Source organism: Haliotis cracherodii, unplaced genomic scaffold (assembly GCF_022045235.1).
Source record: "Haliotis cracherodii isolate W230 unplaced genomic scaffold, xgHalCrac1.p SCAF_17, whole genome shotgun sequence".
Lineage (NCBI taxonomy): Eukaryota > Metazoa > Mollusca > Gastropoda > Lepetellida > Haliotidae > Haliotis > Haliotis cracherodii.
In genome coordinates, this window is record NW_027266272.1 from 9,708,912 (window position 1) to 9,781,000 (window position 72,089).

Here is a 72,089-nt window from a genome sequence, read left to right on the forward strand (position 1 = left end):
ATTCACGAAGGGAGACTCCACCTCAAATCAGTTGACATATTTATTTGACTTTATTGCAAATGCTTTAGATGAAGGTAAGGAAGTTAGAGCTGTATTTTGTGACGTAAGTAAAGCTTTTGATAAAGTTTGGCACAAAGGAATAATTTATAAGCTACACCATTATAGTATTTGTGGAAATTTATTGAGATGGTTTGATAGTTACTTAGAAAATCGATATCAAAAGGTTATAAATGGCTATAGCTCAGATCCAAAAGCTGTCTTGGCAGGTGTGCCACAGGGCTCGGTCCTGGAACCATTATTGTTTATTATCTATATAAATGACATTGTTGAAGGAATAACTAGTAATATAATACTTGTTGCTGATGACACATCTTTCTATGTGATCATAGAAGATCCTGATATCGCTGCTCGTGATCTCAATAATGACTTGGACAGAATTTCAGAATGGCTAGATGGCAAGTTAAATTTAGTCCCGAAAAAACTGAATCTATTCAATTTACCCGTAAAGTAAACCCTAGTCGCAAACCTAACTTATATATGAATGGTACAGAAATCAAAGATGTACAAAGTCATAAGCACCTAGGTATTACTTTACAAATTAACTGTACATGGAAAATGCACAGAAATGTTATTGTATGGAAATGTTGTCCTCCGGTTAACTGTTTAAAGAGTTATAAATATCGTCTATCCTGTACTACCTTAGAAACTATGTACAAATAATTTATTTTACCAATTTCTGATTATTGTTGTCATATTTGGCACAACTGTACTAATGAACAAGCTAACTTATTGGAAAAATTACACTTAGATGCTCTTAGAACCATATATGGCGCTGTCCGGGGTACAAGTCATCAGAAGATTTACAATGAAACAAATTGTAAGTCATTAAAAGACAGAAGATACAATTTTAAAACTGGTAATGTTTTACAAAATGAATAACCATTATCCCCGGAATATCTTTGTAGGCTTATTCCTTATACAGTTTCGGAAAACACAAATTATGACTTAAGGGATAAAACTAATCTTCAAACAGTGAAGTGTAAAACAAAAGCTTATGCAGATTCTTTTATACCAGCTACAACATAACTTATGTTACCAGAAAACCTAACGGAGGCAGAGACCGTTACAAAATGTTAGAATTGGCTTCACGCAAAGGGAGATAATGGCATACAATGGGATTTAAATTATGGAAGCAGATTATGTCAAATCATTCAAATTGTTCCTGTGGATACCATACCGAAGATGCTCTACACTTCTTTTTTGTGTGTACAAATTACTATGTTCTTCGAAATGAAATGTATTTTTACCAACATGGTTATTCTTTACAAACAGTGCTATGCGGAAATTCGTATTTGAGTAAGGAAGAGCAAATCTTAATATTAGATTCTATTCAAATCTTTATATTACAAACTGGCAGATTTTCAGTTAAATGAATTGTTTAATATAAACTGCAAACTGATTTGTTATATATAAACATCTAGCTTGGTATGTATTAACATAAGCGCCTCGCTTGTTTACCAATCCATTTTCACACTTTTGTGAAAATAAATATGTTTAACCCATAAAGAAGTTGACATCAACACATCAATACATTCCCTTACTTATGTGTATCACTTGTAAATACCATTCATAGAATTCATGAGTATGGTTGTGATATACATGTATGTGTGCACTTAAATCACTGCATCCTTACCAGAGGCAGGAATGGATAATTTGACAGAAACGGGTACCATAGTCAAATTTAAAGCCGAATATAGGTATTTGAAGATTTTCAGTGAAACCAAACCACATACAGTATTTGATTTGTAGTAGTTAACTGTTCTAGTATTTTCCGTCTGTAGCTGTAAAGCAGTTCCTAAATTGTAGCTAGCACCTGCTCAGACATTATGAGGAACAAGATGACATAGATATTAACCCATTTGTTGATGGTTTATGTGCTGGATAACTCTTTGAAATGTTTTTGAAATATTTATCACTGATATTGAAGGTCAAATTCACTCTCAAGGTTAAACACTCAAAAGTGTTGAAGTGTAAGGTCAAGGCAATAGGGAAAGCCATTCATAAAGTATTTCTGTCATTATAACTAAAATGCCTATTTCTGGAGATATTTGTATTGAATATTAAGCATGTAGTTGTTATATTATTTGAATACACACATATGAGCAGTGGTTACAACTCACAGTGTCAAATTAACTCTCAATCTCTTTCGGTAAAAGAATTCACAGTTACTGAGGAAGAGATCACTGTAGATAAAGTTAGTATGTCTGGATGTAATAAGTACATGTACCGTTACATAATCTTATTATCATCTCACTAGGACCAAAATCCCAAGTGAGCACATTGTCGATGACTTTAAACTCTTTCTCATTGTTAACTGGAAGTCAGAACATGAAATTTAGGGATATCATTATACGAGAACTGATGTTTGTTCATTAAATACGCTTAACATCTGAAAAAAAAACAATATATGAAATTGAACAATTGTCTTCTCAAAAAATGCATGACCACAGATCTCAGTTTTAGGAGGATATTTACAACCAAAATAACACAGAATATTACAACAGCTATCTGATATTCACAGGCTAACATTAATAACCAGAAATAGACATGAAGAAAATTTGCATCCGGAAACCTTCAGCACCCTTAAAGTTTCTTGTTAATTTTCAGATAATTGTTTTATGTGTTTCATATATAAGTGAACAAAATGAACCCCCCAAATTTCGACATTTTTTTGAAGGTTTCCAGAAGGTATCTTGGCCGGATCCAAAGTGGGAAGGTATCCGGAAGGTTTCCGGCTAACGGAAACCTACACTTTTTTTGCTGTGATGGAGCAAGAAACTGCTTTCGCCCATCCAATAGATTTTCCGCTAGGTTCTCAGATTCCTGAGATTGCTCGTCGTGCTAACCACCATGACAAACGGAACCTTTGATATTGATTTGCCAATAAGGTGCGTTAAATGACTCATCTGGACGTCATTCCTTCTGCTCCCAAGCGGATCCTAAAGGTTTTAGTGGACACACTTATCGAAGCAGTGCCCTATAAAACACTAGAGGCAATCATCATGTTTAAGCACCAATAAGAATATATAGAAACAATTAATTTAATTAGCATACATTCCTAACATTTGGCACATGAAGACATAGTTGCACCAATATCATTGTCCATAGGCGATGTCGCCTGGAATCCAACATCCTTATTTAAAACATGAGGGCACACATGGGTATGGACTATTTCATGCAGTGGCTGAGTGTTAGAGTAGGGCATTATTGCCGTGACTTGCGCCAAGTGGCAATACACCTGGAACATTACTGATGCCAACCTAACCGGTAGTCAATTAACTGGCGATGTTATTACCATCAACTTAGAGAGGTAAAGAATCGTTGACAGCAATGCCATGAACTTCACTTAAATATGAATGACATTTAAAATGAGTTGCTATGTCTATTTCGCCCATTATTTACTCTTTCCGTGTCACTCCATTCTTTGTCAAAGGGTGTTCGTTTGCTGCAAGACAAGACAGGAAAAGAAGATTTGTTTATTTTGTTTCAGAGGCCTCATGGTCAAGAGTACACATGATACATACAAACTTGTTTGCACTTGCTCAGACGGAACAACTATAGACAATATTGATTCGTAACCTATTAATATTCCTAACTCAAACAGATCTACTAATAAGTGCACAGGACAACTATTTTGCATTTATATATGTTGCTTGGAGCTGATGTCATCACTGTTTTTGCATTCTGCATAATATTGACTTTCTAATAGGAAGTGATGTTAATGTTTAACTGCATCATGATTTCATTTGTGACACTTCTGCACGGCTGCATTTACATTTCCCTTACAAAGCTGTTTGATTTACACAATATTATGACCAGATCATTTTGCAATGTCTCCACATGTGTAACTCCAAATGTCCGAAGTATATATCAATATTTGGATATCTAATCAAACAGTGTAAAAACTATTTTTAAAGAGATACATTCAAAGATGGGAAAGATAGTTATAAACCTTGACATGTCTTTTACAAGACTAATCTTGATGAAACAAAGATTTCTAAGTATTTGCAACGGTTACGACTTTCAAAGTTTTCCGTCCCCAAGTCTACATTTCTGAACCTCGTAGGTATCCACCTTTTCTGAAAACAACAATAGATGACTTATCCATGTTTCATTATTTAAATGAAGTAGTAGCAGGGAACGTTATTAAACTGGCTCCGACTGTACATGTCAGAAGTTGTTGCAGAGCACAATCAGCCAGGAGCAAGCAGGCAGAATATATTAAGGCATCGACACAGTGGTGTTAAATAATAGTTAACGCCAAACAAACAAACAAAAATAATAGTTATAAGGATTGATACATCTGAATTGAGTACTACATAGTCTTCTGGATTTGTTTATATTCACAGATTTGCAACAATAGCTAACCAATGGCAAAAACATTCAGAATCAACATAAAAACTGAATATTATTTAGAAGTGTAATAGGTTATTCATTTATCTAAATAATAATCTTGTTTGTGTAAAAAAGACACTAATCTCGGTTTTTCCATCACGGACGAAACAACGGTTATTGGATTTGTATCTTAAATCTAATAAGTGACCATCAATTACAGATACAACTGTTGTAACTTGAAGTCAGCACACATCTACCAGTATTTGTTATATTTTTGTGTGAACAGGTGCTCTGTCACATTCATATGATTATGTCTCTGTCTGCTTCTCCACCTGATTCCGACGGCTTGCTAGAGTGTGATACAGACCCAGACATAAACCAATGTATATGATCACATGCAAATCTATACGGCTTTCTTCTGGCTAAAAAGTAAGACACTCCCTGGCTTCCTTTCGATTGCATATTGAAAAACAATTCATAAATATATTTTCTGAAAATAATTTCATTTCAAAGACAATGTTTTGGGACAGTGAATTAATAGGAAATTCTGACATAAATAAATAGCGACACAAAACATTCCCATTTCATAAGAAGTCTGAAAATGAGACAATAGTTTCTTATGCTGCAATGTTACGCCATTTCCTATTCCAACATCAACATTCGGAAAGTGTAATTTGTTGTTAAGAACCATGACATTTGGGCCTCTCAAAGTGTTCTCTTCCAGAACAAAATTGTCCTTTTTCCGTTCATCAGTCCGTGGCTACACTGCCACAGATGAGACATCATAAAGTGCCCTATTAATGATGCACGCACATGTATCATGACCACTACGGACGTCGCTACATAAGTGCAATAATCGTGAACGCAACGTTACACAATATTTTACTTCACCTCACATCTGACCTCTTTTGTTTAACGCTTCATTCCTGCAATATGAATGCAGCGTTTTTATATTCGTGTATGGGCCAGACAATTTAGTGATTGTTATCATGACCAGAGAACCACACAATTATACTACGAAATTCAATCAACCAAGTCATTGAGCGTGATCACCGATCCATTTTGCCACCGGTTGCTCGGGATCCATGTTCGTACCCGGATTCTCCAGCGTTTTGCCATGTCTAAAGGCATACAATCAAACTTTTGTAATGCAGTGTCCAGAAAAATGACTTGATGCTAGGTGCTATTTTCTTATAGGGTGGATACAACCATGGCTCACGAACAATGGCGCAGTCAACTGGACTACCTCATCACCCTTCTGGGATTCTCTGTCGGGTCTGGAGCATTTGTCAAGTTCCCTTTCTACTGCATGCGCAATGGAGGAGGTAGGGCTGACTCAAATAGTACGTTCACATCTGTAATTCAGAGCAGATAAACAAGTGATAAAATATGTATATTACTATGGTTCGTCAAGTGTCTACACCCCTTATAATGTACATATATTTAGTTTAGGATAATATATATGAGTCGTTCGTTGTTACACAATTATTATAGTTGTGATTTCGACTCAAAAAAGTGGAAAGTTCAAATGCATGACACCGTGACGATTTTAGAGCAGAATAAGTCCCCAGTTCAGTACTTCTGGGTTAACCGGTAGATATACAACGGACGACCTAGGTAATTGTGTGATTATTATACTTTGACGGTATGGATTTTTTTTATCCCCCGCCCCAGCGGGGGATATAGAAATGGGTTCCGTCCGTGTGTGTGTGTGTGTGTGTGTGTGTGTGTGTGCGTGTGCGTGTGCGTGTGTGTGTGTGTGCGTGTGCGTGTGTGCGTCCCGAAATCGTTTCCGGAGCATAACTCAGAAACCGTTGAATATTTTTCTACGAAACTTTGCACGTCAATCAGACTCATGCTGAACTGGTGCCTTTTCCTTTTTAAGAATTTAACAAATTTTTATTTTGTACCTTTCCATTGCAACAAGTTGGACTTAGGTTCTATAGGGTAGAGTTTGTTTCCGGAACAAACTCCAAACCCCTTCAATACTTTCCAACAAAAACTTTGCATGTTTACCAGACACATACTGGACTGGTGCCTCTTGCTATTTAGGAATTTTAGAAATTTTTAATTTTCACGTTTCCATGGCAATAAGTTGGACTTAGGTTCTACAGGGGTGGTGTTCGTTTCCGGAGCGTAACCCAAAAACCATTAAATACTTTCTTACAAAACTTTACATATCTACTAGGCACATACTGAACAGGGGCCTTTTGCTATATAGGAATTTTACAAATTTTTATTTTTTACGTTTCCATTGCAACAAGTTGGACTTAGGTTCTATAGGGTAGAGTTTGTCTCCGGAGCATAACTCCAAACCCATTCAATACTTTCCAACAAAAACTTTGCATGTTTACCAGACACATACTGGACTGGTGCCTCTTGCTATTTAGGAATTTTAGAAATTTTTATTTTTCACGTTTCCATGGCAGTAAGTTGAACTTAGGTTCTACAGGAGTGGTGTTCGTTTCCAGAGCGTAACTCAAAAACCGTTAAATACTTCCTTAGAAAACTTTGCATGTCTACCAGGCACATACTGAACTGGTGCCTTTTGATATAAAGCACTTTTAGAATTTTTTATTGTTTATGTTTCTGTAGCAGGGCGTGGAGTCATCCTACAGATGACATCCTTACCTTGTCAGCCTGCTGACGGGGTTAACCTCTTTGGTCATGTGGACAAGGCGTCCGACCTCTGATCAGAAGGTCCGTGGTTCGAATCCCTTCACGGGACTCGGAAATTTTATGGCCGCTACATTGGCGCCCAACGTGGGGCTGAGCACGTTCATATCAAATTTGAGCAAAATAAGCCTCAGTACCCTACAATGCGGCCCGGGACGTGCCTTCTGTTGACGGGGGAGTATGTAGCAGGGCGTGGAGTCATCCCACAGATGACATCTTTACCTTGTCAGCTTGCTGACGGGGTTAACCTCTTTGGTCATGTGGACAAGGCGTCCGACCTCTGATCAGAAGGTCCGTGGTTCGAATTCCTTCACGGGACTCGGAAATTTTATGGCCGCTACATTTCCATGACAACAAATTGGATTTAAGATTTAATATAGGATTGGTTTACTTAAGGAGTATAACAAATATACTGTTAAATATTTCCTTGCCAAACATTGCATGTCTATATATAAAGCGCATACTGAACTAGTGCCATTTGATATTAAGGAGTTTAAGAAATGATTATTTCAGAATTTCCATTGCAGCTATTTTGACATGGGCTAAGAGAAATGTTTGGTCAGTTACCTGGTTTGGGAACATAACGGGTTAAAATGGGCGGGGGATATAGATGGCTTTGTCAACTATACGCTTGTTCAAATAGATATAACTGGTATGCTTGGTCTCATCCCGCAATTATTTAGGATAACGCTGATTACATAATTCAACGCATTCGCTTTTATGTTTAAAGTTGGACCCAGCAGAATTCGATTAAGGTCACGGCAGTCTGTAAATAATCCAATCGGAACCACATAAACCAGTGAGCTGTATGGTAAGCAGCGTCCCACGCCGCTTTGAACCATGTCATCGAGCCTGACCATGTTGAATAGTGTCTCACATGGACAAGTCACTTTTGTGGTCGAGAAAGAGACTTGTGGTTGTCATAAATAACAAGTACTTTCCTTGGTCAATCTCGCTAACATATGCATATTCAATAATTAGTCTTTCATGCAGTCCAGCTTGTACATACTCATATACTACTAAGGAGTAGTGAGTGAGTGAATGAGTATGGTTTTACGCCGCTTTTAGCAATATTCCAGCAATATCACGGCGGGGGACACCAGGAATGGGCTTCACACATTGTACCCATGTCGGGAATCGAACCCGGGTCTTCGGCGTGAGGAGCGAAAGCTTTAACCACTAGGCTACCCGACCCGACTACTAAGGAGTAAATATCGGTGATTGATACCAGGGAATTACGTGTACACGATATTGAAACATGTGCAATGGCAGTTAGATATAATGATGTATTTATATTTATTAACAAGGAGCGTTCCTGATACTGTTCATGTTCTTCACAATAATTGGAGCCATCCCCTGTGTGTTTCTGGAGATGATCATCGGGCAGTTCTCTCAGAGTGGACCTATTAAAGTCTGGAATATGTCTCCTGCATTCAAAGGTAACGGTGTATATCTGCCCGAAGTCAATAGGGAAATATGCCTCAGTTTCAATGGGGAAACATGCCCAAGTTTCAGTTGGGAAACACAATGTAATCTAAAAAAATATATTGTCTTGTTTCAAAAGGGATACATTATCAAGTTTCTCGCGAGAATAGAATAGTTGCAAAAAGAAAGCACTGTCTGGTTTCAAGATGGACACCTGGTCAAGTTCTCGTTTGAAAACCTCGACTTGTTTCAGAAGTTAAAGTTCTCTAGTTTTTCACTTCTATTGGGGATCATAGGGTGCTATTCATTTACTAATAACTGAAATTTGCTAAAAATTATTATGATCTTCACTTTACGGGAGGATCTGCTATCTGCATTTTTGAATATGTTACAATATCAACTGGAACATTGCCATACAATGAGATCTAGTATGGGGCCAGGGCATTTTAAATCTTCAAAACTTTGTGAAAATTCCACATGCCAACACAAGAGAAGAATCAGTTGCGAATATCGGATGAAACAGTTGCTGCAGTGCCTACAAGGCAAAATAGTAATGGAAATTATTTTGTTTCATGTCAACGCGTCCAAATTGAAAGAATAAGTTAACCAGGAAATCTATACGTAAAAGAATTCAGTGTGACACCATCAAATATCATAGAAATGGTATACAACTAACAGTTGTATCATATAATTAAGCAGGTTTACAAATCAATAAAATATACTGCAAAGCAATAACAATGGCAGTACTCAATATAGTGGCAGAACGAAAATTCAATGGCTGTATAAAATACAATAGCAGTGGTGATAGCCAGTCAATGATAATAATATTCATCTCGCAGCAGAAGTGGTCAAGCTTCCAAAATAGGCCAAGGTTGGATATCCAGGGTGAAAACAATGATCAACACACAACCGCGGGTCTTGATGTAATGTGAGATGTAATGTGAGATGAGACATACACGCTCTTGTCCCCTTATATAGCCTAAATACCTTCTAAAGGTATACTATATAATTTCTTGAACGGTCCTAAGTTGGTGATGAAAACCTTGACTGAAAACGTAGTTAAAAGAAAAATGTGTTCACCAAGACTGACACATTACGAGCTCGAAGTTGTATTACCTCAAGGGAACAACTTGTGTTCAATATACATCTCGTCAAAAGTATCGCACCACCAAGATAATCATAAAAGAGATGGGCGAGGAGAAGCTGGAAAGCTGAAGAGAAGAATTCAAAAGAGTTACTAAATGTCACGTAAAATGTTAATTTTTTTAATAATAGGAAAAATGATCATTTGCAAAGAAACAAAGCAACCTTATTAGCAAGAAACTACAAGGACTGTAATTGGGCGTAAACAGAGACAGTATAAGTATGGTAAATGTCAGGACTGAGATGGACAGATGAACATGTATGTGTCTAAGTAATGTTGTACCCATGTTACAGTTAACTGATCAACAGTGTAAGCCACCTCGTATACGGGTCACAGTTGCAATGTCTCCTCATGCTCAAAATCAGACGACTGCTGATCTGAGGGATGCGTTGCCATTCCTGATTCCATGCCTGGGTCAATTCGTGCAGTTTCTGTATTGGAGGATCTCTGCCTCCTCAAACATTACCTCCCAACTGATCCCATAAATGCTCGATCGGATTTAGGTCTGGGCCGTGAGAAAGCCAAAGCAGAGTCTCGATGGCGTTGTTCTGGACATGGCCATGCACAGCTCGTGTTTGGTGGGGTCGGATATTGTCGTCCATGAAGACAATATCATGGTTATCAAATTGAGGAACAAAAACCCGTCAAATATGGTATCCTGGTACCTTTTGTCAATTTAATGTCCCCTGAACTGTCATTAAAGCAGCAACACTCCCATACCATCACATGCTACTGTTTCCAGGATGTTGCGCTGATAATAAGATGTTCCACTTTGCCCCCATAAACGGATCCTACCATCAGTGTGGTGCAAAAGAACGATCTCGTCAGACCAAAGAATCCTCACCCATGACCTCACCCCTGACAGCAGGCTAAACGGTACCGCATGTGTTGGGTTGGGAGGAGTGGACATCTTATTGGTCTTCTGGCCCTTTTATCCGACTGCATTCAGTCAACGCCGGATGGTGATAAGTGACACCATATTTTAGGTATGCCAGTGATGACGGAGAACAGTGCAAGTTGAAGTTGGCAGCCGTTTTGCCTGGCATACAAGGACCCTGTCCTCTCTGGCACTGGTCTTCCGTGGACGTCCTGATCTTGGCCTGTCCCTCACATGTACAGTCAATGAGTGTTGTCTAATGAATCGACAGATTACAGTATGATAAATGGTCAACACGTTGGCAATAGCCCGATGAAATGCCAGTTTGGTGCATGCAAATGATTTGCCATAATTGATTTCCTGGGATAGTATGCTTAAGCATTTTTTTTGCAATCTTCCTTAAGACAGAGTTTCAAATTGGTAGAACTTTCATTCAAACTTCATGGCAATAAAGACGCGTGAACTTTCTCTCATCAAACATGAATTTCTGTAAAGGGGGCCCTTAAGTGTGTAGGTTGGCCAGTTCTACAGGCAGATGATGTGTCAACACACAGTGTACCATTTGAAAATCTCTACATTGAAAATGAACTTCAATTTTGGTGGTGCGATGCTTTTGACAAGGTGTATATTTTTCAGTCTTCAATTGTATAAAGAAGCACATGAAAAAAACTGATTCCACACACTCCACGCATTATAGACGTGTTGCAATACCAATACCATTCTTGACGTAAAATATACATTTATGTTGACGTAACCTATGTCATTGCTGTGATCATGACGTCATAGACCCCTGATTGAACATGTTAGTTTCTCAACACGGTTTTCAATACAGAAGACTATGCGTCATGAATAAAATGAATAAAATGCTTCATCGAATGACAAAACTCACACTCAAAACATCATACTAATTTTACGTGGAAAAATCAATTATTTCCCTCAAACATACACAAGAATTGCAAAAAGTCTTATGACAATGGAGCGTTTGGTTTGCTCGACACACCAAAAGCACGATTTCTATTCCCCAAAAAGCATAGTAAAATCAGTACTGCTGGCCAATGTACCAATCTCTTCACATTGTACCATTGCAGGTATAGGCGTTGGCGGTGTTGTTGTTAATTGGATATTCGTTAGCTACTACAACGTCAACTTCACATGGTACATGTACTACTTCTACTACTCGTTCTCACCCAACCTGCCCTGGGACCACTGCGACAACGCATGGAACACCCCAGTATGCATCAACAAGAACTCTTCAGCTTTGTCCAATGATACAACGCCTAATTCAACAGATGCTGGATACTCCTTTAACCGAACGGCCCAAGGAATGACAGCTGCCGAAGAATTCTGGAAGTATGTTTAGAAAAAGTTAATATAAGCAAAGAAGGTATTTCTTTATTTTCACAGAAAGTATTTGAGACAAGTGAAATTAATGATATGTTCTCAAAAACTTAAAGGATTTGCTTGAGTTTTTACAAAGTCAGAGAAGATCCCAAATCAAGTCTGTCAAAACATTTGATTTTCCAACATCGTACACGACTAATCTTACATGGCAAAGGAAAAGACTTCATTCCTTGATCCATGGGGCTTTTGTTACATAACGTGGTGACCATACATACAGTTCCATATATATCTTCAGAGGATCGGGGCAATTTGTCAGAAATGAAAGCAAATGTCTTCTGAAGATTACTGAGAAAACAATATGTGAAATGCTGGACATCCTAATCGATAACATTTATGTCACTTAAAAAAAATGATATTTAGTGAATAAATAGGCATCCCAATGGCACCAATTGTGCTACCCTTCTTGCTGATCTGTTTCTTTATGCATATGAATCGGAATTTCTGCTCGGATTGGCAATGGCAAAACAAGGTTGTTCTGCCAAAAACTTTAACTTCAGCTTCAGGTATGTCGAACATCCCCTGATTTCGTTCAATAGCAATGACTTGGCCAATTCCTTTTCATTGATTATCCACCTGAGCTAGAAATAAAGGAGATCAATTAAATATCCTCATCTGTTTCATATTCATATATATACATAAAGAATCAGAGTGACAATACACACTCCACTAGAGTGTATGACAAGAGAGATGGCTTCATCTTTCCAATAGTAAACTTCCCTTTATGTCGAGCAATATTCCTGCAGCTGCAGTCCTAGGTGTCAATTTTTGAGGTACATTCGAGCATGCTCTTTCTACCAAGATTGCAAAGCGCACCATACAACTCTAACTCAGAGGCTGTGTGATCAAGTTTACAATATTCAAGGTCCCAGAAAAGCTTTCAAGACGTTTTATGGCAGACATGTGGAGGACATTTCCAAATATGACGCATCAGTGACAAGAATGATGTCCGATGCAATTCTATATTTTGACTTGTACCATGTGTTCCCGTGTCTTTCTCAGATGAACAATTGACTTGCCTTTGCATGTTTGTGCCGGATGCGCTCACCGTTTTGTGAACACCTGGTATCATAACTAAACTGACGGCCCAAAGAAACGTTACCAACGATATTTCTAGGATAAAACTTTGACCAACACAATTTGAAGCCGCAATAACAATTGTATTGTAGAAATTCATCATTCAGAACAGTAAAATGCGAATTTACTAATTCAACAACAAAGTCCTTGACCTCCAACAGGGACATTTCTTGACAAGGGTTAATTTGTCCAGTATTCGACCAACAACATTGGTTATAACTTTAAGGTGACGACGGCCCAGACCATTCAATACGGGATATGACCTCCATGAGCGGCAATGCATCTTCGAATGCGGCGTCGAACTGAGTAGACAAACGTCCTCACATCGACTGCAGGTATCCGATTCCATTTCTCGTGGAGGGCAACGATCAACGCTTGTCTCGTGAAGGGAGGATGTTGACGTTTCCGAAGACGACGCCCCAGCTGGTCCCAGAGATGTTCTATGGGTGACAGATCTGGTGATCGAGCTGGCCACGGCAGGACAGTCACGTTGTTGGCGTTGAGGAAGTCTCTACTAATACGGGCTTTATGGGGTGTGGCGTTATATTGTTGGAACACCGTCCGTTGTTGACGGTGGATGAAAGGAAGAACCACTGGCCGTAAGATATTGTCAATGTAGCGTTGTGCTGTCAGATTGCCTTCGATGCTGACAAGTTCCGTCTTCTCGTCCCCGCAAATGCCGCCCCAGACCATTACACTTCCGCCCCCGTAAGGTTCCACCTCCTGGACACAACAAGGAGCCGTACGTTCAACACATCGTCGATAAACTCGCGTCCGCCCATCAGGTTTGAAGAGTTGGAACCTGCTCTCGTCACTAAACAGCACTCGCCGCCATTCCCTTTGTTGCCATCGCTCAGTGTGCCTGCGTCACGTCAATCTGGCACGTCGATGTTGACGGGTCAAGGGGATGCCCTTGAAAGGGCGATAGGCCCGGAGACCATAATGTCGTAGTCGTCTGGTCACTGTTTGTCTGCTGACCGGATGCCCTAAGCTGTTCGCAGCTGATGACGTCACAGTAAGAAATCTGTCCCTACAAAAAGCGGTCATCCTGCGGGGTCGTGACCTTTGGTCTGCCACTCCGTGGTCTGTCTGAGGTTCTGCCAGTCTGTCGGAGACGTGCTACCAGTCTGGTAATTGTCATCTTGGAGCAGGTCATGTTAATATCAACCTCTCTCTGTGGCGCTCCCATCTGCAGCATACCTCTCCCTCTCCCTCTGGACAGCAGTCAGTCTTGGCATGTTCGTTGGTGTTAATCATTGCAACCAATGATAGGGAACAGATCCATGCGTAACCTATACCCGGAAATTGCACGATAATTTGGGAAGAATGTTTTAAAAAATTGCTGAAAATAACAATATCTCCCAAAATCCACAAAGCACGTGCAAAGAACGACAGAGAACACGAAGGCTATATTCATGAGATGTGTTCTTTACTGTTTTTGAACAGGTTGGCATTTATGCCTTATGCCTCTTGAACCTGCTATTCCATTCTATTGTTTCACCTGCTTTACAACACCTTATATGTAATCATGATTATTGGACCGACAGCACCATACCCGTGACTGTGTACAAACGTTAAGGAATTGCATCACTTTGGGCTTCGATCTGTGTTATAACGGACATACAGCGCCAAGCGGCGCCACTGCCAACTCACTCACTCATTAAGCTTTGAAGATATATGATTTTTCCCTCCTTCAGGTTTCAGATGCTTGGGCAAAGTGATGGCCTGGACAGTCTTGGAGGTCTAAGATGGCATCTTGTGGGGTGCCTGGCCGGCACCACTGTGCTCTTATTTCTTTGGACACTGCAAGGAATAAAAGTATCCGGGAAGGTATAAATGCAGTATTCTTCGCAATGCGTAAACTTCCCTTTGGGCAATATAGTTTTTCTATGACTACTGCTGCAACTATATGCAGAGACATACGTAGACATTACCTGGTTCATCTCTGCTAAGTTATTACTGTGTTTGTCTGAACCTTTTCAACCCTTGTTGACATGCTTACCCTTCTCCCGAAATTCCAATCATATAGTTTTCATTACAACCTCCCTGTTTAGGCAGATATTAGAGGTTCATTGTTCTCTGGCGTTGACGTTTGAGTTTAGTAACACAGAAAAATGCGTTGGGTAACAATGTCGTTAAAGCATTAGGTGTCAGGCCCATATTTTGTGACATGGATTTGACACTGCTAAAGGCAGCTTAACAAATAATCACACATTCTATTCTCCCAGCTTGTCTACATCACCGTGGGTGTCCCCAACATCCTCATCTTGGTCTTCCTCATCCGGGGCTGTCTACTTCCGGGGTCAGCGGAAGGAATATACTACTACATCTATCCCAAGTTTGACAAGCTCACAGACCCTAAAGTAAGCTTAAATCTATTTACGCATTTGGCTTACATTTTGAAACTTTGCTTTGCTAAGCTATGTTTGAACTGCCGCATGGCTTTCTATTAATTCCTTAATCACCACAGTGAGTCTTTTTATCAATGGAAACCACACAACACAAGATGATTATTATGAAAAACGTCTTTAATCTGATGCACATGCCGTTCACATCGTATCTATCAAGGCTTGAAACAACATCATCAACACTTGATCAGTATGTATACAGATCCCCTCAGAAAATAAAAGTCAATAGGAAAACAGCGAATCTAGGCCCTTGGGTGCACATGAGAAAACACATATCCATTATTATCACAAACACATGCAATGCCCATATATACACTACAAATCAGAAGAAAACAATAGTTTATGTAAACATTTATTTTCTATTAACCTGTAATAGCATGTTCCATTGAAAATCATCGATATGAATTATAAAAATTATAAAAAATATTATTGCAAACATAATGCACGTAAGCACACGCCTAACGAAAGTACGGAGTAACTTCATTAAACGTAGCACACATGGTTGGTTCCTGCTCGAGCCACGTATTTGTATGCCTACTCTATGCTTGTGGAATTACTATCGTTAGATACTCTTTCATCTACATTTCAAATTCTGCAAGTGCATATATTTATCTAAAATCTAACTGTTCCAGTAGCCTAAATACGAAGTTAGCATTACTCTACCCTAGTTGATAAATCAAGGTGCATCTTGTTAATTATATCATCCCGGTCCTTTTCGCACGTAAATGTGTGAACTGGGAGTTCCGAATCGGTGGGAAGATGCTGCCCGTGATATGGTGGGCACAAACTGTAGCTGTTGCCACTAGCAATGTGGCAACACCATAATGATGTGCTACAGCAAACACACGAAATGGTCTGTAGCAGTTGCAACATGCAGGCAATGCAAAACGCATGTTATACTTGATTAACCTGGTAGACCGGACCGCGGAGTGATCATTAATCTCCGGTATCTTTTCCAAAGTAATGTTCGAGATCCAGAAGTTGTGAGGCATCAAAGAAGACGAGAAGGCAATCAGAGGAATCTTTCAAATGACATGACAATGGGGCTTTCTGGAACAAGAACAAATCACCTACTGTAGAACCCCGTTTCCTCTAACTCATGGGGACCAGATAAATAGTTCGACTTATCGGGGTTCGACACATAAGAATCAAACTTATGCATGTTTGGTAAATAAAATATATAAAAGAAATAAACACAGAGGCATTAGTCATATCTACATTTATGCATCTATATGTGGATGAGTGAGTGAGTGAGTTGGGTTAACGCAGCTACCAATAGTATTTCAGTTATCGCTTGTTACCTAAATATGGGATGAAAGCCTGAAGTGAGGTAGGTCTCCGACGTTTACTACTTTGTTAGAACAAACGCGCAAATAGTACTGACAGATATAGAATCATAATCATAGGCTTCTGGCGTGCCGGAAGGGGCGCAACTCTGCTCAGCGAAATGCGGCGCCTTATACGACTAGGCCACCCGTGCCCCCTTGACTTCTCCGTACACAATAGACATGATATTATTTCTGACACTTGATAGACTTGACTTTTCTTTGTTTGTCAGCACGTGGCGTACAATTGTCTCAATATCATCAAGAGTCGAGTTCGACACAACGGAGTTTCACTGTTTGTTTGTTTGTTTACGCCTCACTCCGCTATATTCCAGCTATATGATGGCGGTCTGTAAATGCAGTGATTGGCATCATGAGCATCGATTATTGCAATTGGGATACGATGACATACATCAACCAAGTCAGCGAACCGTTAGTTGCCTCTTACGACAAACATAGTCGCATCTTCGATAAGTATGGGTTGCTGGAGACCTATATATGGTAATGAGAGTCACAGGTAGGGGTGAGAATGCTAGGTCAAACAATATCTTTAAGAGTCTCAGTACCAATATGCAAAGAACCCCAATAGAGCCAATTAAGAAGCGAATTAAGCGAGCACCTCTGACGGATGTAAGAATTGATCAGTAGGGTTGCATATTGATTACATGATGTGTCTCATTACGTGGGTAAGTGAGTTTAAATTCAAAACACATCGGCAGTATTATAGTTTCCGTAAAACGTTATACATTGATAATGAATACATTTTGAGAATTATTAAGCCTGTCAACATAGGACAGTAAAAGAACTAGACTATCACAGATATATCTTCAACCTTACCATGTAACCAGTTTTAGCATTCAATTTAAAACCAACAAATGTACAACGATTAAAATATGGCAGGCCTTAATTTGCTTTGAATGAGGTGGAACTAACTTATCTTCTCAGGGGACCATAATGTTACAATACTCCCTTCGAGGGTACAGCGAAAGGGCGAAATGGGACTGGGTGCCGTCTTCCCGTCACATTTCGTTTCCGGAGCAGATCTTGAAAAACGTACCATATTTCTTCACAAACTTGGCACATAGATAGGTCTAGTGGTGAACTGGTGCCTTTTGATAGTTTGGGATTTTTGAAGAAATTATTTTTCAAGTTTCCATGGCAACGACTTTGGCTTAGACTGAAAATGGCGGTTGTCCTTGTTTCCAGAGCAGATCTTGAAAACCGTAACATATTTCTTCACCAAACTTGGCTCATTGATAGGTCTAGTGGTGAACATGTGCGTTTTGATAGTTTGGGATTTTTGAAGAAATAATTTTTCAAGTTTCCATGGCAACGACTTTGGCTTAGACTGAAAATGGCGGTTGTCCTTGTTTCCAGAGCAGATCTTGAAAACCGTAACATATTTCTTCACCAAACTTGGCACATAGATAGGTCTAGTGGTGAACTGGTGCATTTCAATTCTTGTTGGTAGGTTCTGCATTGCTTGTGTGTATGTTCCTCCAAAAGTGTCATGGACACGGTCGTTGCATTCATAGACTAACTTTATGCAGAAATTCAACTCATTACAAATACAACAGTGTAACTGATCTTAAACCTACTCAACTGTGTAATCACTGCCTCCTATTCTGTATATATTCTTGTCAACCATACTCTGTACTTCACTTGCTTGATAACAGTGTTAGAACCTACACCAAAATCATCGATCCTAATTGTAATAAAGAAGTTGTTTGTCATTCCAAATACAGTTAAATATTCTATCATAAACTGGAGATTGGAAACAACACCAGTAATAACTTATTTTAGTGCTGCAAATTAGGCCATTTACAAAAAGGCTCAGTGAACATAGTTCACGGGAGCTAATGCATTGCACACAACTGGACATGTCATATTGGCGGGGGATATGAGTATTTCATGCTTGTTTAATCTACCAATTATAAAACGACATATATTTTTAGAAAACATCAATCACAAGCTTTCAAACAATTCTGTTTCTTTCAACAAACAAATAATTAAATGCATGCGATCATTTTTGGAAAAGATTCCTTAAATATGCTTATTTGAAATATTAATCTTGTGATGGGAAAATCAACACAGTGATCGTGTCAAGGACAAGTGTGCGATTCTTCATATGGGTAAAAAATATGACGCCCCTTTTCTATTGCTCCCCGTTGTGGTTTATTGCTTAAAGCGGCGTAAAACCCAACTCGCTCACTCATGGTATAAAAAGACTGACGGAATAATAGAGGGACCTTAAGTTTTATAAAAAAATCTTCATGTCAAATACTAGTGTGCACTGTACATACATGTGCGGTGTCGTTAAAAAACCCTTGGCAAATGACTTGTCCCAGCTGTGGTATATCGCAACAATGGCCCTGACATCCAATAGCACAAGGTGACCCGGTGCAGTTGTTCAACTGAAATGAACACCTGTTTCATCACTGTACTACTGTTTAGCCATTCAGATCATGCTTCGTTGCTCAGTGTCACACAGTGCATTAACCATTGACAAACATTGCATTTCTACAGCTCTCCAGCAGCATAATGACCCAATACGCAACGTGGAGTTTTCTTATATTTAACTTCTCCTGGTAGTTGGGTCGGGTAATTAGCTTTTGTCGGTTCTTTGTTTAATACAGCTTACGCCTGATTGGCCTTGTTTAAAATACTTACACCCAGCATTTAACCAGCACACCAGCCACTACACCTGCCCATGCTGACAACAAACATTTGCTTTGTGTGGTATTTTCACCTGAGATCGTTCTAACAGATGCTCTAACTCTATCAGATGCAGGCATCATAGTTCAGTCAGTTTGTGTTTGGTGAACGCAGTTCGCGCCCCAGTTTCATCTACAGGGGCGTTTGTTCAGACCTACAATATAACTTACTATAGCCCACAAGGATATTGGAAAGGTATAGGAGCAATACAAAACTTAGCCACTGCGGCTAAGGTATCTAAAGATATGGCCAAGGATTGGCTAAACAAACAAGCGATGTGGCATATATACTTACCGGCACTGCGTTGTATCCCGAGGAAGAAGTTTTACAACGAATGAAGTTCATCAGGCTGACCTCTTGTTCTTCCCCATGATAAGGTAAGACGCAAAACGTATAAATATGCTTTAACCGAAGTAGATGTGGTTAGTCGCTACAAGGAGGCTGAACCATTAACCTCGAAAGATTCAACAGAAGCAGCTAATGCACTGAGTCGCATATATAAACGCGGACCACTAAAATGGACCATGTTATTTCAAGTAGATCCTGGTCGCGAGTTTATGGGATCAGTTACTAAACTATTAACAAAGCACGATGTGGAAATCAGGCGGGGTGAAAAAGAGTCCCACCCTAGTCATTCTATCGTCGAAAGATTTAACCGGACATTAGCGGAACGTTTGTTTGGATATCAGTATGGGATTGAAATGAAATCGGAATGATTGAGATCAACTGAATGGTTGACACGATTATCAGCTGTTGTATGAGCGCTGAATAATGAAGTAACGAGATTAATCGGGAAGAAACCATCCGATGCGATTAAAATGAAATCTGTGGCTTCCGAATCTTCAGTGCTGCGGAGAGGCAAAGAACAAAAACTTCCGGATAGAGTAAGAGTAAGATATTTATACCAACCTGGTGAACTTGAAGGAGGCCAGCGTCATGCAACTGATCCGATTTCGTCTCTTAAGATATATAACATAAGTCAATTGGTTATGAAAGAAGGCGAGCCTATTCTTTATTATCTTAAAGATGGACGGGGCAGGGCAGTTGTATGAGAAGAGTTGCTCATAGTTCCCAACGATACAGTATTACCACCCTAAGTAACCATCACTATATGTAGTTACACCATCCGTATCAACCCATCGCTTTTTATCTAAGGGGGATAATGATGTCTTGTTCATTCTTAATCCATATATCCTGTGATTGACACTTCTTAAAGCGTTCATCTCGTGTTTGAATGTTCTACCATTTAATAATGCTTCTTTCTACTGTTCGTGTTTGATATTTTTTTTAACCACATACTTCTAAACTCCTTTAGCTTTTCTTATCACTCCATTATCCGACTTCTTTATAGAATACATCTTAGGTCTTAATCTGACAATAGGGGTCCCAGCACATTCATCCTACCTAACACCTTTATATTTACTACACTGTGCAGTGGATTATCTTTTGGGTAATGGCTCGTGTCGTACATATCTATTTTTTCTGCCATATCTTTATATACATCCTCGGTGTGTATTTCCATCAACAAAGAATCTGTATCGGTAAATAACAACTCGCACCTATCGCCGTATTGCTTCTTAAGTTCGTTGTAATAAAAGTCATACATTAGTGTTTTGACAAGTCAAGTACATACGTACACCGGTCTGTTGAATTTCATATTACTTTGCTGCATATGAAGCGCTGCTAAGTCGTTATCAAATATTTTGCTTCTGTTAAAAGCCGGACTGGCTATAAGTTTCCTGAATCTTTCTTCCTCATTAGATCTGACTAATTTAACATCACGCTTCCTTAGATTCTCCATAGTTTGTCCAAATACTGAGTTATTCATGAGCTTATATAGGTTTCTTTCGAAATCGCTGGTAGACACCTCTCTTAAATCTGTGTTCAGTCTTATATAGAGTTCCATCCAAGGGCTTTGATCGAACTTTAGAACTCTGTGTACTTTCTTTAGTTTCATGGCTAACGATAGATATAAGTGGAGATTTCTGTAGTAACCAATATATTTTGTCTTATCCATCAAATTTGATACGAGTTTTTCTACCTATTATTGCCCATCAAGGAGTGTTGATATTCCGACATCCAATCTTTATTAATCATTAATATTTCAGGAGCTAGCGGATAACTGTTATGATCTTTGTGTAACTCTGTTTTCTTTCAACAAACAAATATTCCAAGTAAACTTCTAGTATGTACCCTTTATCGGAATCTGGGGGGATATCATTCACATTAATCCACTCAAAACCACGAGTGGGTAAAGGTTGACTCATAGCCCATCCGTACAAATTGTTGGCGACGAGATATAATATGTGTGTGTCAAGTTTACTCAGATCATATCCTTCAACTAATTTATTATTAGCCCTAGAATACCTTTTCACTGTCATTGTTATACCACCTCTTAATCCTTTCTCAATAAACAAGTGCATATCGTAATCGGTGAGTACTTTTAGTTCTACAGCGGTCTTCTTCAACAATGCATCGCACAATAGTCCGGGACTGGAATAGTACCATGCCGGGTCCAAGCCGTATTGTTTTAAACATGTCTTTCTAAATATCACGAATATATCTGCGAGTAACAGAACATCGTTTTTTAAGTATAGATCGTGATAATCGCCTAAATTCTTGCAACCTAATTTATCCCATACCGTCAGAGCGTGTTTATTATCGGCATTGGTTATTTTCTGTTTCGATTCTGTTAAGTTACTATAGAATGATTCAAGGAGTGGTAATTTAGTTTCGTCAAATCTAGACCAATCATCCATATATTCGTAAGGATATACACCTTTTCTCAACGACAAATGCTGTGTTAACTGATCAGTATATTGATTTGTTATAGCTAAGTCATCGGAATGTTTCGCATTAGCTAAATTGTCCAGGGAAGATAACAGAAACTATTACGGAGTCTATGAATCTAAGCCCATTACTTTGCTATATTCTAGCTTTCCAATTCCTTGTCTGTATAATGTATAGTTTTAGTCAACGAGAATGTGTATTTTTCCATATTATTAGGAATGCATGTTAAGCCGTCGTCGGCTTTTGAGATAGCTTGCATAATGAGATGAGAATCATATCCTCTAATGTTGTGAAACACAACGGGGATGGGTATTGTTTGTGAATTCATTTTTAGTTTATGTGCGATTCCCCGATAATTACCCATGACATGGCATTGATCTCTTATGGAATCCCCATTGAGTGGTTTATTACAAACATGACAAATCATTGACTTCTTATAGGCCCTCCAATCATCCCTCGTCGTACACATGGGTTTCTTACGCGATTAATTTTCCCTGATTATTCTCTCTTTGTTTTGTAGGTATTCTAGGAACTTTCCCGCTGCATCGGGACCTTTTTAAATCACGGGCGGGTTTGTTTTTCCATCATACCTTACAACTATATATCCAAACCCACAAGGAATATGTTCTTGAGTTTTGTACATAAAACTACATTCAATACTGTGTTCGGTATTTTCTATAGGTTTGATAAGTGCTTCGGAGTCAGTGTAAATCATATACGGTACTGGCATTTGATGACAATAATGTTCAAATTTTAATATAATTTTTCCCTCTTTAGGCATATCAATCCTGATAGCAGTTTGCCCAACACCTCTGCAGCCTTCTTTATGCGTTTCTAATAGATGCTGTCTGCTGTACCCATGCAGACATCTTACGCAGAAATATTTCTTTCTCGCATGTTTTGTTTGATTGTATATTAGCCTGTTTAAACTCTTTATCCATGTATAATGATATTTACCATCTTTTTCGATTAGAAATGAATTGATTCTGGGAATATGTTCTGGGGCTGAGCTGATCCTGTGTACAACAATTCCTTTAGAAGAATGTCCGAAAACATTTATAGCTAAATTATTTTGCTTTTCCACTTTATCAATTTGTGAGATTAGTGTAGGTACGTCTATGCCATCCAAGTTGAGTCCATTGGTTTAGGGATAGCTCGAAGGTCTATCGGGATGTTTGTCTGTGGGGAACAATGCAGATCTTATTGTAATTCTTAAAGGCATATAATTTGCTTTATCTGAATATAAACTATCGATTTTATCCACACCCCAACCTGAACCTCTATTAGTCCAACGTTCTAAAGATTCTTGTATATGTTGAATTGATGCATCTAATGATGTGCTTTTAGTATCAGATTCCGTTATAACTTCTTGATTGCTCCGGAAATAAGGTTTCGTATATTCAGTGTCATTTTTACTCAATGACTCAATTTCCTTGTCTGATGTAAAAAGCATGAGTACCGCAATATATACAAACACATGGTTTCTGACATTGAATTGGCTTCCCCCATGAGTGTATATCTGCACAGGTTCATGATTATACACCTATCATATCATCTGTCTAAATGCAAACCACATATCAAGTCTCTCAACCAGTCAGGGCTATTTATAGCTTAGCCCATCATAGCTAGCAGTCAGGGGTTATTATTATTAGCTGATATAACTCAGCCTGACATAGTGTGTTGACAGGTCATAGCTTATGCATAATAACATAGCTAAATATGGACACACCAGTCAACCCCAGAATTATAAACGCTATCTCATGGTCTTTCTGAGCCTCTGACAGTGTATAAAACTGACATATTGTTGGCTTTGATATTTGGTCAAGTTTCTTTCCATAAACAAGTAAGTACTTGTGCATGGCAGATTCAACATCCTTAAACGTTTGAATTGAATGTCCTTGTTTACGAAGTTCATCATTAATAATTGGTTGGTTGGTTTGTTGTTTTGCGCCACACTCAGCAATATTCCAGCTATATGATGACAGTCTGTAAATAATCGAGTCTAGACCAGACAATCCAGTGATTGAGATCATGAACATTGATCCACGTAATTGGGATTGATGACATGCATCAACCAAGTGAGCGAACCTCACCACCCAATCCCGTTAGTCGCCTTTTACGACAAGCATAGTCGCCTTTTACATCAAGGATGGGTTGCTGAAGACCTATTCTACCCCGGATGTTCACGGGTATTAGGTTATCAAGATTAATGTCATCCGTTTTTATATTAAACATAAGGTTACATAATTTCAATATAAACAATGTCTTCACAAAACGGATGCAAGTTAAACACACAACGTAGACTTCAGGATCCATTAGGGGTCAAAGCAATTTGTCAGTCTGTAACTATAACTAATAACCTGAGTACTATTGATCAGAATCAAACACTTCTGGTTTGCTTCCCTTATCTCAGCGCTCACGATGTGTTAGTTCCAGGAACAGCACGACTATCTTCACGGGTCTCATCATTAATAAAATCTAATCTCAACATCCTCTGTCTGGCCCATTGTGACTGGGCTGCTTCGAGTTGTTCTAATGCTTTATTATGTCGTTTACGCTCATCTTCAATTTCTTTAGCGTTTGATTCCCTCATAGTAGGAAATAAATAATTACTCCCCGAAAAAGCTAGAGCATTAACAATAGCTCCACCGACCATCATTGAATTGATACCATACTATATGTTTATGAAATATTCAAATGTTTAATTACTTCATAATGTCATCTGGGATAAGCCCTTGTTTGATGAGAATATCTTTTGAGAATAGCCATTGCTAGTCCTATATCGAGAACCATCATATTGATATCATAACCATTAAAATCAAGCTTTGGTGGTGTGGCTTATGTGATCATTTAACTATACGGGCATAGTCAATGGCCAAGCCACTGACCACCGCTGAATGATACATTGGGTTTACCAACATTTTACCATCTGTAACTGGAGTAGTCAGGCTTTTATAACATTACATGAGGGCGTAACTCTAATTGAACCTCATCTAATTTTTTACCTTGTTGTGTTTTCTCGTCTCCAGTCTTTAAAAAACATACCGATGATATAGCAACAACCCCTAGTACATAGGGAGCCCAACTTTTAATCGGGCTATGTTCAGTATTGTAGGCCTTTGCATTCCTCGCTAGCGCACCCTTCCTACAGGCTGTGACTTTTCGAGGATTCTTAGTCACTCTGACTTGTGGTGCAATCGGGGCTTGTGATGTTTCCACAATCGCTTGTGTTTGTGGTGCTATCGCTTGTGTTTCCTCATTCGCTTGTTGTATTTCCGTCTCCATTATTAGTAAGTGGGCACTTATGTTTAAATTGAGTATACCTAGAGGTTATTAAAGCTGTGGTTAATGGCAGTAAGAACATTCCATATCTATGATAAAACTCACAGCTTACTGCGCCTATAGCGTGTTCGATGAATGGGTCTTTCTTGAGAGATTTGCATAAATACATATGATTTTCTGCCGGGATAGGAAGAAACGTACTAGCTTCAACTGTGTATAGTTGTAACATAGCCGAACCTATTGTTTTAGTCATGGTAGCTCCCAGTCTAGACTCATAACGTGCGTACAGTTTTTTAATTTCTTCGTCGGTCATGTTATCAATTTTTTCAGTGGTATAATTTCCTCCCAAATATTTGAAACATTTTCCACCGGCTACCAAAGCCGCGAGTCTCTCTCTATGTTTATCTAAAGATTTATCTGCCATAGGTTCTGGCTCATCTTGGAGCAGTTGTTCAATAAGTTCGTTGCATTCCATAATGTAATACCAAAGGAGAAATTTAAGTCTTACATAATAAAATATTGATATCCAATACAGCCCGAAATAATAAACTGTTCCGAATGAATGAGTATTTCAAACAACGTTATTACATAATAACCGCTAATGTTCAATTTATCATATTTTCGCTATATTTTGCTAAATTTTGCTATTTTGCTAAATTTTGCTATAATTTGCTATAATTTTTCTTTATTTTGCTATTTTTTGCTAAGCAGTTGCTATATGTTTTGCTATATTTTTGCTATGTGTTAACTATAATTTTTGCTAAGTAATTTCATAAGCAGCTGGTTGATCGGTTTTTAATACGAGTTTATGGTGCCTCGTTTCCGCTAAGAGTTTTCTGACTTTATCTTGTTCGAGCTTGGTAGAAATAACATCATTTTCGCATACACATTCCTCAAATGAATCTCAGTTTTTGCAATGAAAAAAGGCAACCCATTTGGTCTGCTCTCTCAGATCTTTCAGGACAGAGTTGTATTTTTGAGTAAGTAACAAAACGCTATGCTCCATATGCCGACTGGAGAATGCTAAATACGAAAGCATACCTTTCATTTTGGTAAGTTCTTTACTCGCACTGCAGTCGTCTATTATGAAAAGGGTTGATTTTCCTTTGCATTTTTTCGTGACATACTCGTAAGAAGTCTTGTAAATGATCGCCCTGATCAGCTTTGTACACCTCAGGATTATTCATTACCCAATCGCTGGATAGGTATGTTTTATTAACGCTTATAGTCGGGCACAGAATAGTATTATGGGCGAAAACATCCCGATAATGACTTTGAAAACTATCTAGAATAAAAGCTGTTTTTCCTCAACCTGTTTGGCCGCAGATGATAGCACAGTGCGATTCTTTAGGTAAAAGATTATTAATAGATCCCTTGCACGAATCTTCCATTATGTATATTAAGTTGCGCGTACATAATCACGTACAAGTATATGTTAAATTTACCAGCCGCTTCCTGGTGCTTCGTTATCTTTATAGTAACACCCTCGCTTGCATTTTCTATTCTCCGCCCACTACCGTGTGGTTGGTCATCATCTGTGGTTGGCATGTCGAGCCATAGGGCATACTTTGTGGTAAGGAATTCAGCCATCGTTACACCCCCGAGGGACAGATCTTTCACGAACGCATTAACTTCTAGGCTTCGTTTCATAGAAGGGAGTTTTTTAATCTCATTCCACTGTTGATATGCTTGCATGCCTTGACTATATATTTGATTAGGCACGCCCTCGATAGTCAATTCTACTTTTGTAATCTTGGGGTTGTAGAACGCCTCGGTATCTCTTGCAAATGCTTCAGAGGGGTCCTCGAACAATATTAAAATACCCTTCAACGATCTAACTAGGACGTTTAGATTGATATTCAACATCATATCTCTTTTGTTGCTGGTGATCTTTCGGTGTCGAAGCACGAGATCGTACAAAATGGCTAAACTTCCGGTACACTGGATACGAATTTGTCTGGCTTATGCAGGATCTGTTATCATATCATACTCCAGTGAGATATTGTCAATAGAATAGCTAGCATCTTCAGTAACTTTGATTACTCTGCTGTAGTCATTAAAAGTGAGTTCGTATCCTAACCTATCACCTAGGGATGCTTGATAAAAGGGCATGTGACTATTTAGTATTTCAAAGTCAAGCGGAATATAAAATCGGTTACCTAGTGAATCAGCAACAGGCTTATCTTCTACCATGGTATTATCACCAGTATCAGCACCCACATGCAGTTTCAATGTGTTCTGATTACAAATACCTTGGTACTGTAAGTTTTCACGTTCTTTAGCCATTCTCCAGAGATCCATGTAACAGAAGTACACATCGTTGTCGTCAATACTCAAAACTTCATTACCACTAATTTTAATTGCAATTGTCTTAACAATCGCACGACCTATGTTCTGAACAAGCTCTCTGTGAGCGTCGGCAGAAGTCAAATTAATTGTAAATGATAGTCGTGCTGTTCCTGGAACTAGATAACCTAGCAGATACTAGTACAATCGAAGGGGGTACTGATGAAACCAGCTTTACAAATCTTAATGATGAACTTTTGAAACCAGCCAATATTGATTATTACGATGCCTTAAAATAAACTCCTATTGGTCGCGACTATTCAAAGTTTACCATAGATAGTAAACGAATATTGCGACTGCGTGGCTCTCGTATGAATTCTCATACTCATAAGCCCCTAGCCTTGTCTTCGATAGCCAGTAAACATGGCATCAACATTGTTCGTAATGAATTGTGTTTTGTAGACTACTCACGAGAAAAACTTTCTGAGAAGACTACTAAGGTTCTTCACACTGTGCGAACTGAACTCGGTGTCATAGATAAAGATAATTTGGAAGAAAGCTCAAAGCAGGCCTAAGACTGACTCAGAGAAATCTTGGATACCTACTACGATAATTCCACGTTACAGGTACCATCCTTTGAGTACAATATAAGGGAATTACAAGGCCTTGACAAACCAATGCAAACATTGCGGGGAGAACTCATCAATAATATAGCCAAGCTTTCTGAACTCGACAAGCATATAGCTTATGAGAAAACAAAACTTGAACAGGCAGGCGATGAATTCAGTAGACGCTGCGTTGCAGAAAGATTGTGTAACTTAGAAGACGAAAGATCAGCCCACCTCGAAGCGGCTTTGAGTAATAGAAAGGCACTTCGTTCACAAATCAGTTGAATTCTAGAAACTATCGATCAAGTCCTCAATGCTGATAAAATTAAAACATTGTTCAGAGAACAGGGGATAACCATTGCCAGTATTTTAACCACATTTGGATTTATTATATCAACTTTGACTCTTGCATTAACCGGTGGAGGTGGACCACCCACACCACCTAGTGATAAGGATGGTGTAAAAGAGTGGATAAAAAAGCATTTAAAGGCTAGGAGAAGCAATGGGAAAGCTCGCTGGGAAAGCGGCGTCTGCACTTCCCGGTATAATAGGGAATATTGTTTCCTGGCTCTTGAATTTATTAACAAAGACCACCACTTGGCTTAGTCAAAACTTGTGGGCACTGATCGTATCAATTGCCAGGCTGTTGTACTTATCCATTAAAGACAATTTATCCAAATCATAAGTAAACCAGCCGCGACTCTACCTACTATAAGTACTGTTTTTTCATCGATATGTTGTTGATTTTTAGCGGCAATATGTGGTGGCAATTGTGGTTGAGCGTCAGTAGATGGCTGTGAAACATGTGTTTGTCTGTGGTTTTACTATTCCCGTTTCGCCTGTGTTTGTTTGCGTTATCAATTCGGTGTCAATATCCGAATTCATACCTTGTTTTTGTTGATCGGAAGCAATAACAATTGTAATATTATAGCCTATCACTTGACCGATCTTAAATTCCATATTACTCGGAGACATGTACAGTCCTGCCCCATAAACGTAGACCACTTTGGATTGAGCGTACGGTAATACATTTTGATAACATTTTATAGAAGATGGTATGTCAACTGGTGAATTAATAGCATCCTCTACGTTTGCCACAAACTGTTTTTGCGCATCGAGCGTCGTCCCAGAGCCAATTATTCCCGTTCGTGTTTGCGATTGTGCACCAAGAATTGCCCATATATAAGTTCTAATTGATTCATTAACTCCTGGTTATTAAAATTATTTTCTGTTTTGTTATAAAGAAATTCATTCCAATCATTACCAGGTGGTTGCTCAACCTTTTGGATGGTGAAAGCAACACCACCCTTAAAGTTCATACGATCGTCTCTCCACTCATTACTCGAGAGAGCAGAGCTCGGAAGAAGCCGACCTCCTTCAGTGAATCATCCCTGACTTCTTTAACAGAGTGTCCACCAGCGTAACGTAAGGCATACCTAGATCATGGTTAACTCCACGCAGACGCCAATCTTTACTCGTAGAAATATTAAATTCCTGACAAATACGTTCATACGCGAACCTATTGTATGGATTATTTGTGGAATTTCATGCTTGATCCTGTGGTAACAGAGCACTAATTTCTTTAAGTATACGTCTGATAGTACACCTGAAATGATAAGACTTATTTAGGTCAAATTCTGGGGCATAAAGAGATACACCACATCCTGTTGTGGCACACCATATGGCAAAGTTTAACTGGTTTTGCCAAATTGCATTCGATTGTGGAACCAATCATGCACCATTTAATCACTAGTTGCCGTGACCCTGTATTTTTCAAAGATATTGGGAAAGTTAACGAAAAATGTAGCACCAGAGGCACTTACTAAAATTGACTGATTCGTAATGTAAGTTGATTTCATATCTAAGTTATGATATAGTATCTTTGTATATTTAATATGTATGATACTCTCCCAGGAATAACAAATGGCCAGTCTATTCAACTGCTTCATACTATCGATTACTCAGTTTGGCAACTTGAAGTCGCTCTATGCTATGCACCGTATTACCCGCGTTGGACCAATATAAGTGCTGCGAGAGAAAATAATAAGTTATTTAGGAGATAAACCTACTGTGTTTTAAAATTTGATGTAGTCCCACTGTAGAATAGATACCTCTTTATCATAATTTTGAACCAAGCGCTTTAGGGCTTTAGCGCGAGGTTCCAAATTATAATAAAGAGGTATCTATTCTACAGTGGGACACAGTAGGTTTATCTCCATTCTACCATGACGGCAACAACGCTTTGAAAACGGCGCTCTCTTGCCATGCGTAATAACACATGTGCACAAGTCTGCAATCTAAGAACATTTCGAAAAGTGGTCACAGGTAGTTATATATGTAATAATTATCACTTAAGTTCAAGATTAAAAACACCATAGTCGTGAGTAGTCCATAATAAGTGTTCAAAACACATAGTTCAAAAGAAGTTCACGAATAACACTCCTAACTTAGTCCAAAGAGAGATGTTTTACTTTCCATCAAACTGTGGACTGGCTGCCATTTCTCGGAATTTTGTGAGAGTGGTCATTTCTTGGAAATCGAACATGCCATCATTTCTATTGTAGGGGTGACGGATAATAGAAAAAGGTTTTAAAATGCTAAACGAATATATTTCTACAGCAATCTTTATGAATTAACATTCTATTATACATTTAACATGTGTAAGTGTTATTAGTTGGTTAGCAATTACCCCCAGCAAACAATAATAAAATCCAAATAAATGCCTCTCCACCCCAAACTTGGATGTGGCAGAACTTGACCTACATCACGGTTACTCACACCTCACAGCTGTCAATGGCTTACAATCAGTCATTCAGTGTTTACATTCTCCGTAACGAGTTAAAGAAAGAAGCAACATGACAACCCCGATCTATGATGTGGTTCAACATTAACAAGTAGATTATCTCGGATTGATTGAGCCTGTTTCTACATCCATATGATTACCTGTGTGACTGAGTATGACTGAACAGCCGCTTTTTAGGCTGCAGACGAGCCAGATATTTTGAAACGAGGAATCTGCATGGTGTAACCTATTAATTTCAAGATTTCACGGATCCAAAGCCAAATAGTGACAGAACTCAGACATTTGTGGATTGTGTATGATTTTCATAATTGTGCGTGTTCTGAAATGAATTTCATCAAGTTTGATAAGCTGTCACTTCAGTTGGGACATTGTTTTCGTGGACTTTTGAAGGGGAGTGTTTTCTGATGGACTTTCAAATCCCCTCCTGACAAACGATGGTGGTTGACGGAGATGGCAACGAATGTTGATCAGACAAAGGTTTGTAAACAACATGTTGTCATGAATAAAGTTTTTTCAACAATTTTTATAGTGTTATATATTACTTTCATTGTCGGTTGTTTCAATGAGGAAATAGCTTAAATTGGTCCGATTCTGGTCACCATAGAACATTTCTCTAACAGTTTCATAAACATTTCATTTGTATGCAAAAGATATGCCTTCATTAAATCTTTTAATGTCATCATCGAAGCAGTCAGGGTTGCGGCTTAGACATCCGATATCAAACTACCGTATTTCCTCTATTTGACACTATGCCATCTATTAATTTTGTGAGAGCACTTGACTCAGCGTGTATTAGAGACCTGGCTTATATTAGAGACCCAGCGTGTATTAGAGGAAATATAGATATGTTTTACAGTTCATATGGGGATGATCAATCGGCAGCCATTTTCTATGAATCGATATGTAGGCTATCTATGTATTAATACGCACGTTTTTTGTGAAAAGGCTTAATATATTTGAAAAGGGTTTCCGTAGCAAAAAGATAACCTCTTTGTAACCAATCAGAATCAAGCATTCATCAATGTCATAGTAGAATCTTAGATAGAGACGTGTACACTATATCTGGTGGATATTACAGCTTATGCTCACTCAGTTATGAAATTTTTAAGCCTTTTGGACATAGTCTCACACGAAATGAGTCGAATGGGATGCTGATTTTAAACACTGGAGAAAGGGGAGTAACTCTTCTGCCGTACTTCATAGATACAATTGGATTTTTGTCTGGACAAAAAACAATAATAGGGCCCAACGAAACAGTGCATGGAGATAAATTACCCGATTTAGTTCCCTATAAAGAGTTGTGCATCCATCTTGATCAGATGAGTACAGCAGATAATATTCAACTCAAAAGTCCTTCAACTCTGCTAAGAGCTATTCCAGGCAAAGATGAAAAATACTATAGCGGACGAACGGAATCTTTCTCATCATTACAATATAAAAGGTTAAAGCGGGGCCATTATTTCAGTTATCATTATCTCAAAATTTCTGTTTTAGATGTAAAGCATCCACCTGTACATATAGGATACTTGAGTGTAACACTTCATATTATGAATAATGGTTGATTCATCAGGACCTGGAGCGCATAACCTTAGACAATGTTATACAATTGCGCTTTCTGATCTTGAAGACACAGAAGGATTCGGTAAACCCGGTACCAATGGCAAGTTATACGCTTTACATTTACAAGCTAATGTATACAAGTGGAAAGAAATTGTATTCATAGGAGATGTAAGTGATGTTGACGTTAGTAGACTCAATAAAAACACCTCATACAATCTGACTCGCAACGATGATAATAAATGGACTATCGTCGACGAAAAAATCGAGTGGCTACTGAATATCGTCATTGCACCACCATATGTGATGATGGTAAGGGACAACAATTAACTAAGATAATGAATAGTAGGATCATACTCGCGCCTTATATCCCCTCAAAACGAAAAAGTGTGTTAGTGACTCCCCTGCCAGAAAACCCAGGTCATATGTTAATGAGTCGTCCGGCAGTAAAAAAATGTTAGTTTAAATTTGGTTACTGATCGTGAATTCAATGATATAAAACAGAACTTGAGTGCTATACCTAATTCTTCTACACTTATTATTGAAGTCTTGTTTTGGGATGCATCAGTACAAGTAAATGCCTTTGAGATATTACCAGGTCTATCAATTAATGGCTCTAGAAACACGAGCGTCGACGTTGTAGTATTATTTATATGGGAGTATCACCCGTTGCAACCCTTGAGGGGGTCATAGTTAATAAAAGTGAAAGCATTTCTCTCACTAAGATATTTATGCCGCATAATATACATTTAATAAGGTAGATGTATACTCTCAAAACATTAAAGCAAGATCAATTAAAGACTATTATATGATATAATAATATACATTATGGGTTTGTATTCGGCGCTCGATGAAGCATCTGAAAAGATCGATACTGTTGATGGATTTCCATTACATCAAATAAGTGATATATAACATCGAATAGATAAGGAGAGGGAGTTAAGACTTGGATTGTATAAAAGGTGAGGTCAAGTTGTTTTTAACGTTGCGTCCAAGATTATTGCACTTATATAGCGACGTGCATGCACGTGTGTGTGTGTGGCTGCTTGTACTACTCCTGACTGATGCCGATTTATAGTGCTAGCTCACTGAGATACCATGCCACAGTTTAACATGAATACCTCACTCAGACACAGTATACTGACTCCGAGCCGACCAGTCCTGGTTTTAGCCCCCTTAATGCCGAGCGACAGACAGGGTAACAACAAGTACCATCTTTTAACGTCTTTTGGTTTGATGCGGCCGAGGATCGAACACCGGACCTTCCGCTCTCTGGGCGGACACTCTACCACCAGACCAAGTATCGCAGAGCTGTTTATACTCTGGATGGAGTTGACACTGTGCTTGTAACAGCTGGCATGGGACTCGGTGTAGCCGGTGTTGGTTAGGACTGGCAAGAATAGCAATAAAATTTATTTCATGTAAATTGAAAAAGAAAGCGTTAAAAACATGAAAATATTCGGATTCTCGCCAAAGCGAAGTTGAACAGCATTGAGGATCATATTTCAACAGCACTGGCTGATTGCAAGATATCCGAAGAGGAATTTCGTTTACTTTTGTCAAAACTAACCAAATACAACGCAATGAAGCAGGCGATTCGATCAAATTCTCGTAAGACCAGTGGTTTTAGCGAAGACGAGAAAAAAAAGTTCACAGAACAGGGGGGACAACAAGCGTGTCAATTAGTCCGCACCAAAACCAAAGAACTGGTTGGAGATTAAAAATAGATTTTTTACTATCCTTGGATCACATTTAAATGAATGCTTCCATTAGTAAAAATGTTAAAGGCTATTGTAAATTTTATCCATTATTAATTAATATTGATGGTTCTTTTAATACGAATTATCACGATTGTTGAATCGCATCATCATTTTTGCATAAAAAAATCCCTCTGTAGTAGTGGTATAGGTATATAAATCTGGCTCCAGTGAAAATGGTCCAGAAACATCATTGTTTATACTACTCATATAACGACCTGTGTTATTCATGAACACCCCCGGTTACACAGATATGCGCCCCCGCAATTTACATCATGGTGCAAATGATATCAATTATGTTTCATAAGAGCTTGAAAAAGTCTTTAGCAACCCATGCGACTGAACGGGATATGGTGATCAGGTTCGCTGACTTGGTTGATGCATGTTATTGTATCCAGTGAGTGAGTATGATTTTATGCCTCTTCCAGCAATATTTCAGCAAGATCACGGCGGCGGACACTAGAAATGGGCTTCACACATTGTACCCATGTCGGGAATCGAGCCCGGGTCTTCAGCGTGACGAGCGAATGCTTAAACCATTAGGCTACCCGACCGCAACTGTCATCGTATCCAAATAGCGTAGATCGATGCTCATGTCAATGACTGCATTGTCAGGTCAAGACTCGATTATTTACAGACTGCCGTCACATTGCTGGAATATTGCTAAGTGCGGTGTTAAACAACAAACAAACAAACATCATACTCCTAATTAACACTGTACAAACAGATATGTTTCTGTTGTTACAGGTGTGGATTCAGTCGTGTAGTTTCGCCCTGTCTTCCATGGGTATATCTATGGGGTGCATCGTCACTTTGTCTGGACACAACAGAATGGATAACAACTGCTTCAGGTATAGTTTACGTCTATCAGCCGCTCCATCATCTATTGTCCCTCTACCTAGAATTTGAAATATGCTCTAGTCGATTTTGTATCGCCACAAATACTTTGCATATTGTAGTAAGCATTACTTGTATTGTGTAACCTAAGTAGTATAAAATTAATACCTATTCCACCTTCTGTGGAAGGTGACTATGAATATTCATGAGCCTGTTGTTATGCCAATAGAAATGCATGACGTCACAATGAGAACGGAATCATTATGCATGAATATTAAGAATGTGAAGAATGCGGCCTTTGTTAAAATATCTTAGCCAAGGAATTCTTTAAGAATGCCAACTATTTGGAATGTATTGGGGTAGATTCCTTCAGGTGTATACTAGAATGATCATCAGCAAATGGATTGTCACCCTTTTTTGAAAGAATGTGGACATGTGTTAACACCCTTCTCTGCTTAGCGTAGCCTATCTCGCTTCACCTTAATAAAACAGAACCAATCATATTGATGTTAATTTTAGACATGATGCCAAAAGGTTATCTAACTAATCAACCCCCTTTCACCCTTCCACAGCCAATGAATTTAAAACCTATTTCTAGATTAAATGCAAGAGTATATTCGTTTCTCCTTCCATTTTCAACAGGGGGCACTGGTGGCCCAATCGTCTGAGGCGCCGCAATTCACTGTCAATTGGGCATGCCAGAAATTTATGATTGTAGGTTTGAATACCAGTTCGTTCGGATTATGTTTCTAGGTTTGTGAGCACAATACACGTGCTTGTGGGTTCACCGAAGTGGTAAAGGTCTGAGACCTGCATCACTTCGGGCTTCCCTCCCACATGAAGCTGACGCTGCATGATATAACTGGCACATCATGAAGCCAGTCATGAAAGACATTCTATATCGATATGACAGAGGAAGAAAGTGACTCTGAATCTGATAATGCTGGTGATGAAAGGAGTGACCAAGACAAGCAATAGGAGAAAAACATTTCTTTAATTGTTGTACCTTGTTAGTCTTCATAAGTTGTGACTGACACACCGTTCTCTCAAACTTTTACAACACATATCACCAACCAACTTTAAAACATATTAGTTTCAACACATGTTCTTTGAATAAAACTACTTTTATTATGTAACGCACATTTGTTTGTTTGTTATGTATATCTTTCCATTTGCACGTTATATTAAAAAATATAAAGATTATTCAAAGGTGTGAAAAAGTATGCCGCAGGGATATTTAAAAACGAAAATTTACAAAATGTAGAAACATTTTTTTCAACACGGTCACAACTTCATTATAGAGAATGTGTTTCAGATAAACTATTCAGAGAGACATTCTACCATTTCTATTCATTCAAGCTAAGTGAATAGTTTACATCGAAACAATTTTCAAAATGATAAAACATTTTTTCAACACGGGTGATCCACATCATGAACAAGTCTCCCAAAGTGGCAGCCTATATTGAGACACGGTTCAGGAATACCAGAGGTATTGTTCCCATCTAGCCGGATGTCGGATGGGGTCCCACACTATTTTCAGAGTAGATACTAACGAATTATCTCTAAACAGGGTACTGTAACTTAAACATAGGTTACCGTGAGGGGGACGGTTATTTCTATTAGACCATTTACGGTGGTATATCACAATATAGGGTAGAGGCGAATAGATTGAAGATAGTAAACTTAAACATACTATCCACAAGTCAGACAAGTTCTAAATTAAAAGTCATGTGGAATAAGCGATACATGCTATACGGAAGATATATGTTTTGTGAATTTCAACAGGATTTGGAAAACACCATCGGTGAAATTATAACTTTATGTAATGTGTACCAACAACTTGTATAATTTATGTTTTCACGTGTAAAGTTTTCATAGTTTATTCGTGTAAACATTGCTACAAATCTGTGCGCGCTATATTAAATGACATGTAGGTTTTTATTGATGTACGTAGTCTTTAGTCTTTTCATCGTCTTTAGTCCATTGTTGATAGGCATTAACTAAACATAAAATTTAAATTGATGGCTGAGATCATGCAGACAATGTCCGTTTATTCATTTTTTGTTCATTCATGGACCTGATTGTGCACAGATGAAAGGTTTCAGGCGTAACATAATTTTCCATTCGCCCTGAGAGAGCGTTATACCTTTTGTTGTTGGTTTCTCATTCAGAAACTGCCTCACGTCAAGTACCGTGCGAATTTCGCTACGATAAAAAAGACAGCTCACGTAGAATAGGATAAGACAAACTGTGTGTTGAAGCACTGTGAAGAAGCGTTGATAGACTGTAGACTGAGGATTGGTACTGGAGTGGCTTTTAAACATAGTATATTTCATTGCACGAAAGACACTGTCATATGTGTACTTCAAAACGATAAAACCTTTTCTACCTCGGTGATTGAATATATACTTGATGGCCCAACCGCTGTACAGCATGTGCGTTCAAGCAATTTACAACGGTGAACAAGCTGATTTATTCATGAAGAGTATGAAAAAATATTCTGAAACTGTTCATGTATCCTTAATAAGAACTTTGGATGTTTCATTTCTACCTAGGTTTTTACAACATACACACATTCATTTATCATATGTTCGGTGAATAATATGTCATGTGAACTACAGAGTCGGGTTCAGAGCTTAGATAGGGAACATAGGGTATATGAGCGAAGGAGATTTTTCAGAGTTTTCTGACTTTTTACAACGAAATATATCACGGGGTGAAAAAGTTTTATAAAACTATACTATTTTTTATTCATTTGTTCGTGTGAAAATGATTGATGGTATTTATTGAATGAGATTTTTTCCATCCCAAAATGAAAAGTTCGTCTGTATTTTGTAAGCAAAAACAAAACATAGATTTCCTAGCAGTCGGATGTGGTGATGAAATGGTAAATGAGAAAATTCTCCTCTTTGTCTCGATGGCGCCATTCTAAGTATTCATTGAGTAGTTATATCATGAGATTGAGGACTGTTTTATTCTTTTAAGATAGGGTGACATTTCATTTGATGATGATAATTCTACTATGTATCTGAAGGTATCTACCCTGACTACATTTCAATAGCTTCAATGATATTCCTACGACATTTCACACTTTTTTATGAAAGGGTGAAATTCCATTTGATGACAATCATTCTAGCATGTATCTGAAGGAATCTACCCAGGCAATATTTCCAAATAGCATCACCGGTATTCCTAGAGAATGCCAAATTTCTTCACGAAAGGGTGACATTCCATTTGCTGATGATCATTCTAGTATACATCTGAAGGAATCTACCCCGACTACATTCCAAATAGTTGGCATTCCTTAAGAAATCCGCGGCTAAGACATTTTAACAAAGTCCGCATTCTTCACATTCTTAACATTCATGCATAGGACTCCGTCCTCATTGTGACGTCATGCATGTCTATTAGCATAACACTAGGCTCATGAATATTCATAGTCACCTTCCACAGAAGGTGGGATAGGTATAAATTTTATACTACCTACCTACAATTGACCACGCCTAGAAATGAATGAATAAGAAATACATTTCTATAAAGATTAGCTTCGGTGGTGATTTAAAAACTCTGCTTATCCAATCAAAATAGAGTATTTGCCATAATTATGGCATATTTAGAAATTAACCAACAAACTACGGAGATTAACTGCCCCGTGGTGTTTGACCCGAGGGTCCCCAAAATGCATATGTTAATGTTAATGTTAATAAGCGTTTACATTCAATCTCGTCCCCATTATTGTTATAATATATTGTTCATGTATTGATTTATAGGGATTCGATAATAATTTGCCTCAGCGATTCTTTCTCCAACCTTTTCTTCGGCTTTGCATTCTTTGCTGTCGTTGGTCACGTGGCCTTCCAACGTGGAGTAGCTGTGGATACGTTTGAATCTTCTGGTAAGTACATGGCTAATACAGTAAGAAATGTTATTTTGCATTTGAAACTTGATGATGACTATGAATATTGTTCATATGAATTGGTGGGTAATCGGGAAATACAGTTGGCTGCCTTAGGTTTCTTAGAATCCTATTACTGTGGGTTTGAATACAAGCTCCGACCTGATTTTGATTCTTGGTTTGCCGACCCGTGAAGATCTGGGGTAGAATAGGTCTTCAGAAACCCATGCTTGTCCCAATGTCAACAACCTCGGATTAAGGCAGCAAAAATTATCACTATAAACCTCGTGACGTAACGCCATCCTATTCATTTTACGGGGACTTCTTTTTTTACAATAATCTTCTGACAGATACTTTTTCCAGAATGCCCCTCTGTCCCAGGTATTTTTTTTTATAGAAAGTCCCTCTGTCGCACATATTCATTTTGCGGTTGAATGAAGTAAAATCAAACGAAACATTAAACTTATCCTTAAGTGGGATCGAACCTGCAATCTTCGGGATTACAGCCTACTATAACAACTGGGCATCTGAGGCGCTGTCAAACCACAATGCGGTTAAGATTATCCATGTACACAGAAATATTTTACGTCCGTTTCCGAAGGTGTTTTGAAAGTGTGAGGTATACAGAAAAGTATTGATTAAAACCTCCTTCTTGGTCTTGACCACAAATGTAGGCCCGAGCAACGGGAAATGTGGTTTTCAGGATCAACTGATTGTTGGCTATTGTGTTTCAGGGTATGACCTTGCCTTCATCGTCTACCCCGACGTCCTGTCGACCCTCCCTCTGCCGCAGCTATGGTCGGTGTTGACCTTTTTGACCTTGATGTTGTTGGCTGTCGATTCTATGGTAGCGAGAAAATCTGATTCATTCACAATCAACTAATAACTACGCTAAAACCATTTGAGAACAAGACACTACAGTTAAGTACGCTTATAACGAACTCCAAGGGACTACTAATTTTAGTTCGTTATAACCGTAGTTCGTTTTGAGCATATATACAGCATAACTACAGCAAATAGTCGGGACCAAAACAGTAAGTTCGTTATATCCGTTAGTTCGTTATAAGCGTGTTCGTTATAACCGTAGTTTACTGTACTTAGAAAATATGAAGAAGCAGTGTACTCATTACAAAATAAATAAAAAAAACAGAACTATATGATGCAAAGCTTGCAGCCAGAGGTCTAAGAAGAATGGTTAAATGGTTGATAAACATATGTAAACGGTTTCACAGTGAATTATACCTGTTGGTGAACGAATCTAAAGCGAGTGTATTTCATAATTCTCTTAGCCTCAAATCAAAGGTATTGCTAGAAGCGGCATAAAACCATACTCACTCACTCACTCACTCACTCTAATCAAAGGAAGTTACTGGTGACACAGTGGTCCAAGGCGCCACACTCTGTTCCATGTAATGTTCCACTTTTTGTGGGTTCGAATCCCCAGTATGAACCTCGGCCTTGTAGCACCATACCATGCTCGTTTAATACAGCAGTGTGGCACATGCCTTTAAAAAAGCCCCACTTTGAGGGTTCTAACTTAGACGCGGTAACTATTCAACTGCAAAGACTGGCACGTGGTGAAACATGTGCATCTATTCAGGTACCGTGTGTGGAAATAGTCATCGCTGCCTTGGAGGATATGTTTCCCCAACTGATGAAGCGACACTGGCTCACCATCGGTGCTGTGCTCCTCAGTCTCTTCCTGTTTGGTCTGATATATACGTCACAGGTAACGATGAACACATCTTTTTTTTATTGCAGCGGAAACATTGAATATGCAATGTGGGTCTGATATATATATTCCAGGGTACAGATGAACATGTCTTTGTTAACATTACGTTATGATGATTTATAGTTAGACCCTTTCATCAACACATGGGCAGTTTTTAGGGTCAGACTCGAGACATTAATATTTTTGTGATTATCAGATGAACCTGCCAATAATCTTACAACTGCTTCAAGTAAAATTTTCTTATGGATCTACCATTTGATAATTCGGTGTGTGTGTGTGTGTGTGTGTGTGTGTGTGTGTGTGTGTGCGCGTGCGTGTGTGTGTGTGATATTGTATTGAGATGAGATAATCTTTCAGCTGCAGCTAGAATACCAGATATTGTTTTATTAATATTATGAGATTGAAATCTTGTTTTTTTAAGGTATGAACCTTCATTATTTGTTTTTCAATAATTTTCAGGCACAACTTTTGTTGTTGATAAAATCCGAACATACAACATAATATCCGTTATTTGTTAAAATAAAGTAAAAGATATGATTTAATCCTCACAAAGAAAATCGGCAAAGTTTTGTGACATACGGTTGTAAAAGATATATCAATAGGGTACAATGAGTTTGTGTAATGGGGGTTTGTTACATGAAATACAATACATATCAACGAGAAGAATAACAACTAACTAGCTAAGAGTGACTGTCGTGACGAAAGGATCCTACCGCTTAATGTTTGCATGAACGTTAAACTCCATTTCATCTGACTTCATCTTTAAAACAAAAAAGACATAGTGTGGTGTGACAGTAGACTTATGTGACAATGAAATGAATGAGAGCGTTGGCAGTGGCCGCGGAAGTTACCACCCTTTGGTTTCTAAAAGAACTTCCAAGCCTTCTACTACCTAACGTGTCTGATTTTCTTTCCCAGCGTAGACGTACCAGCTACGAACACTTTTTACAGATTCAAGAATTCATGGGGAATTTTTTATTTCAAGACATTCAACAGTGACTCATTCTGGACATATGTTATTGGGTCTGTTAATTAATGCTGCTTCGAATTCCACGTTTTTGAACCATTGCATTTTATTTTGTGATTGAAAACCTAAAAGTGCGTCTTTCAAAATAATTTGTCAAATATTCATTGATCTTGTGCGGCTGATTTCACAATTCATTTCTGTACAAATTGATTTCTGGGTTAGCCTTTGCGTTTCAATCTGGAAATCATCTCATAACAATAGGTACGACTTAATCATTTCATAGATAATTGTTATTTCAGCTTTAGAAATCTCTGAGATCTTCTTCAATGAATATTCTGACATTATGTAATCAACACATTGAAGGGTGGTATATTCGTGGTGACGCTGGTTGACTGGTACACATTCTTCCCATCAACGGCCGTGTTTGGCATCCTTGAGTGCATCGTTGTGGGCTGGTGCTATGGTAAGAGTGCATCAACATTGTAACTTGCCACCTGTCTTCTAGAATAGTTGCTTCACACGCTGCACCATATGCATGGCCTTAACTTTGTATTTCGAACTTTCATTCTGTTTTGCACTTCATTTTTTATTGTGACACAAACACTCTTAAACATTTGACGTCATAAACTAGTACGATGTTCAACTTATGAGTACAAAACGTACCTCATGCAGCTGATGCCAAATGCGTTTATTTTCAAATAAGTAACCAACTATTAATATCACTCAAAGACCTCCATTCCAAACCAGAGACAGACTGTCAACGTCGACACACCATACACTCTCTCCAGCCGTCTCTTCCTATGTGTCCTGGCCAGTCCATTTTATTGACATTTTTGGGAAAGGCAAAGCAGAGCATACTGACAATGTTCCATTCACATGTGAGACGAAGGATGTCGGATGACAAAAAAAAGAAATTTAGTGAGACAGACTCAAGACTAAGTGTTTATTACATAACAAAGCAATTATTATTAAGCCAGGGCACATTTCCCTATTACACTTGGACATAGTTCCATGGTTATCTTTAAAACACCAAGAGACATATTCCAGAGTTTAGTAGCTACAAATTCCCGATGGTCATCTCGAGGATGACACAGGGTATGGTTCCGAATTTTGTGAAGGACATGTTCATAATCAGGAACGACCAATGTCAACAAACAATTACTTTGAGAGAAAGTCAATATTCTAACATTTCTTCAAGAGAGATGTGTCCATCAGTTACTATTTGCAATTATATATGTATGCTAGCCATAATAAGGACACGTGGATGACTTACATTTCAGGAACCAAGAGGCTTCACGAGGACGCCCTTACCATGTGGGGAAAGAGGATACCTCGGGCTATGGTCATAAGTTTCAAGTTTGTGTGCCCCCTTTTTCTAGTTGTAAGTAGTTAAAACCATCATGCCTACTGAAACGTCAATACTCGCAATTGTTAGGCAAAGTACAATATTGTCATTTAACAATCAATTTTTGATATGTGAGTGAGTGAGTGAGTGAGTGAGTGAGTGAGTGTGTGACATTTAACAAATAATAGCGATAAAACCCTTTCCATATTCATAAGAAATCTCTGCTAAAAGTCGACTGTACGATTACGACTATACCATGAGCATGTGCTTATGAATCACTATCAAATAGTAATAATATTAGGGTTTTACGAAAAGTTGAGCGTATCGTGCCCCACCAGTGGCACTTGTAACAAACACATGCAAAGTCAAGTCAATTGTTCACCTGACAAAAACAGCATTGAATCTGGTTCTTTCTGAGATTGTACAAAGTCAAGCAAATCCTTGAGTTTTTGAGAATCCACATGTGCTAATTCCACTTGTCTCTTTGAATATGAATTCTGTGAATATAAAGAAAGTCCTCCCTTGATTGTATTAAGAACTATTGTTAATCGTTGAGACAGGGATTTGGTGGTGTATTTGCTGGACCCAGCTATATATCTCTCTTTGTACGGAAAAGCGGCGTTAAACCCAACTCACTCACTCACTCTTTGTACGGATTTTTATGAACATTTGGAATCCAGTACAAAAGAGGAAAGACATGTCTTCAGGTTTTAGTGAGTGAGTGAGTTGGGTTTAACGCCGCTTTTAACAGTATTCCAGTTATATCGCGGCGTGTCAGCTTAATGTTGGAGGAAGCCCGAAGTGATGCAGGCCTCGGACTTTTACCACTTCGGTGAAACCCACGAGCACGGGTATGGTGCTGACAAACCTAGAAACATAATCGGGGAGAACCGGGACTCGAACCCACAATCATAGGTTTCTGGCGTGCCCAAGGGACGCAACTCTGCACAGCGAATCACGCACTGACTTAACCCACTCTGAAAAATATTCAACAGTTTCCTCTTCTCTTTTGCCCCGTTTATTGGCATATACTTTGACAGCATCCATAATGATTTTATGTTGTGATCCCAATTTGTAGGAGGCTGGTCACGATATTTTGGTCCGTATTTGAATATGATGACATGCATCAACTAAGTCAGCGAGCCTGACCACCCGATCCTGTTAGTCGCCTCTTGGGACAAGAATTGGTGGCTGATGTACTGTGAGAAAAATGGCCTACAGGTTGGAAGCATTATGCTGAGTCTTGGCAGCCACAAGTAGTGGAATTTACATCATGAGGTGCCAAGTCCAGATTCTGCAACACTTCCCTATAATTGAACATTATTCCAACAAAAAAAAACACGAACCTAATCACTACCCACAATGCAAATGTCAATCAGGTACCATGCAGCCTTTTCCACATATTTCTTTTGTCCCACCCAACAGCCTTTAATTAATTGAGACTGAACTTTACTTTTGTTTACAGTCAGGCCGCAATCAGCGGCATCAGAGGTACAAAATTATTTCAACAACATAATACATATAAATATGGAATAGATGCAAAAACATCTTCGACTGATATTATTATCACATGATACACAGTCAATCAAGTCACCAAGCCTATCGTATCGATCTATCTGGTGAGAAGCTCAGGTTGCGTGGGACCCATTATACCTGTAATCCAACAGGGTTCGATCCTCATCCTATGTTTCTTGGTGAGGTGCATTGCTGAAGCAGAGTAAAATATTGGTGATGACCGCACACGAGTTTCGGTTACTAGGCTCATACAAAAGGCTTAAGATACTAAGGACTGTGTGCGCAGGCGAGGGCATGTGTGTACGTTATACTCCAACTGTTTTACCAGGTGATCTGCTGCTACTCCTATTCCTACCGACCCCCGAAATACGGCGACTACATCTACCCCACCTGGGCGACAGCCGTTGGATGGCTCATATCCGTTTCGTCACTCCTGCCGTTGCCGACTGTTTTCATCTGGACGGTTTACAACTCACAAGGGGCAACAATGAAAGAGGTAAACACAAATGAAACACTCGAATCTTATATAATTATTTTCTGGTTGAAATGATAGCGCAGTTCACGTCATGTCAGTCATATTGGTTAATATATGCTACGTGTATTACATGATGAATGATAAATCAGAGAGGAAACAAAATCATGTAACCACTTTGAATAACTTACTGAAAGCCTCGACTATATAATGGGGGACGGGTGGCCAAGTCATGTAGGTCGCCGCGATTTACTGTGCAGAGTTGAGTCCCTTGTGCACGCCAGAAACCTATGAATGTGGGTTCGAATCCCGGTTCGCCCCGATTATTGTTTTTAGGTTTGTCAGCACCATACCCGTGCTCATGGGTTTCACCGAAGTGGTAAACGCTTGCGACCTGTGGGTTTTTCTCCCACAATAAGCTGACACGCCGTGATATAACTGGAATACTGTTAAAAGCGGCGTTAAACCCAACTCACTCACTCGATTATATAAACATTTGGTTGGGACGAACTTAAGAGAGTTTCATATACCTGCCCTGACACATTTCAGAAATTGAAGAAATCTCTCGTACCGAATGAAAACTGGAGACGATCAGCGCCAGAGGGAGATTGTACTGAAGTCTTACAACCAATGGGAAACCTTGGGCCAAACATCGCATAATCGAAATGAATACACCTAGATGCTAGAATATTTTAAAATAGATCTGTCCTCTTTCTGCATTCATAGGCATGAGTATTCAGCATGTCACATCTATGTTATCTGCCTCCTGGGAAATGGTATTGTTCCTGTCATTAGTGTGAGAAGTGTGGCTTTTATGGGAATACTTTAATCAGGATCACTATAATCTGTCAGACTTTTATTTCCTAGTCTGTTGTTTAACGGCACCGCACAACAATATTTCAGCCATATGACGGCGGTCTTTAAATGATCAAGTGATTGATATCATGAGCATCGATCACGCATTTGCGATACGATGACATGAACAACCAAGTCAGCAAACCCGACCAGCCGTTCCCGTTAGTTGCCTCTTGCAACAAACATAGTCGCCCCTTACTACAACCCCTAGCGAACCCGGTGTAGGCAAGGATGTGTCCTCAGCATCCCATTGTTGGTCGTAAACGGCGACCGAATTGGGCAACCCGTTTGCCGACGGTTGCGTGCATATGTCGGGAGTCCGGTGGTTGCGGGCACTGGTCCCAGGTGTAGTGTTACTTTGCCCAATACACCACTTCAATCCTTACTTTGCCTAGACGGGTGGTAGGATGGGCCCGGTCCTATCAATCGGCTGGTCATGCCAAACCCTGTGCATCAATATTGTGTTGCACCAGTTTGTGAAACCATTGAAATTATTTGTCCAAATGTTGTAATGATTTGTTTTTTACCTTGACCAAATGATTTGTAGTTGAATTTGATATGTATATTGTCTTCAAGTATTTAATTTGCCTAGAGTCCATTGCCCAGAAGGCGGTGGCTCATGGGCCAATCTGGTGGAAAAGTTGATCTTTTAATTTTTCTGCTTGAGTATATCATCCCGGTATCCTTGGTGCTGCAAGTTGGAGATCCACTTTTTATTAGTATCGTCTTTATGACACTCCAGGGTACTTAAACATTTACTTGATTCCTGTTCAGAAAAACTATCAAATATATTTGATAATATCTGGACAACGGGAATTTTTCCTTCGTGATGGCGGAATGTTGTTATCATTCCAATACCAAAACCTGGCCGGGACCACCCTGATCCTTCAGATTCCAATATCGCTTTCTAGGCATGGAAAGAATGGTCAATAACAGAGTAATATGGCACTTAGAAACAAATAATCTTAAAACAAATAGTCAATGCGATTTTAGAAAAAGTAGAAATACCATTGACAATTTGGTTAGATTAGAATCATTGTGAAATATACTATTATCAATAAACACACTGTATCTATATTTTTCGATTTAGAAAAAGCGTTCGACACGACCTGGAAACATGGAGTTTTAAAGGATCTTCATGAGATGGGGTTGAGCGTTTGCCTAATTTAATATCACAGGTTTTAACAGATAGGCATTTCCAGGTACGTGTGGGATCCACCTTGTCTGATTTTTACGATCAAGATCATGGTATCCCCCAAGGTAGCATCTATAATATAAATACTTATAGTTTATCTAAAGTTTTAAATGACTTTGTTGATTGGTCGTTATTCGTTGATGGTTTTGATATATCGATATATGTCAAGGCAAAAATATGCACACGATTGAGAGACAGTTGCAGCTTTTCTCAATAAAATAAATGAATGGTCTCAATATAACGGCTTTATGTTTTCTAAATCTAGATCTAATTGTATCTGTCGTAAAAATAACAACATTGTGACCAAGACTTCCATCAAACTCGTATTCCCATGAAAGTAGTAAAACAAGCCAAATTCCTAGGTATAATTGTTTATCAGCATCTTGCCTTTTTATACTGTTTCCAGTTCCAAGTGGGGAGGGGACCAGTCAACCCTTCTGCACGTGTACAGATCACTCATTAGGTCTAAACTCGACCATGGCTCCATCATCTATGGTGGAACGTGTAAAAGGAAACTTAAACTTTTTGTCTACCATCAAGGACTAAGATTCTGTCTTTGTTCTTTCCAAACCTCTCCAATTGACAGTACATTGAGGCCGATGAGCAATCTCTTAAACAGCGCCGAATATAATATTTTTTAACAATACATAACCAAATTATATTCAAATGAATGAAATCCCACTTACAACTGTATTTTTGATTCCCTTTATGAGGATCTTTTCAATAAGAAATCAGTACTTATTCCACCCCTAGGCATCTTTAAATTCTGCTGCATTTATTGAACTCGAAAATATATCTCCTTTCCGACTGCTTTCTTCTCCACCTTGGCAATTGGTAGTCATGCTAGCTGACTTGGTTGATGCATGTCATCGTATCCCAATTGCGTGGATTGATGCTTATGATGTCAATCACTGGATTGTCTGGTCCAGACTCGATTATTTATAGACCGCCGTCATATAGCTGGAATATTGCTGTGTGCGGCGTTAAACATCAAACCAACCAACCAAACCAACTAACAAGATATGTTTGCAAAACCATGGAACAAATTGTAAATAATCGATTGGTGTGTTATTTTGAAATCAACAATCTCATCACGAACATTCAATGTGGTTTCCGTCAAAATAGAAGTAACATTGACCATCTGGTTCGTTTAGAATCTTTTGTTAAATATGCCAGTGTAAATAAACAACATGCAGTATCCATCTCTTTTTTTTAGAAAAAGCGTGTGATACCAAATGGAAGCATGGTAATCTAAAAGATCTACATGATTTGGGGTTAAGAGGCCGTTTGCGTAAATTTATATCCAAGTTTCTAACAGACCGACAATTTCAGTGTTGTGTGGGTCCCATCCTGTCTGACCATTACAATCATGATCAGAGTGTTCCACAAGGCAGCATTTGGTCTGTCTCTCTGTTTAGTATATAGATTTTAAATGATTCCATTGATGGTTCCCTTTTTATGGATGATTTTAATATATCTTCTTGTGGCATATGTATTCATACCATCGAGAGACAGTTGCAGCAATGTCTAACATGTTTGCCAAAAATGGTCTCTTGAGAATGACTTAAAATTGCCCAGAGCAATGACCAATTGCATTCATTTTTGCAGGAAATATAGGCACTAGTAAGACCCTGTCAAGGTGGTAGAGGAAACCAAGTTCCTAGGACTAACTTTCAATCTTCATTTGACTTTTCAGCCACGTATTAATCATCTTAAAACTAAATGCCTGAATGCCCTCGATTTGTTGAAAGTCGTCGCTAATACAAAGTTTGGAGGTGATGAGACAACCCTCCCCTACTTGTATAGGTGTCTGATTCGCTCCAAATTAGACAATGGCTCCACTGTATATGCTGGAGCCTGTTAAGCAAGTTACAAAAACTATATTCATTCACCATCAGGGCCTAATACTATGTCTTGGCGTATATGTTGAAGCTGATGAACCTTCTTGAAGCAACGCCGTATGAAATTATCGCTACAATATATTACCAACTTAGATTCTAGCCCATTAAACCCTGCATACAGATGTGTTTTTCAACCCTTTTACGAAGGACTGTTTCACAGGAAACCTAAGCTGGTCTCAACACAAGGCATTCGGATTAAACCATACATTACAGCTGCTAAATATTGATTTAGATATTATCTCTCCTGTCAGGCTTTTGTCTTCTCTGCCATGGCAGAGGTAAACCCAACATTAACACAACCAAAGAAATCTGTAACAAATCAACCAATTTATCAACAAGAATGTAATCAGTTAAGAAGTTCATATGACACGTATTAAACTATATTTACTGATGGAGCCAAGGATGGTGACGCAGTTGCCAGCGCCACCGACATTAGATCCAGGACCATATTTTCACAACTACCAGATAATATGAATACACAATGTCATTTAGAAAGTGGTCAAATATAACACATGTTCTATTTAAGATAACACTTTCTCAGTAAAGTACAGATTCTCGTACGGGATTCGAACCAACAGTTGCCAGAGTGAGGCACCTAATCGCCAGCACACAAAGACAGCGATCTAACCCACTCAGCTCGTGAAGATGCCATGGTAGAAGTACTTGGGTAAAAAATGCTTTGATCACGATATCACTAATATCCAGGAGCTCAGTTCATTCCTAAGAGACGCACGCACAAGACCAGGGAATAAGGTTGACAGAACAATTACTAAGTAACTAGACGGCAAACTTGTACCACCTCTGTGCACTTCAAACAACAAGTCGTGGTGGTGGCAAAGAATGGTTTCGTTATTAACTCAGTTGAACTACAGAACCGGGCGATCAATAGTTACAGAGTCGAACATAGGAAGACGGCGAAGTCACGTTGACACTACTGGCTGGTCAGTACTCGTCTTTCCTTGTCCCTGGTTTTCCTCTCTTCTACTATGACTGCGCTCCTCCGATGGTTTGCCGGTTCTCCCTTTTTAACACAACCTGCCTGTTTTTAAAGGCAGCTGACCGATCATTATTCTGCTGTTCTGATTAACTTGACATTCGCTATGTCAGCAATTACGATGTTTATAAAAGTACGTCAGCTGACCAATTATACACATGCACAAAAGTTAAGCGCCACCCACCATATTTGTGAGCTGTTACTTTTGGCACTTAATGATGACTATTATAACGAGATGTACAATTGTTTTAAGCCGTATATGCAAGCCTCATGTGATGCAAAAGTTGTCCCAAAGCAAGTTTATCTTGTGTTCCAAAAGACCAGAAATTAAAGGATTAGAAAACATTGAAAAACCTTTTTTGTCATGTAACTGTCATGATATCAGCAGACTATACAGGTGACACATAGACGCCCTAGGGAGTGCAGAGTCTATTGCAAGACAGAAACGTCAGTAACGTGTGTATGATCCACGGACATTGACCACATCTTCAACCCTTCGCCTCATACTCATTACATGTCGTTGAATGCTTCTCTGAGGCAAACGGATCCATTCTTCATGAAGTGCGGCTTCAAGTCAAGCGAGATTTTGAACTGGGGGATCACGATGTCTGATTTTCCGGCCAAGAATGTCCCAGAGATGCTCAATCGGATTAAGATCTAGACTACAGGCCAGCCAAGGAAGAGTGACAATAGCTTCCTGACGCAAATAAGCCAAAACTGCCCGAGATCTGTTGGTCTAGCATTGTCGCCCATGTAAACAGGTCTTGTCTGAAGAGGATGGTTGTCAAAATGAGGGACTACCACTGGACGAAGAACGGCATCTTGGTATTATTGGCCATTCAGGTTTTCACGAATTGTCACCAGCGGAAGTGTGCAGCCGAAGGGAACACAACCCTATATCATGACAGACCCTCCCGCCACATGCTAAGGTCTTCTGGATGTTCCTTGGTGCAAAACGAGTGTTACGTTGCCTCCGTATTCGACCATCAACAGTTCGTAATGGCAAATAGTGTTACAAACTTTGTCAAGCACAAGTAACCACTCGTAACAGAATCGGAGTTAGAACAAGCACAGATACTTCTTGAAGGTAATCTGGTTTCATTAACTTCGCCCGTTACCTACTCAACCACCCCACCTATTATTTACCATCTTACCAACATCATAGACTATCAACCAATCGCCTGCCCATCCTAAGTATTGCCCAAAGTTTCTTGCCTACGAATTTTTAACTTAAATTTAACCTCCTTTCTTATTGTAGGTCTTTTATTAAAATAAGGCCAGCTGATAATACTATTTTACTCTTATGCTCTACCATTTCTTATTCCAAATCTGTTAGGCAACGAATTATTTATCTTATGTAAGGTTAAAGTGTATCCCCCACTAGGTTATATTTGTTATGTGACAGGTTTTATTATTTCACATATTTCATTTTTTTACTACCCCTGTCCCTGTCTACGATTAATATAAAGTGGTGAAGTGGACGTTTAACTTTCAAATTAGTGAGTAAGTGTCGCCCTTAGTTATGTGTTGTTACATATCGACAAAACTTTTAAGGTTGTCCTCTTTGGGTAATTTGGAGAATTTCATTTCTCTTTTTAATTATTTTCTGAATTCCTCGCTGAATTTGCTATTGCTACTAACGGCTGAGAAGTGGTTTGTTAGGTTATTATCCCCTGCCACGACTTTGACTTAGACTGAAAATGGTAGTAATCCTCGTTTCCGGAGCAGATCTTGAGAACCGTACAATATTTCTTCACCAAACTTGGCACATAGATAGGTCTAGTGTTGAACTGGTGCCTTTTGATAGTTTGGGATTTAAAAAAGAAATATTTTCGTGCCTCTGATTCAACGACTTTGACTTAGACTGAAAATGGCAGTAGTACTCGTTTCCGGAGCCGATCTTGAAAACCGTACAATACTTCTTCACAAAACTTGGCACATAGATAGGTCTAGTGGTGAACTGGTGCCTTTTGATAGTTTGGGATTTTTGAAAACATTAATTTTCGAGTTTCCATGGCAACGACTTTGACTTAGACTGAAAATGGTGGTAGTCCTCGTTTCCGGAGCAGATCTTGAAAACCATGCCTTTTGATAGTGTGGGAGTTTTTACGAATGTTTCCTTAGCAAGAGCATAACTCATTTACATATTCTACAGAAACATCTACACAGGGTTGTCTGAGAACTGTTACCATAATAACCTAATTAAGATGTATACCACTTGACAAAGGGACTTTGACAAGGTATATGGTGAATTATTGTGAAAACACAATTTACAAGTGGCACCCGAACCAGCCTACTTCATCACAGTGCATGGTGGTAACATGAACAGTGGCACCTGAACCAGCCTACATCCTCACAGTGGGTGCCAGTAACATGAACAGTGGCACCCGAACCAGCCTATTCCCTCTCAGTGCATGCCGGTAACATGAACAGTGGCACCCGAACCAGCCTATTTCCTCTTAGTGCATGCCGGTAACATGTACAGTTACGTATTCTATCATAAACTGCAGATGGCAAAACAAGACCATTAATAACCTTTTTAGTGTTGCAATTAGGCCATTACTAAAAGGTCCAGTAAACATAAAACACAGGAGCTGATGCATTGCACACAACCCGACATGTCATATTGGCGGGGGATATGAGTATTTCATGCTTGTTTACTTTTTGATAGTTTTTTTAAATGTTAATTGATATGATATGACCAATCCAGCACTGTACATAACCTTGACTATATAAGGGGGAAAGTGCGTGTCTCTCTCGGCTCACATTACATCAAGATAAATGGTTCTTTAAAGATTATTTTTTTTACACTGGATATCCAGTCTAGGGCTTTTTAGGAAGCTTGACCACTGTTGCTGCTGGACGAATGTTATTAACCTTGTCTTTTTGCTATCGCCACTGCTATTGTATTTTATACTGCCATTGTAATTATACTGACATTGAATGTTGGGCTGTCACTCTCTTGTGTACTGCCATTGGAATTGCATCATTTTGTATTCATTAATAAACCTTATTAATTTCATAATGCGATTGTTAATGGTACAACATTTCTTTGTTGTTTGCTTCACACTGAGTTCTTTTGCGTATGGATTTTTGAGTAAAATATTTGGAATTCGACATGTAACACCCCACAAAAATAACTCTGAATTTGTTACTTTAGTGACGTATTGTTCTTAATGCATCAATGTATGACATCAAACAATGTTTTTAGGTATCTCAAAAAGGCACCTATCAGCAAGGTATAACATCATATCTCTCGTCGCTTAATCTACATATTTTAGGGTGGGATATTCGTGGTGACGCTGGTTGACTGGTACACCTTCTTCACATCAACGCTCGTGATTGGCATCCTTGAGTGCATTGCTGTCAGCTGGTGTTATGGTAAGAGCATATCAACCTTGTGGTTTGCCACCTTTAAAAGCGTTGCCATCCACAAAACATTTCATGTTTCTTCAATGTATGATTGTGAAATGAATGCGAATATGAAAACTCCAACCATTTGACGCTATATTCTGCACACGATTGTCAACTTGCAATGTGTACAATAAGTACTTTATACAACTACAGCCAAATGCGTTTATATTAAATCGTACTTCAGACTTCAAGTGAAAGCGACAAAACCATCTCCATAATCATAAGAAAGCACTGCTAAACACAAAATCCACAGTACGTTTCAGACTACAACATAAGAATGTGTCCAAGAATCACGATCAAATAGTGATGATACCCTTCGCCACCGGTGGCACCGTCAGAAACACATGTAAAGGCAAGTCAAATGTTTAGCGGTAAAACTTTTGAATAATTTACTATAGCCTAGATTGCTGTAACCCCGATCAAACAATTCTTGAGAACGAGTGGTATAAAGTGTTCTTTAAATCTTAGTATAGAGCATGGTCGATTGTACCTCTAACCTAGTGAAATGTAGACACCAAAGTCTGGAGCTGCTAGAATACTGTTGGAATGAGGGAAAGTTGACAATTGAAAAGTTGAAAAGTTGAAGTTATCCCTATTTTGATACAAAGTATTGGGTAGCTGACGAGACTGACCTACAGTTCTAAATAAATAATAATAGATTTGCACCTGAGCCTACGACATTCGATCATTTAGATTCAAGACGAAAAGTAATTCTATCACATCAAGGACAAGCTTCCTTCTTCAGGGAAGAATATTCCGCAAACATGTAATCGACTTCAGTGTTATTGTGTTGTCTACGAGGCTGTATATGAATCAGTTAACCACTCTGTGGACACTTGTCGTTGCTTTGCGCTCCTTACCATCATTTCATTTTGTAAAAATATGTATACAAGTCTCGAGATATGTGAATGTTAACTGATGATGGATTATTTCCAGGAACAAAAAGACTCCAGGAAGACGTCCGTGCGATGTGGGGAAAGACAATACCTTGGGTCATGGTCATATCTTTCCAGTTTCTGTGCCCCCTATTTTTAGCTGTACGTAATTGTTGACTACTGATACTTCGATACGTGCATACCACGGATGAATCGTTATGCATCGTACAAGAGTACCATTTTATAGCATGGAAATCCATAAATAACCAAAATGTAGACCTTGGGCCTTTGTCAAATCCTCCAATCTACAAAGCCAAGAGACAACTTGCCAATCCTTCTCCACAGTTCCCTGTTTACGTCATACACTGAGCTGTAGTGAGTGAGTGAGTGAGTGAGTGAGTTGGGTTTAACGCCGCTTTTAACATTATTCCAGTTACATCACGGCGTGTCAGCTTAATGTGGGAGGAAAGCCCGAAGTGATGCAGGTTTAAGACGTTTACCACTTCGGTGAAACCCACGAGCACGGGTATGACAAACCTAGAAACATAATTAGGGCGAACCGGGATTCGAACCCACAATCATAGGTTTCTGGCGTGCCCAAGGGACGCAACGCTGCACAGCGAATCGCGGCGCCTTAGACGACTGGGCCACCCGTGCCCCCAACTGAGCTGTAAGGGCATGATGGAACCATATTCTTATAACAATACTCACACACTCGTTGCTTGTTGATTAGTCAGAAATATGTATGCATGTCATGTAACTTTGACCCTGATATTGGAAACGCCCTCAGACTAACACATACATGTACACGTAACATAGAGTAAGACTCACCACATTATTTGTAGCAAAAGGTGTGATGAATAGATACATCAAGTTCAGGAATAGCGACGAGTTAAGTATGAAGATATCCACACAATTCTTAGGTTTCTAGTTTTAGGACTGAAAAGCATAACCAGACCGTGTTTATGTGTCATACTCTATCTGTTGTACCAGGTGATCTTCTGCTACTCTCTCTACTCCTACCGACCCCCAAAGTACCATGACTACATCTACCCTACCTGGGCAACAGCTGTTGGATGGCTCATAACCTTTGTGACACTCCTGCCATTACCGACTGTTTTCATCTGGACGGTTTACAACACTCCAGGGGCAACTATGAAAGAGGTACACATAGCGTAAACGCTCGAACCTATCTGAATCTCTTGTTCCGCTTGACATGACAATGCAGTAAATGTATTCTGTCAGTTTAGCTTATGTTTGTTTTTGCGTGCTGTGTTAGTAGACTTAGAACAGTTGGCGAGATATGGATCGTGCAGCAGTTATGAATAAAATTAACACTTTGGCAGAACAATTCATGGACTCTTGTAATGTTGATACCAATTAATATTTTGTCAAAAATGCTTTTTAATGTGAACGTTGTTCTAATTACCAAACACATATTTATCTAGAACTACGAGTGTTTTATGCACCTGTCGCACAAACGCGCCATGTCAGGATACATGAGACTCATTTTCTGATCCCATTTTCTTCCCTGAAGGATCGCGTGCTTGTCACATATTACCAACTTTTTATGTATATTTAACCAATATCTTTTGATGACATCGACCCATTTCAGAAATTGAAGAAATCTCTCGAACCAAATGAATACTGGAGACGATCACCGCAGGAGGAAGATGTCACTGATGTGTTACAGCCAATGGCTATACTTCCGGCTTACACCGGCTAACAAGGGAAATGTGTAAAGTCTTGAGAAGCCCAATTATTTGTCTTTAGATCTTTTCTAATAATATATTTCTGCACACATATAATACTCTAGGTTTTGTGTATTGAGAATGTCACAGATCTTTCTGTGTTGACTATATGCTGTGGAAGGGTATTTTCTATAATAATTTAGTATTAAATAGGATATTTAAATATGGTCATACATTTTCTGCATTGTGTGGTCAGCAGTTAGAATCAATGCACTCTGACTAAGACAAAACTGACAATGATAACATTAAACGAACAGCAAGAGGCACAGTATACTTATTACAATTGAATATTATACCACTCGTTATAATGTCGGTATGTATACACCCACCACTGATCGTACATGAAGTTTGTAATGCGTCATGAGGTGTTTCCTGTCTTATCCTGAGAGTGAAGACCTCAAAGAATTAATCTCACTGAAATAGAACTTTAACTTGCTGATACATGTGACACACATACCTTTACTTGTTAAAAGTAAAGGGTCGTATTCCATACTCCTGTCGTGTTCACGATGCTAGGGTTTAAATATGCCATATAGTTTAACGGTACTTACATGGTGAGCAGTATTTCAGTTCTTCCACTTTGATTGTGTTTGAAAACCTAAAGTGTTGCAGGTTAGCACCTTGGCAATACAAGCAAGTTCAGAACAAACTATCCGAGAACGCATATGCTTATTACACACTCAGCAGTACGCACATTACAGCTGACCGCAAGTTGGGTTGTTTCTGTGAGTGAGTGAGAGAGAATGTTTTCAGGTTGTGTTGAACAATATTTTAGTAATATACTGCAGGCGACACCAGAAATTGGTGTCACACGTTGTACCCATGTAGGGAATCTAGTCCGGGATTTTGGTGTGACTAGCGAACGCTTTGACCACTGAGCTACCCTGGGTTGTTTCAAAGGAAGGGGGAGAAGATACACAGCATAACTGAATAGAGGTGAACGTGTAACAAGATGGAAACGAGTTCAACCTGTTGAAGGAAGTTGCACACAGCCAAAAAAGTAAAGGTTTCCGTTTCCGGAAAACTCCCCGAAATCTTCTGGATACCTTCCCACCTTGAAGGTGCATTTTGTTTAATTAAGTATGAACCACATATTAAAATATTTGAAACTTACCAAGAAAATTGAAGATTGCTGAAGATATCCGGAAGGTTTCTGGAAGGTATCCGGATGCAAATTCATGTCTTGTTTCTTGTAAATAATGTTAGCCTGGGGATATCAGATAGCTGTAGTAATATTCAGTGTTATTTTAGTTATATCTATTATAAATATCTCTGGGCATGTACTTTTGGAGAAGACAATATTTCAATTACATATAAATTTCTTTTTCGATGTTAAGCTTATGTAATGAACAAACGTAAGTTCTAGTATGATGATATCCTCAAATTTCATGTGCAGACTTTTAGTTTGTTCTGAATAAAAGTATTAAAGTCATCGACTATGTGCTCACTTGGGCCTTTGGTCTGGGCTATCGAGAAAATAAACCCATTATGATGGCCCAAGTCAGAATGATTTGTAACAATGAAGATATGGCTTATGCTACTCATTGAAAGTAGGTCACTGGGAATTGTTACCACTGTTCATATATGTGTATTTAAATAATATAACAACGACATGCATAATACTTGACAAATATCTCAAGAAATAGACATCTTATTGATAATGGAAAAAACACACTAAATGAATGACCTTCACTACTGCCATGACCTTACACTTCAACCCTCCTTGTGTTATCATTTTTTAGTGTTTGACCTTGAGTAAATTTGACCTTCAACATCAGTGACAAATATTTATTAAAAACATTTTAAAGAGCTATCCAGCACATAAACCTAATATGATGTCCTTTGGTGGAATTCAAAGTAACATTGACAAATAGATGAAAATATAGCCACTGTATGTATAAGAGTTATAAAGACTTCAGCAGATAAGGGAAATATAGAGAAACTTGTAGTATATATAGGTCACGCACGACCTTTTTCCAACTTCGACCACTGCCCTAAGGACGAGTTAGAGTTTTGAGTGTGTCCCTGTGCCACTTGGCTGACAACTTCTCGGTGGGCCTAAAATAACAGGACATTCCTCATCGCTGTCTGCCAATCACCGCTGATATCTGGAGGGGTGCACTTTCTGTTAAGGACACCCTCATCTGGTCCTTCCAGACTGCCGACCTTGAGTTCTTATCCAGGGATCAAGCGGCGCTTCAGTTTCTGCAGAGTTATGTATAAAGATTGTAGCAATCCAAAAAAATTGTTGCCACATGTATTTACAGATAGAGGGCAGCACGTTCACTGGATTTATCATATGTGTATCTTGTTATATACCAAACATTTGAGATATATATTGTTCCATGTTGATGATTGGAACCATAAGTAACTGACATCTCTTAAAAACGTTCCAAGCAACCTATGCTTGCCATACAAGCCAAATTAATAGATCAGGTAGTTAGTAGGCTCATTGATCGCATGTAACCGTACTCCAATGACGTGATATATTGTCAATAACAGTCATCATCGGTTTGTCTGGACCGAGTTCATAACATTAATCACTGGATTGTCTGGTCGAGATTTGAGATTTGTCTATTAACAATCCTTGTCACGTAACCGAACTATTGCTGAATGTGGTGTTAAATGAGTGAGTTGGGTTTAACACTGCTTTTAACAGTATTCCAGTTATATCACAGCGTGTTGGCTTGATGTGGGAAGACAGCCCGTAGTGATGTAGGTCTTACGCACTTACCACCATAATGAAACCGACGAGCATGTGTATGATGCTGACAAATTTAGAAACATAATCGGGGCGAACCCAAGGGATGTAACAGCAAATTGTGGTGCCTTAGACACTTGGGCAATCCGTGCCCAAACAGTGATAAAGAATAAACAAACTGAAGTAATATTTGCAGAATAGCCATATGAACATGATGACCCAAACAAAATATTTATCATTCACTGCTGCTCTTCTCTTGTTTCTCATCGCTTCTCTTCTGTGGTCTTTTTTCTTTCCATAAGTAGCATTCACATTTCAGAAATGTCAAAACTGTACCTGTTGTACATTTGATTCAATTGAAAAGACCCAACTTGAGATTCCTTCTTGGAATTGCCTTTATGAAGTTAATCATGTCAAACATTCAGAGATGAATTATTGCTACATTTTCTTGAAACACAGATTGATACAGTATTTTCTTTTGTTTCTAGACTATTTTTTGTCTGGCTTTTCCACGGCACTGTTTGACACAGGTCTAACCTTGATATGACACATTGTTCAGAACAGATAAGAAGAAGATAATACTTTATTATCCTCAAGGAAATGTGGGTTACATCATAAAAGCACAGAGAAACAAGAAACTGGATCATGATTTAAATCAAATACATGGACACACACATAAACACCACGACAAAACGAAACCCAAACACTAAACAACACAAATTGATAGAAGTGTTTAAAAGGGAAGCATGTGAGGCATAACTGAAAAGGTACCTATGTTCGGTAAATGTGGTAGATCAAGGAAAAATAATACATGGTTTGATTGTTAAGGACACGAATACTGACTAGTACGAAAGACTGACTGTCCCTGTTTGTTTTTATTTTCGTTATGCACTGTCGACGATTAGAAGATAAAAGCTCAAACTTGTAGTGATTTTATTTACTATGTCGATGCGGGATTCTCTGTGTGAATCGATGTAAGTGTCCCGGTCAACTGATCCAAGGGACGTTACTCTGTATACTTTATGAATAAAGACACATGGTACGATACTGCGAACGGTCATGGGCTCGTGTTGTCTGTCGTTAGTTACTGAGGTGAATAGTTTATTGAATGAAACTTGAATACAACAATACTTCGAAAACTAAGACATGTGAACTGTCATTCAAACTTTTGTGACTGTGTGCTTTCTTCACAATTTGCTGTTTATACCAGCAGAAACTGAAAGATACACCAAGAACATAACAGTGTAAACAATATTACAATATCTAAAGCGACAAAGAAAATAAAGTCTTTGCTGGCCCTTTTTGTAAATAAAATATGTATTCGCACCCCACGAAGGTTAGGAGTCAATAAAGATGCCGATATATTTGTACTCATTGACGATTTCAATGTTCTTCATTATCTATCAAAAGCGGATCTAATTTGGACCTTTCGTTTTTGATCACCTTGGTTTGACTACCAATCTCTTGTTCTGACACTGACATTGTAATGTATCCACACACACACACACACACACACACACACACACACACACACACACACACACACACACACACAAAACCCCATCCCGCACCCAATTGTTTTGTCCTTGTACGAACCATCGAAAAGTCTGTTTTTCAAGGCAAAACACAATATTGCTGAACAATAATGTACCATGACATTGTATTTTATCCACACACGCACAAAGCGACACATCTTTATGTACATTTACATTGTAATTGATTATTATTTAAAAAACCCAACAAATAATTGTCACAATCATATTGAATACGTGGATACATCAATGCCATTATTCACATATGTTTAATAACATTCCTCCCTTAACACGGCAAAAGACACGGAATATAGCAAGTGTTCCCCAAGAGGAAATGGTTCGGTCCTTACATTATAACTGGTTCACCCTTCATGCTGAGGACCAAGGTTCTATTTGTCTCATTTGTTGTGTCAAGAAAATGCTGCATATTATATAACATGAGGTACATGTTCATTTGAGCCTTGACCGCCTCCGTGGTCTAGTGATAGAGCGTCCGCCCGGAGAGCTGAGAGTCCGGGGTTCGATCCCCGGCGATCCAGACCAAAAGACGTTAAAAGATGGTTACCCTGACTGACGCTCGGCCTTAAGACGCTGTTAAAACAAGGACTGGTTTGCTCGGAGTCAGGATACTGTGTCTGAGTGGGTAATCTCAGTGGGCTAGCACTATAAATCGGCGTCAGTCCGGACTAGAACTAGCAGCCACACGTGCATGCACACCGCTATATAAATGCAATACTCGTGAAGGCGACGTTAGACCCCATTTCACATCACCTCTTTTGAGCCTTAGGTATCTAATAAGATACACAATATATGCATCATTTTGCGCCTATAAGTATACATTACTGTATGCATTAGTGTGAAACAGTGATGCTACCAGGCGCTCACAAACAGGTGAGCATATTCTGCCCCATCGTCGGCATCCGTCACAAACTCATGTAAAGGCAAGTCCGAGGTTAAACCCAACTCAGTAACTTTTTAAACGACATAAGTAAATGACCATATGCATCACATAGGATGAGGACACAAACTTGCAATCATTATGCACATACATATTCTGTATATTCAGCCAAGTTGTTCATTTTCCAACGCTGCATTGTCATGCAGTGCTTATTCGTTACCCCACGAGGTCCATAGTTCAACACAAATACAAGGTATCCGTGTTTCTTTTAACAAGGTGAGGTGAAATGGTGTTTAACGTCGCGTCCAAGATTATTGCACTTATATAGCGACAGCATGTACGTGTGTGTGTTTATGTGGCTGCTTGTACTAGTTCGGAATGATGCCGATTAAAAGTGCCTGCTCACTGAGATACCATGCCGCAGTTTAACATGAATACCCCAATCAGACACAGTATACTGACTCCGAGCCGACCAGTCTTTGTTTTAGCCCCGTAATGCCGAGCGCCAGACAGGGTAACAACAAGTACATGTACCATCTTTTAACGTCTTTTGGTATGACGCGGCCGGGGATCGAACCCCGGACCTTTCGCTCTCCGGGCGGACGCTCTACCACTAGACCACGGAGGCGGTCTCTTCTAAAACGTGGGACCCGTGAAGATCCGGGGTAGAATAGATCTACAACAACCCATGCTTGCCGTAAAAGGCGACTATGCTTGTTTTAAGAGGCGACTAACGGGATCGGGTGGTCAGGCTCGCTGACTTGGTTGATGCATGTCATCGTATCCAAATTGCGTGGATCGATGCTCATGATATTAATCGCTGGAATGTCTGGTCCAGACTTGATTATTTACAGACCGCCGTAATATAGCTGGAACATTGCAGAGTGCGGCGTTAAACAACAAACCAACCAATCAACCAAATCTAACAACGTGGAATATGTACAATGTAATGCAATACGGCCTTTTTGTGCGGGCATAGATTAAGATTACTAGAACATGTGAGGGCTAGGTCGTGATACACTCGCAGAATATGCCACCCTGTTGGGATTCCAGGGGGAGAATGGTCTCCTAGTATCCCAATCTTGTTACAAGAGACGAGAAAGCTGAAGCGGATTTGGTGTATAGACTCGGTGACGTAACACATTTCAGGCACCAGATTTTTTGGTTTAGACTTGATTATTTACAGGCCGTCGTGATATCGGACTGCTGTTCAGGGATTCAGGGTTTCCGTTCCCAAACGAATGGTTTACGTTAATATTTAATATACTCTGCCCAAAAAGTAGGGAATAGTAGGAATCATCAAGGCGCATCTTCTAATCTATATGGCTTTGGCACAGGAAAATGATGTGATCAGTGTTGTTGGTGAGTAGGCGATCATATCTAATGTGTTCTAATGGTTCGTGTGATGAGATGGTGGCTGCCCTAGGTCGTTAAAAAGATCAGGGGTCAAATTCGAAAAATGCATTTTGCAGACGTCACAAAAATGGGTAAATCTATCACTGTTGGCCAGAGATGCACGAATTCTTCGAGGCATGCTTCTGTTTATCATCTTGAACAATGACAGGTTGCCCAGCACGTTGTGCAAATGGCACCACAAGGGATGCGATGATGTTTTCCCCGATAGTATTGACCTGTGATTCTGCAAAAGACAACATGGAGCCCAGTTCGGCCAGTCATTGTGATACTACCCAATGCCATTATGGACCTACCCCAAAACGATCGTGCTGTACGTCGTTAACGTCCTTACTGCTGTTTCCGTTTATTCTTCCATAAACGCAAATATACGATATCGAAGTCAATTCTTCATCGTACATCTCCCAAACTAGTTTAATGAATATTCTGAAGAGGCACCTCGTATTTACTGCCACAAAAGTACTGTTGTTCAGTCCGTTTTTTTCCTTCCGGGGGACTTTAAGTTTCAACGCTCTTCAACGCTCGGACTAGCAAGGCAATTTCGCCCCAGACGCATATTCTCTGGTTAATTTTGCAAAGGGACAGCTCATTTAATATTCTAATATGCCTGGGATTTCTTTGAGACAGCTTCATGACTTACATTTTGTTCTATGAGAGGAGGAGCCAGACAGAGTTAAATTTATTTTCACCAGTATGTTTAATGGTCGGTCACTTAGCGGATAGTGTTTCAAACAAAGGTGCGTTTTACCACACCCAGTATATTTCTTAATACTCGCCCACTCTTTCCAGATGTTTTATGCAAACTTTTGATAGAATATATGTTATACACTATTCGCCTACGTGCTTTCGATGCTCAAATACACCCTTACGAAGTCACCTATTGTATTTAGGCAGATGTCTTGCAGGGTTATTATTCGATCTCCACATTCTATGTTTCGTTGCTAAAGCAAATAGCAAATAGAAAGCCGACAGTCGCTCAATAAGTTAGCTTTAACGTTGGTAAATATTGAAATCGGTAGATAGGTCCACTGTAAACACAGCTCGGTAGGTAACCAGCTCGTTCAATAGATTCAGTCTTAAACCATCCATTCAGACATAAGTTCTTTTAAAAATTCATGTTGACTTAAATTGGAGGAAGCTAAGTATCAAGTTATTCTCTGGTCACCAAGATGGGAAATGTCAGGTAGCTTAGCTGGTTGAGGCTACTTTCATGACCACGAAATGAATGTCTCAGGGTTTGGGCCCTAACAATTTGTGTGACCAGTTGTGTAAGTCCCCGTCGTACAAATACAATTAATATCATTACTGATCGGATTTAGATCTTTATGGACCGACCACTATATACACTCTCTCTCCTCCCCCTCTCTCTCTGTCTCTGTCTCTCTCTCCCCCATTTTCCGTCTCTCTCTGTTTCTCTCTCTCTCTCTCTCTCTCTCTCTCTCTGCTTGTGTTTGTGGACGGGTGGATGGGGTGGGTATGGGTGGGTGGATATTTGTATGGAGATTACGATATTTCCAGCTACAGCTGCAAAACCACATATTTAAATAATTAAAACTGTGAGCCTAAATAGTATTTTTCTAAAAAAACACCTTGCAAGACTTTATCATTATTTTTCAGGCATTGTCGGGGACAACATATTTTTATCGAGAAAATCCTGGCGCCCCATCGGTAGGGAAAAATCCAGCAGCCCCGTGCTTTGTAGTCCTCCTGTGCTAGAGATACTGTTGTTGTTACAAATATTCCTAGTCAACACGCAATAACCCAGCTCGGTTTGTATGTACATATTTATGTTAATATTGTACTAGTTCGTTGAAAGTCGTGGTGGTACATTGTTATGCAAGTGCCCGTGGATCGCATTTACACATCTAATTCCAACGTATATTTAACATCTCATCCAATCTGACTTACATGAATGACCAAAGATATGCATATTATTAAAACATGTATAAATTCTGATGTATTGAAACACAAAATTAAATTCTGAACATTTGTAGTATTTACATATATTAAGATTCTAAACATGTTTATATTATTGGGATGTTGTGTTTTAGGTTGTTTCATACACCCACCTAATTGTGTTATTAATATTACTCACAACAGCTGTTGTTACTTGTTTCTGATTAGTGATATTCGCCTATGTTTCGGTTTACCTTGGACACAATCTTAAAAACCCGTTTAATCACAAAGTGACAATATGTAAAACAAATAATTGTTCATTTAAATATAACGATGACTGAGTCATTAAGTTTATTTGGACCTCATGGCAGATAGACATATTTTCTTACCATGGACCAAGACAGCCCCATTGCCTGACGTCTTTCATGGTGTACAATACATATGTACCAAACAAGTGGCGACTACAAAATACAGAACCAAATCATCCTTTCACTGACGCTTCGTTGTGACTGGTCAACATAGACTGCCATGTGACCATCCTACAATTGCATCGTGTGTACAAAGTTGTAGCATATACATAATACAAACAACTTGAAACAAGTGGTCCATATTTAGATACCTTAACAAGGCATAAGAAGAATGCTGGTTGCGTTGCCAGCTGTAAGTGTAGAAACGTGTCCTTGGGATACATAATGTCCTCCCGTACAGCGAGCACCATCATCAGCAGCTGGGCGAAAACACGTTATTGTAGCATCAGTCGATACAAAAGCCCTGCTGCTTGTGTTTGGTCAGTATAAATATAGCTGTTAACAAATAAGTCCAAAGTACATACGATTGTTAAACAAAGAGTAAGTACTGCCACTTGTATTCGAGAGACAGCTTTTCTCATTAGTAAACCATTTTGTTTGTTGCAAAAGAGTCAGTGTAAATAAGTGAAAATGTGTCGAATCAATGCACTGGTGGCCTGCTGTTTATATGCATGAATGTGACGAATCAGAATATGTTTGGTTCCCGTGCCTATTGACGTCACGGGCACCTGTTGTTGGTTATGGTTGCTATAAAATGCAGCGGCTCTAGGGCTCTGAACATCTTCATCATGAGGTCGTTGCTGGTGCTGTGTTTGCTGGTCTTCCTGACTGTTGCCCTCGTGGGTGGACGTCGTCGGGATCGCAGATGGAATGGTCGGCAGAGTTACGGCTACCGAGGAAGTCGATACGGCAGATTTAGGAGACCAAACAGAGGCTACCGTCAGTCGTAAGGGTGGCTGTATATCATATATTGTTGGAACGTTTTCGTTACCTTGTAGAGAAAGATTATCTCATATTTGAATAATAATAACATTTTGTATTTCGCAGGGAAACTTAAAGACTCTAACGTGAGACATGTTAGGTGTCCCTTACATATTAGCAGAAACCTTAATGCCAATTATAAGTGTTATAATTATTATTATTTATCCTTCGTATATATTTAGTCAATAGTTCGTTGGTTATGTCTTTCCACATTTGTCATCTCTATTCTTTCTATAGATTTGGGTTATTTCACGTGTTTCTTCGTTTATCTATATGTGCATTAACAAATAATATAATAATATAAAATATATTATGATTTTGTTACAAGCTTCAACTCCCACAACCACCACAACCATCACAACCACCACAACCACCACGACCACCACGACTACCACTACCAACCTGCTGATAATCCTACCCTCCATCCCGTTACCTTCCCATCAGATCTCTACAACCAGCTTCCAGAAAACATTCTCGGCAACGCTCTGTGCTTCATGCTAGACACCAGAGTTCACGCTCGAATTGAAGCTTTAAAAGCCATATATAGAACCTATCCAGAGCAGAAAGCTGTCGAAATCGTCATCAATATGAACCAGATGATGCACTCCAACATACAGGGAGGTCTCAGTGGTTTACGCGATGAAGGTAAACGAGTTGTTCATAGTTTATTATAACGTTCATAACAAGTTTATGTGAAACAATAGATGTCCTCCCAAAAGCCTTCTGACAAAATATGCCTCCTGAGAATATACGATTGCTCAAAATTTAGTACTGAAATCCATAATTTCATATTATCACGATTCTGTACCCATTATTGTTTTTCTTATTTTTAATGGATTTTACTGATTAAATGAAAACAGAACCATCAACACTGACATTGAGATTATGTCCCCCATCCTTGGCTCGTTTTAGAAAAATGTGGAATGCCTTGTTTTCATCATGAGTCTTGACATGCTTTACAAGAGGATCATCATACAAATAAATGAACAAATTATTATTATCAATATAATCATTTGCAGCGCTCACTGCCATGTCCCCTGCTGGAAAGGAGAAGTTATGCAATCTGCTACAAAACATGCCTAACAGCTACAACGCCTGCGGCTTCCAAAACCTCATCAGCGTCTTGGCCGATGAGTGCACACCTCAAGTCTCCCAGACCCCCGTGCAATCAACACCCACGACAGCTGCATCAACAACAGCGAGAGCAACTACAGCTGCACCAACTACAGCGAAATCAACCACCACTACAACTACAACCACTACAACCACTACTCCCACACTAAGTAAGTTGTAAGTCAATGTCACTAAAGAGCATTTTTTCGTCAGAATGTCCGTCAACCAACACTCTTTGGATTTCGAAGTCGCATCCGCAAAACTAAAAATATGAGAGACGTTTAGTTTGTTTGCATTTCGCACCGTCACAGCCATCCGTTTCTGATCCCCTCAATTTCACGTATTTCAACACTCAACGGGTTCGTGCGTCTCAGAATAACTCCCCTAACCAATGACATCTCCCATCATCAGAGACCAGACCAACCAATCCCCAAATATGGACCTGATCCCCACAACAGTCATATCAGTCTTGGATAGATATAAACAAAAGTCAACATCCACGTCAGCAGACACCATAATCATGTGCATGACACTTATTTCAAGGATATACCACATGATATTTTAGCTTTTTTTTATTATCGTGGTATGACAAACACGTTTGCTGTTTAGTAATGAAAATGGAATTGACAACGATTGGTTTCCTTACATGTTTTAAAACATTTGTGATGAGACAATGCTGCTTCTACTTTTAAGACTGCAACGATATAAGTACGATCCAGCGAGTTGCCATAACAACAAGAATTGTTGGAGGCTTCGCAGCACAGCAGGGTGCCTTCGACTCATACGCCTCCCTCAACATCGGAGGCAGCTCTAACCCCGTGTGTGGAGCTACGATCATCGACTCCTGCACTATTCTGACAGCTGCCCATTGTGTTAAGTAAGTACATCCACGCTCTACTGCCCATTGTGTTCAGTCAGTACATCGACATTCTACTGTCCATTGTGTTAAGTAAGTACATCGACACCCTTCTGTTTATTCTAGTCAGTCGGTACATCGACATTCTACTGCCCATTGTGTTAAGTCAATACATCGACATTCTACTGCCATTGGGTTAAGTAAGTACATCGACACCCTCCTGTTTATTCTGGTCAGTCAGTACATCGACATTCTACTTTCCATTGTGTTAAGTAAGTACACCGACACCCTCCTGTTTATTCTGGTCAGTCAGTACATCGACATTCTACTGCCATTGTGTTAAGTAAGTACATCGACACCCTCCTGTTTATTCTGGTCAGTCAGTACATCGACATTCTACTACCATTGTGTTCAGTTAGTAGATCCACGTTCTACGGCCCGTGATGTTTAGTAAGAATATCGGCATGCATGTCGGGTTCAGTCAGTACATCGACTCTCCGCTTCCATACTGTGGAGATGTCAAGGCTTGAGACAGTTTCCAATGCTTAGCGCCGTTACATTTATCAAGAAAATCAAATCAACACCAAAAACGTACAACGACCGTGTCTGGAAATTATCAACTAAGTTGGAACAGAGCAGATTACATTCAACCATGTGTATCAACATGGATGTTTCTGAAAGCGGTGACAAATCAGCGCACACCTTCTATTTTCATCAGTGAAAACAATGATGTCTGATGCTGTTTCCTACTCAATTTTGACTGGTACCATATGTTCATTTGCTTTGTCAGATGGACAATTGACCTGCCTTGGCATGACTTTGTGACGGCTGTCACGGGTGGGACAGGATCCGTTCACCTTTTCGCGATCACTTGGTGTCCTCACTATTTTATAATGATTCATAAACACATGCTCGTTGATTTCCCCCCAAAATTAGAAAGTGTTTTGTCGCTTTTATTTACGTACTAAATGATATACAAATACATTCTTGTTGACGTTCAGTTGTTTGATAGATATTTGTTCTTGGCAAAGTAAACACTACCCTAACTAAATGTGTACCTTACATGTCTAGTGACCAGACCGCTGATCAAATCAAAGTCAATGTTGGCGACCACACAACCATAGCATCAACCACGCAGCTCAACGTCAACAGCGTCACGGTCCATGAGAACTACAACACTCAAACTACAGGTAACGATCACGGTCCATGAGAACTACAGCACACAAACTACAGGTAACAATCACTGCTCATGAGAGCTATAACACACACACTGGAGCTAACAATCACGGTTCATGAGAACTTCAACAATCAAACTTCATATAACAATTGCCGTCCTATCTAGATCTAATTCAAAGACATCTTATATCAAATAGTGTCATTATTATTTCGAAAATGCCGTTAAACACTTGATAAACACAGATTCTTAATATATAAACTTGCTTACGTTACAGCCAATGATGTAGCGATCCTGAAGGTCGATCCCATTGACTTCAACGCCATCCCCAACACCGCTCCAGCCTGCCTCGCCACCGCCGACTTCGCTCTGACCGGACAAGACTGCACCGCAGTCGGAGTTGGAACCACTAGCTTTGGTAATCCCATAATGTCGTTATGTTGCCCAGTCGGAATGAACTCAGAAAAAGAGGCCCTTAGGCGTGCCAGAAACCTTTGATCATCGGATCCAGGGTGGACGTCTAAGACCTGCACCACTTCGGGCTTTCCTGCCAAATTAAACTGATACACCACATAAACGCTGTTCAAAGCAGCGTCTAGCCCAACTCACTTGCACACTCTGATATGTGTCGGATCACTTTACGAATATATGGCTTCATCCTATCACAGATGAATAGCTAGGCATTCGACATGGCGACAGAGTGGACAGGACAAATTCGTTTCCCAGCCCATATCACAACTGTCGAAAATCTCAAAACAATAGTAACTGATGTTTTAACGCCGCTTTCTTTTTGTAGTTTTCAAGCATTATGACGACGGATGATGTCAAAGAAGGCTGGATATAATGAGTTTTACTCTTGTCCGCTAGGTGGTCAGCAACCAGATAATTTCCTCCTGCAACAAGTGTCTGTTCCAACTCAGGACGGCAACACCTGCGCCGAAGACAACAGCATCCTCGTCCAGATGACCGACCCCAACAACCAGATCTGTGCTGGTCAAGCAGGCAGAGATTCCTGCCAGGTCAGTATAGACGGCACAGACACTCGCAACATAAATGAGGCTTCAAGCAGAAACTTCCTATGATTATGTAACGGACTTTATTGCTTCTATTAAGGATTACGTCACTAGTGTTATATGTGGTTAAACGGCATGCATCCTGTGCTAATGTGGTTGATGTAGGATGCAAAAGATGTAGTTCTTTCTTTGGTTTATGTTGGTCGTGAATCCACAGGGCCATGGGTACTTCCCTAACCTTTACAGTGCTGTAAGTGGAAAACTGGACGCAGATAAAAAACCCTTCTGATTGATTTCAAAGAGGCGAACTTGACTGTATGGTTGATCACCCACGTGTAGGGCATACTATATGGAGATGTTGCCTGCATGGGGGATATGTAAAGGTGACTGTAGATGTCGGGAATATGTAAGGTTGGCTGTGTGTGCGTTGGAATGTTTAAAAGTGACAGTGATGAGAGGAAATATGAAAAGGTGCCAATACTTGCTCATTATGTAAATGTGACTATATTTGCGAAACATGTGCGAACGTGACCATGATTGCCTGGGTATGTAAAAAGGTGACCATGATTGCTTGGGTATAGATAAAGGTGACCGTGATAGCCTGGGTATATAAACAGGTGACCTTGATTGCCTGGGTATATATAAAGCTGACTGTGATGGCCTGGGTATATATATACAGGTGACCGTGATGGCCTGTGTATATCTAAAAGTGACCGTGATTGGCTGGGTATGTAAAAAGGTGACCATGATTGCCTGTGTAAATATAAAGATGACCGTGATGGCCTGGGTATATAAACAGGTGAGCATGATTGCCTGGGTATATATAAAGGTGACCGTGGTAGTCTGGGTATGTAAAAAGGTGACCATGATTGCCTGGGTATGTATAAAGATGACCGTGATGGCCTCGGGAGATAAGAAGGTGACCATGATTGCCTTGGTATATATAAAGGTGACCGTGATAGCCTGGGTATATAAAAAGGTGACCATGATTGCCTGGATATATATAAAGATGACCGTGATAGCCTGGGTATATAAACAGGTGACCGTGATGGCCTTGATATGTAAAAAGTTGACCATGATTGCCTGGACATATATAAAGATCATTGTGACTGTCTGGGCATATATAAAGGTCAATGTGATTGTCTGGATATATATAAAGGTGACAGAGATTGCCAGGGTATGTATAAAGATGATTGTGATTGCCTAGGTATGTATAAAGATGACCAAGAATGTCTGGGTATGTATAAAGATGACCGTGATTGTCTGGGTATGTATAAAGATGACCGTGATTGTCTGGGTATGTATAAAGGTGACCGTGATTGTCTGGGTATGTATTAAGATGACTGTGATTGCCTAGGTATGTATGAAGATGATTGTGATTGCCTAGGTATGTATAACGATGACTTTAATTGTCTGGGTATGTATAAAGATGACCGTGATTGCCTGGGTATGGATAATGGTCAAGACTAGATATATATAAAGGAGGTGCTTTGTGTGTCTTGTTACTGACACTTCTTCAAAAACATAAATATTGGTGATGTTGAGTATATCACGGGCATTAACTAACGTGTGGTTCTTCTTCAGGGTGATTCTGGTGGTCCTCTGTACTGTCAGCAGAACGGTCAACAAGTTCTGACCGGTGTGGTGTCCTACGGTGTTAACTGCGGTCAAGCCGGTTTTCCAGGTGTCTACGCCAAGGTATCCAGCTATGCTGACTGGATTGCTGCTCGTTCTGGCTGTTAAACTTTGGACGCTGTATTTGATAAATACTTACAAAATGAATTCATCATGTGTTGATAATTTCATTCTATGAAAAAAGGAATACTGATGGAAATCCAAACGTCCGACACCGCCGACCGATTTTGCAGAGCACGTGTTAGATTTGTTTGAACGGCGTTGCTCATGAAACTTAACGAATTCACTCGATGGTACA

General features: G+C 39.3%; 2 protein-coding genes across 2 annotated transcripts; both read left to right on the top strand.

The window, feature by feature from the left end:
* The first annotated feature begins 5,605 nt into the window (after positions 1–5,605).
* On the top strand, positions 5,606–56,246 carry LOC139465163 (sodium- and chloride-dependent glycine transporter 1-like). Its single transcript, XM_071246853.1, has 13 exons — positions 5,606–5,720; positions 8,379–8,510; positions 11,606–11,867; positions 14,690–14,822; positions 15,221–15,355; positions 35,271–35,374; positions 39,131–39,255; positions 39,990–40,102; positions 40,856–40,984; positions 42,318–42,417; positions 54,582–54,682; positions 55,514–55,684; positions 56,136–56,246. Exons 1-13 carry the CDS (start codon positions 5,606–5,608, stop codon positions 56,244–56,246), a joined length of 1,731 nt encoding a protein of 576 aa, XP_071102954.1.
* Positions 56,247–65,807: 9,561 nt separating this feature from the next.
* Positions 65,808–71,928, top strand: LOC139464347 (proclotting enzyme-like). Its single transcript, XM_071245875.1, has 8 exons — positions 65,808–65,965; positions 66,329–66,645; positions 67,020–67,283; positions 67,807–67,990; positions 69,041–69,159; positions 69,421–69,561; positions 70,011–70,162; positions 71,741–71,928. The coding sequence occupies exons 1-8, from the start codon at positions 65,808–65,810 to the stop codon at positions 71,897–71,899; spliced, it is 1,494 nt and encodes a 497-aa protein (XP_071101976.1). The 3' UTR covers positions 71,900–71,928.
* The last annotated feature ends 161 nt before the right edge of the window (positions 71,929–72,089 follow it).

Coding starts and splice junctions, on each gene's coding strand:
- LOC139465163 (XM_071246853.1), top strand. CDS start 5,606: ATGGCTCACGAACAATGGCGCAGTCAACTGGACTACCTCATCACCCTT. Junction 39,256..39,989: donor GGATACGTTTGAATCTTCTG/GTAAGTACATGG, acceptor ATTGTGTTTCAG/GGTATGACCTTGCCTTCATC. Junction 40,103..40,855: donor TGTTGGCTGTCGATTCTATG/GTAGCGAGAAAA, acceptor GCATCTATTCAG/GTACCGTGTGTGGAAATAGT.
- LOC139464347 (XM_071245875.1), top strand. CDS start 65,808: ATGAGGTCGTTGCTGGTGCTGTGTTTGCTGGTCTTCCTGACTGTTGCC. Junction 67,284..67,806: donor AACCACTACTCCCACACTAA/GTAAGTTGTAAG, acceptor TCTACTTTTAAG/ACTGCAACGATATAAGTACG. Junction 67,991..69,040: donor ACAGCTGCCCATTGTGTTAA/GTAAGTACATCC, acceptor TTACATGTCTAG/TGACCAGACCGCTGATCAAA.